Source organism: Haliotis asinina, chromosome 15 (genome assembly GCF_037392515.1).
Source record: "Haliotis asinina isolate JCU_RB_2024 chromosome 15, JCU_Hal_asi_v2, whole genome shotgun sequence".
In the NCBI taxonomy this organism is placed as follows: Eukaryota; Metazoa; Mollusca; class Gastropoda; order Lepetellida; family Haliotidae; genus Haliotis; species Haliotis asinina.
Window position 1 is genome coordinate 34,889,175 of NC_090294.1, and position 72,089 is coordinate 34,961,263.

Sequence of the window (72,089 nt, forward strand, 5' to 3'; positions counted from 1 at the left end):
AGTACACCATGGTTCATGATGGTCACACTATGGTTTTACTCTGGTCAGCTGACACTGTTAAATGAACTTCTTTTTATTAGCTCAGGATGAGCCTACGAGGAAGTTAATATATGTTCGGGTTTCACTAGACTTGCAAACGTTTCTAAGGTAATTTTTTTAATGATATATTTTGTAAAAAATAATACATAACAGATTGGAGCCCTTTGTACTGTCCGCCTATACAGACTAGTGTATACGAAAGATAGAGATACTATAATTTATCTAGCTCAGCCTTGGATACAATATGGATGCATCACCACTTTCTTCACAGCTAAAGTCTGTCTGTATTAGTATACGCTCGTACCGCGTGTGCTTTTATTGTGTCGTGAATAACAAGAGCCGAAGAGCCAGTGATGTGTACAAAGGCCTAGCTGGGCCAAATCTGACTTATCATTTTGGCGTGCACATATTCGTGTTTTGACGCATTCTCGTGAGAAAAGCATCCGCTGACTGTGACCGTATTCGCCTGTGGCTGGCCCCTCAACCAGGGTTTTTCTTCACGCGTCCTTTCAATGACTCCACGAGTCCTAGCTAACGGTTAAACCGGATTGTGGACTTTGACCCGGTGTCCTTGTCCAGCGTTATGATCTGTAATAAACAGACAGCATACGGAACTCGAGCTGTCACGCCCTGTGCCCGACTGATACTAGTATATGTTCCATATATATTCTGTTTCTGTCTACCACCGTATCCAGTGAGTTGCATTACAGGCAAGCTGATTCCCAGGAGTACCGCGTGTTCGCGCGTGTTTGATGTTCATGCACGAGTATTATTTCATGTTTCGCTTTAAGAAAGAAATGTTCAAGTCACGCCACACTGAACCTGCTAACACACTGCTATGTTGAGCCTACTAACACACTGCTATGTTGAGCCTACTAACACAGTGCTATGTTGAATCTACTAACAATGCTATATTGAACCTACAAACACAATTCTATATTGAACCTTCGAGCACAACATCATATTCAATAACGTTATATTTAACATACCAACACACCACCATATTGCCCTTACTAGCATAACGCCATAATCAACCTGCTAACATAACGCCGTATTGAACCTACTACCAGAAAACCATATTCAATATACCAGTACAACGTTATATTGATCCTGCTGCACACTGAACCTTAGATTGAACCTACTAGCATGACGTCATACTGAACTGTTAACACAACGCCATACAGGACCTACCAAAACAACACCGTACTGAACGTGCTAACATGACGCCATACAGGATCTACCAAAACAACACCGTACTGAACGTGCTAACACGACGCCATACAGGACCTACCAAAACAACACCGTACTGAACGTGCTAACATGACGCCATACAGGACCTACCAAAACAACACCGTACTGAACCTGTTAACACAACGCCATACAGGACCTACCAAAACAACACTGTACTGAACGTGCTAACATGACGCCATACAGGACCTACCAAAACAACACCGTACTGAACCTGTTAACACAACGCCATACAGGACCTACCAAAACAACACCGTACTGAACGTGCTAACATGACGCCATATTGGACCTACTAACAAAGCCATATTGAACGTAGTGACAAAACTATATTCAGCTACTACCACAGAGCGTTATCTACCTACTGATATCGAGTTTACTTACATAAGGTTATGTCGACCGACTATTCTCAGACTAAAGGAAAGTAGTCGTAAAGTGCAAAAGAAATTATCAGCCGATATGTAACTGACTTTTACTAAGAATCTACCGTATTTTCGAGCAATGTTTCTGTATTTGACCGATTGTCAAACGTCGCTGTTCATTGATCACACGGGCAGAATAGGTGTCACAAACACACGCTTGATAAATAAACATTTATTCGGATGAGATGATAATGAGCTATAATACACAAACATGTACATCTTATTCACACATTGTGAAACGAGTCAACGCTGTTCTCACTGACTGGTGAAAGTACTTTAGAATTAGTTTCAAGATAGAAATACCCTGTAGTTGCTACTGAGATCTAAACAGCTAACGCGTACATCACAAGTAGACGTCGTTCTAAGTTGTCTAGTGGTCTCGTGTAGCGTTGACCAGTCTGATGGTCGTAGACAGTAGACCATGAACCAACTGATTACAGACGTAACGCCGCCTTTACACAGACATACATGATAACGTGCTATATCTGGAGTATCTGGCAGTTCATCAGAGGACACTTCTCTTAAAGACAAATTTGCCCGTTGGAGCGACAAATCCGGGTCCCCTTGGCGTATCTGCGTTCGTAATCGACGGCGTCCGGAAATGGATTCAAGGATCCGAGTGTCGAACAGTCCTATCGAGGGTGCTGATTGTCTGCGATGTCTCGGCCCGAAGTGCCAGACCCGAGCTTTACACTCCATCACAAAGGCGCTGTATGGAGTTTATGTACAATTGTGCAGTCAAAGAATCATCGGGCTGGATTCAAGCTTTGAATTACCTGAGAAGGTAATGACACCTTAGAGTGCCATATAATGAGTCATTACTTTTGAGACGATCCCGTCCCTACCACGCCCTAATGCCTTGGTGTATTGGCTGCTGGACATATCCGTTCTGTTGTATTTGGTTGACCTGGGCCATGTGATTGGGGACCGTATTATAACTGGGTGATGAATAGGCAAATGGATTAACATTGTACGGAGCAGAATAGGGAGGGGTCATATTTTGTCCCATGCACGGCTTTCCATCCCTTACAAGTACTGGCACTGCAACCCGCCTTGGGGGTTGCATGGCTGACAGTTCCAAACTTTTATCTTGTCGTTGTCTTTTGCATTTGTATCGTCTGTTCTGAAACCAGATTTTAACTTGGGTTGATGTAAGTTTCAACATGGAAGCTAACTGTTCCCGTTCCGGTGCGGAGAGATACCTTTGCTGTTTGAACCGTCGTTCCAGCTCGTACACTTGCGCCTGGGAAAATAGCACCCGTGGTTTTCTCTTTTGTCTTTGTTTCAGAAGTTGACATTCTCCTGAAGAGTCGGAGCTTGTTGAGGGGGTCTTCGTCTTCTCCCCCTCGGGGCGTGGGGGACTGGAGGCCGTGGCAGGGGAGCCGGACTGCGTCACGACACACGGCAGGGTCGCTGTAAGCAGAAAGACGCCCATGTTAGTTACAGTTGCCAGAATACTAGGATACCTTTTCTACATCCATTATCTATGTGTTTTGGAAATGTCGGGGTGTTTTACAAAGGCAGCAGCTACATCACGTACGATGCAAAAGTACCAACACTATCAGCATCAGTACCATCTACAACCATGCTGTCTTTGATACATCACCAGAGTAGACATGAACACCACTACCATCCACTGACAACAATAACCTGATTTAAGTTATAACTCCATCATTTCCAACCTGCAAGACCAACACAAACTAACCATCGTCTCCACCTCCATTTTTTCTATCTTCGGGATACACCATCACGACATCGACAGCACCACCATTATACCAACCACCATTGCCACTTTCAAAGTCTCATAATTTTCGTAAGTGTATGTGTGAGAGAGGCCACCCTCGCTGCTGTGGCTGATGTATATGATGTGATCACAGTGACGCCCCTCCCAGCGTCAGCAGCAGTCGTACACAAAACGTTGTCCCCACATGTCGTTCCCTAGCTTATGTAAACCACGCGTTATAATTACTCCTCGCAGTCAAAGCGGAAGTACACCCAATAAAGCGTGGAATTGTGAGAGATACTCAACACAGAACGCTCAATTTAATAGATTCTCTATCATTTTTACACCTGCTTCTCAGAAAGAAGTGTAAATGTTTTACCAAGTATATTTCAATGAGATGCATGAGAACAGACGGGCCTATGCGAACCTACGTAATAGGATATAGCGGAAACGGAAATCGGTTCATTAGCCCTTTCGAGTCTCACCTCGCCCCTTTACCATGACGAAAACATGATAAGGAATATTGCCACCACTGTAGTGGAAACTGGGCAGCGACAAAACACAGATAACACATCTCCGTTGACGTATGAGGTCAGAGGTCATTTTTTGGCAATACGTAATAAATCGCCCTGCGTTATAACAACATCGCGACGTGGGCGCACACACATGCGTATTCTTTTGTGTTTGAGACAGCAACGGTGCATATAAAATGGGCGACAACTGCAAAGTGACAGAGATGACAAACGTTCAGTGTAACATCACATGACAATTCTGGCGCTGTCGATCTTGAACATCGAAACTTTAAAAAGTTACTGCGAGCTAGTCCATGGAGGTTATGGGTAGGAAGGATTCCATTTCACGTGTATATTTAACACCGCTTGTAATCAGGGAAGTGTGTGAGATAGGTGTCATGCTTCCTAACTTTGCATTGCGACATGCACTGAAACACGCTATATGCACTGGTTACTGGCATCTACGCAGGCCGACTAAATGACCAGTGCTGAAACATACTACAGAATTCTTGTAGTACTACATCCAATCAGTTGATCAGCTGCTCATAGCGCCGATTCCTGCGCATATCGAATTGTCGAAATCAGGAAACCTGTTTATTCCCGACGTAGAATTAACGAACCCACGAGGGGGCAGTTTCATTCTATTTCTGGAATGTACAGATTCGAGTGATTTCTCCAACTTATTTTACGTCGTGGTTCATATATACATTCGGAAATTTTTAACTGAGACCAAAGACATTCGTTTTACTACTTAAAGCGCATATTTTGATTGGCCAATGAATTCCTGGTTCAGAATTAACCACAATGGCGTGACGTCATGACGATGGTACCATTGGTTACCGCTCACATTGTGTTAGTGCGACATCCGGGTTAACCTTACATCGACAGTTGACACACAGAATCATACAAGAAGTCGGGCTGGACATGTTACGTGACACAGACGATGTTTCAGTGAAGCTGTCGCCTGGGTTTAGCCTTCTCTATATTTGGTACATTTTAATGAAAACGGATCGGGTACTTGAAATACGAAATTACTAGACAATTACACTACAGAGATACAATTAAGTGCGCTCTGACAACGTTCACTAACGTCCGAAACGGAGATTAGCACCATTGTAAGCCAATAGCTTCCGGAAACAGACGGTTGTCAATACAAGGGCAACGCCTATATTTATGTTTGAAATAGAAACAAAAGGGCAAATTTGTGTTTATGAATTATATCTTTCGGACAGACATACATTTCGACGTAATTAAAAAATTCTAATGAAACATAACCGCTTTGTTAGTCGTATATTTCATAGTATTAGTATTGTTGCTGTTCCTGTTTCTGCTGTTGTTGTTGCTATTTTTTTAGGGTGGGGTGGGTGTAGGGGAAGTCAAAGACAAACGATAAGTCAGCACCGAAATAATGCTTATGCATGGTTTTAGAATTTCATAGTTAGTTTGGTTCAAAACCTGAAAAACAATTCTCAGAAAGCAAAGCTAGTGATCGTAATCTGACTATTCAAAATCAACAAATTTGACCTTTGCGGTCACTTAAACATGGAGAAGTCACGTGGCAGCAAATGCATTTTATCGTACCCCTAGCTGTCTTCACCGAACACACACACACACACACACACACACACACACACACACACACACACACACACACACACACACACACACACACACACACACACACACACACACACACACACACACAGAGACTCGGCTGACTCCGAGGGCGAGTGTGTTCAAGCTGAAACTGGTCCATCCTGACTAATACATCTGTTAACCGACATCAACATACTGAGTAAGTGAGTAAGCTGGGTTTTACGCCGCCTATAGAAATATTTCCACAGTATCATCAGAAACGTACATCACACATTGAACCATTGTGGGGAATCGAATCGAGGTCCACAGCGTGCCAAGCTAACGCTTTAACCACTAGGCTACCCCGTCGCTCCTATCAACAAAGTCAAAGCTTACTGCATGCTGTAGGTGTGACAGTGGATCACGGCATGTGCATTTCCCGCCTGAACCTAGTACTTTCGGTATTAACAATGAAATGTTTGAAAAAACTTCCAACTTTTGGTTCAAAGTGACCTCGAGTTCAGCACATCCAGCCAGTTGGGATATGTGAAAGTTATAAAGTCGACAGCAGTGCGGTAAGGCTTCTAAGCGTGGTGTGTACTCCTACCCCAGGTATCCATACACTACTGCGTCATAGCACGGATCTGATATAATTGGTCAGTCTAACTCAATCTTTCTTTCTTCATTTCAGTAGTGTGTGCATACAGGTACGGTTAAACGGGTGAAAATCCATAATATCACTCACACGTAAGTCAGAAAACACTGTCTCTTGAATGAATGAACCACTGTAACTAAGAATGGGTAGGAAGAGGGCGGAACTAATACCCTTAGGTTAGGACATATTGCAAGGTCAGTTGTAAGATTATTAAAGAATAAGTGTTGGAATATTATTAGAGATTAACTATCATGGAAGTAAATTAAAACGCCAGAAAATATCAGTTTTAAACGTGTGTCAGATCCTTCCATTATGCGTTTAGACAGAAATACTATTATAACATAGGGCCAAGTGTTAGCATGTGTGATCTGACGGTCTCACCCATCACCGCACTACAAAAGCACCTTAACGCCCTAACATCCGACTCACTATTGACTAACACAATCGTGGCCTGAACATGTTTATACTGGACAGTATGTTGTGCTGGTATGGACAGATTTAAAAAGAGATTCGTGGTTTCCCGTTTACGAAACACTGCATAAACCGCAACCTATTCATTTCCCCATGAGAAATATTTCAGCTATTGGTTGTTTTGAAGGTTTGCCTGTGTCTGCCATCTCCAGGCTGGTGACCGTATCCTGACCACTGTCCGGCGGATGACGACGGTGCGATGCCGTGCCACACAACCCCGCCACAAGCGTTGACCCAGTGAATCACTACCGACATACACACACACATTGATAGGAAACCATGTATTGTTGATAACTCACTGTGCACTAAGACAATGTCTAGGTATATATCCTGTCAGAAGATCAGCATATGCTTACAATCTTCCTGTCAGAAGATCAGCATATGCTTACAATCTTCCTGTCAGAAGATGGTCAGTAATTGATGTGAGATGTCAATAATGAACTGTGTAAATATCACATACCAGCGCTGAGTTGCAGTGACAACCATACATGAATCAGTTTGAAGTGGCAACCATACATAAATCAGGTTGTAGATTGCAGTGACAACCATACATGAACCAGTTTGAAGTGACAACCATACATAAATCAGGTTGTAGGTTGCAGTGACAATTCATGAATCAGGTTGTAGATTGCAGTGAAAACCATACATGAATCAGTTTGAAGTGACGACCATACATAAATCAGGTTGTAGGTTGCAGTGACAACATTCATGAATCAGGTTGTAGATTGCAGTGAAAACCATACATGAATCAGGTTGAAGTGACAACCATACATGAATCAGGTTGTAGATTGCAGTGAAAACCATACATGAATCAGGTTGAAGTGACAACCATACATGAATCAGGTTGAAGTGACAACCATACCTGAATCAGGTTGAAGTGACAACCATACATGAATCAGGTTGTAGGTTGCGGTGACAACCATACAGGAATCAGGTGGTTGGCAGTTACAGCCATGCATGACACAGGTTGTAAGTTGTAGTTACAACCATACATAAATCAGGTTGTAGTTACAACGATACACGAATTAGTCCGTAGGTTGCAGTTATAACGATACTTGTATCAAGTTGTAGGTTGCAGTTATAACGATACTTGTATCAAGTTGTAGGTTGCAGTTATAACGATACTTGTATCAAGTTGTAGGTTGCAGTAACATCTATGCAAGTATCAAGTTGTAGGTTGCAGCTATGATGATGTGTGTATATCAAGTTCACTAGTGACGCTAACAGCAGCGACTTTACATTTAGCACACTGCTGCGATCAAACTACAGAGAAAGAATGCAGTAGGATAACAAGGTTTAGCATAGTTCCCATCACAAACGCAAACATTGCAACAGAACATATCCGTGGTTTAACGTCCATGGTCAGAACTATAAACGTGGGAAGTCACTCACTCTTCCTCTACGTGGATACGCACAGCTATGTACCAGTGTAAGGCTGCATAAAAAAAGATATGTAATGTTTCTTACATTTTTTTTCAAAGAGACGAGGGCAGTTGGACTTTTCTTTAAATTTTTTATGTGAAAAGTGACGAGGGAGGGACACATTTCTCTCAGAAATACGGCCTGGAACATGCAGCATGTGTTAATGAATGTGTTGTCGATTAAGTCACACTCGTTCTTACAGACACTCATTCTATAGTGGACAGAACAGATGATCGGGACGCAGCAAAGTCAAAATTATTATTTTTTAATGGCAATAAAATGTTGTTACGTGCACAAATAAAGTGACGCGCCGATGCCAGAGAAACGTTTCACTTTTTATTCAGCCTAACATGTCCTTCAAATTGTAATCGATGTATTGAGAGGAGTAAATGAAACACAATGAACATGGCCTGTCCCAGCATATATGAGAAGGTGTTCTCTGTTACATCGATATGCTGTGATGATTTAGTAATTCACACTTGTCACTCCATCGTCACACTTCAGCTGGTAAATTAAGCAGGCATTTTAGCCTTTTCATTTTATTCTTTGCAAAACAGACCTAGCGATGATTAGAACTGGTAGGCTCCAATACATTTCTGTTTTCATGAAATATAAACAAAACAGACTTAAAGAACTACATGAATTATTTCAGACGTTTTTCTCCGTGGGTGTATTTTAGCGGGACATGAGCGGAAGCAACGGTTACATGTGAACATGATCTCATAACTGTATTGTTAAAGAAACAGAAAGGAATTACACTTTTCAAATTTGATAACATTTAAGCTGTTCATATCATAAACTCCCACGCTTACAAATGGCTTCCCTAATTAGGAAAATGTATTGCAGGACATATTACCCCGGGAGATGAATAACGTTCTTGAATCATGAAACACATTAATTTGCTGGGCCGGATATTATATAATGTAACCCGTCGGCAAGAGTGTCAGAAACTGACTATTCAAGAGCAATTATACATTGTTTGGAATGACTCGCAATATTCCTATCTGCTGGCCTCCGTTTCCTCAATGTACATTCATCTACATACATGCACAATGAAGCCTCAATTATGTTTTTCACAACTCGGATATGTAATGTATGTTATTTGATTCATGGAAATTCCATCATAACACTGGACAAATTCGGTTAATACTAAACTACAACTACAATTATTTTATTGTTTAAATTGTTGTCGCATAAGAGCGGTGTATCGGCTACTGCTGACGCAAGGTGTAAATACAGACAGGCAGCAGAAACAACGAGAAACTCCAGAGGATGCCGCTGATCACAATCCGCTCCAATGTGAAGTTACAACCCTTGCGTCCATGTTTACGGGAGAAACCACAAACCAACAAAAGTGAAACCGTTCGGATTTTCCGAAAACGAAAATGCGGTGTTTGATGGTTTCTTCCTTGTCCGCGGTTTTAGGCGTGTGCAAACTCTGACTCCCCCTCCCCGCCCCCGACCCTCATCCCACCAGTCGCTTTGTACTTTACGATGTTTAATACAATACCCTTCTCGCGGATCGTATACGGGCGTATTAACATTTGAAATTGTTCTGATGTCGAATAGTGAAATTTCGTCCAGTACAATCGTTGAGTATATTCCATAGACACGTTGCGATATTTTGTGCATTGTACTGAGACAACAATTGACTGATTATTTGCTAGAAAAGTGCTAAACAAAGCCAAGTTTTGAAAAGAACGCTTTGTCGTCACGATGCGACCACACAACATAGGGCTTTCCTAACATTTACATAAGATCAGGTCAAGTCGACGGATCCATTACTGTAAAGTGGTTGTAAAGGTAATCCAAGCCCCTAATCTCTGATTGAACGGGTTGGACATCCACTTGAAGGATTACTCCGGCTTGTACTGTCTTGTCTTAGGGGGTGCCTACCCGGAGTATCTAGCGGTTGCCGGGCCGGCCTCTGTGAACATCAAACATCGTGACATGGCACTTAAAGGGTTCAATTAGAACCACATCGTGTTAAGGACTCACACAATAATGCTAATGTAGATAAAGTCGTCTTAACTCGGGGGATATATATTTTACGGGGTACAAACAAAAGTTTTGTTGGGCGACATCGACATTTGATACAAGTATGAGCAAAACCCATAGAAGGTCGTCATTGTCTCTATACAGGGCTGAAGATGAGTGTAATTCACTGGCAGTAATTCAGGCAAATAGCGACTTTTGATATATATGTGGAAAGGGTGTGGTAATAACATTGTCGGTGATGCCCACGTCAGGTCGTATTAATAGCGAACCAACGGAAATCAGTTCAACAGATCGGGCTTTGGACGTTGTGGACGTTAGAATGACACCCATCATCATCATCATCATCATCATTCCCCCGGGGGCGGTGGGGTAGCCTAGTGGTTAAAGCATTCGATCGTCACGCCGAAGACCCGGGTTCGATTCCCCACATGGGTACAACGTGTGAGGCCCATTTTCTGGTGTCCCCCGCCGTGATATCGCTGGAATATTGCTAAAAGCGGCGTAAAACCAAACTCACTCACTCACTCACTCATTCCCCCGTGCCCAACCCTAATTCACGAGTCCATACATCCCAGTCTCCAAGAACGGATAATATCCCAACGGGACAAAATCCGACCCCGACAAAATCCCATAGGACAAAATTTCTTTGGACAAAATCAAACATCATTTGTCCTATCCTCGTGTCCAATACTTCATTCCCCCTTTTCAAGGTGTTACCAAGCACGTGATTTATCTGGTGATTATCCCTCTACTCAAAGGGTTATTTGCACGTGAAACGTTTATTTGTAAATCACTTGACTTGTGAAATTGACAAGAGTGCTGACACATAGGCGGCGCTGTGTAATGTCGATTTCAATTATGGGAAGCAAGTGTCCCAAGTCATGTGATTTAATTATGACAATATCCTAAAAGTATCTGATACATAGTTCCAAATTAGAATTTAAGCATGACTATGCTGATGTAGATTGAAACAGAACCGCCCATTCGTGAAAAATATACCACATAAATTTGAACTATCTTTAAAACATTATCAGTGGCTTGCTAACTGAAAAATACTTCCAGTTCCCAGTGCCTGCCCGTCCGTACAGCGGACATTCCAAGTCGTAACATTTATCAAACTGTTTAATACTGTATATACTAGAGGTTAGTTTGATGAATTGAGGTTATATAGGATACTAGATACCACTCGAAAGCAGAAGTTATCTCAAAAATATATTAAATTTGGCCACCTCGCGCACTGTCGATTTCGCGGGCACGATAACCCTGTGGTATCCCACGATTGTTATCAACAGAACTGTCAGAATCATAAACGAACTTACGATGGGTTTACGTCGCTGTAGACTCTCACGCTGGTGACCAGGGGTGTTATCAGGAGCGGAAACGCTTATAGTTCGGCGATACACTAAAAACTTACAATAGTGGCAAATACGTGTAAATTATAGTACTGTTATAATTCTTTCTAAACAGGTTCAGTAAGCAAGGCATTCGATTTATCGCCCAACGACACAAATGTCTGTCCAACAGAGATTGAAATTATGTCATTGTGTCAGTCATTCAGTTTAGAACTTTATAAATGCAATTATTTAAATTAATTAATATAGATAGTAGAATTTAATTTGTACATTTCTTCTAAACCGTGCCAGAATAGCCGTGGCATCCCGTCATTGCCCAACACTTTTTACTCTAGCACCAGCGCCAAACGTTTCTCATAAAATCAAGAGTAAAAGTTTCTGATGGTTTTATTGCATGTTGTGCTTGTTAAGGCGTAATTGAAACGTTTTTAAACTTCAGTTATAATTTAAACGTTTTACTTCTAAACAAGGTAGACACGGCATGTATCTAAATTGGGACAGTGCTCAATGTGATTAGGGAGACGAAAACATAATGAAGCGCCCCTGTACTCAATAAGCGGCATAACTGGAGGTTGTGTTGAATGATTGATACCTCAGCAGATGATAGCATAACCATGTACTGAAATATCTATCTGTTAATTATAATCAGGTTGACAAGGACACTTCCGAGGCTATTAAACTGGCAGTTAGTTAGCCACAACGTCCATTGATCGTCTGTTTACTTTAAGGGGCAATAATAATTTTTAAAAAAATAATTTCACTTATAGAAATTTTCATTTGATGCATTAATAGTACACCCGTACCCGTATGTTGTTTCAATCAGAGGTTTACAGAAATGTGGGTTTAAGTAGGTTTTGATTCACAAAGTTAGAAACTAAATGAGTACCGTTGATTGCTGACCATTTGTGTGTGGAAAAAATCTCTGTGCGCAGGTAAGTCAAATAGGGTAATTTGTGCTTAATTATCACATTTCCTTGTGCATAGCTCTACTACACAGAGGCAGACAGGAAACCACACAATAGTACTGACACGTGTTCATTTTATGTCGATTTCACCTCACTGACAGGGATGTCCGTGTTGGAGACTTCAACAGGTAGCTATTTCAGAACAGATATAATATACCGGTCATTGTAATGAATATAAAATCATGTACTGGTATACTCCGTATCGGTTCAGTTAATGTATATTGACCATCAGCTATCAATATCGCAAACAACGACGGTGCATATAGATATGTATTTCTCGTGTCGATTACATCAGTCATGCACATATCACACTTGTCAGTCATAAACCCAAACTTCGTCCATCCTAATCAAATCCATGGCTGTACTTCTAAGATGTGAACACTTCCTCAGCATAAAGACGAAAGAAATATTCTAAACTACTTTCTATATTAACGCTGGATATTTTTCACGGAAGTTAAAAGCTGTTCCCAATTTCGGCGTAGCTATCCATCAAATTAAGTAGGAAAAGCGATCAAAATAAGATCATAATTGCTGATCCGTTTCTCGTGTAAGTTGCAAAGCTCCCAGCCATAAAAATGCGCCAACTAACCCATGATGGAAGAACATACGGCACCAATTTCTTTCTGCTTCCAACTTTAATGGGATGACATATAGCTTACTCTTCCAGAATGTAACTCGGTGCAAACCTGATTGGAGGAACGTTGACGTTGACTTGGGGTCTCCAGGGGAAGAGGGCTGTCTCGGGGGTGAAATGGTTTTGAAGTTTTATTTTAAAAAGTTATGCGGGATGAATGAGTGTATTCACCAGGGGATGTTCATATTAAACACATATCGTTGTTTTCAGTTTGAATATTAGTATTAAAAATATATATATTCTTAAATATTCTTAATATGTCGAAACGAATTTTCGATCACTTTTAACCACACGGAAAGGAATATGACATGGGATGCGAATGTGGGATCGGAAGAGTAGCTTTGGTCTTGTAATGGGGAATTCAGTGTCAGTATAAGGTAACCAGTAAACCAGTGGATAGTTGATTTGAACAATTAATTTTACACGATTTGCGCCCCCAAGTTAACACATCATTTATTGCCTGTTAGTAGTAATATCCAAAGTGACATATGATTTGAAAAACATAACAACACATATATCTACATTATATTGTTGTTAAAGTACCAAACCTTTATACACTGCCAACATTATGCAGTTCTCACACAATGCCATGGGTAATTAAAGTATTTCACGGCCATATGGATGCCTTTCGAAATGCCGATCATTTAAATGACCATGAACGTGTCAAAGACAGATATCAGCCAACAGTAGCTGGTTAAAACCTCATTCCTTGGTTAAAACCTCATTCCTAAAACTTTTTTTCAACTTGCATGTGGGGACTAGTTGTTTTAACTCGTGTCACTTTCAGAGTTTTGTCTCAACAATTAGCAATGTCTTATTTCAAAGTGGCTCTGTATTTAATCCACACATGTCTGCATGTTAACGTATGTGTACTTTACTTGCAGACACTTACAACACCTCACTGCTATCGTTAAACATTTTAGGCAATAAGTTAAAGTATTTTTAATATCAGTTTAATGAAACAAAATAAATAAAACAGCACGTTTTATATCTAACGCTGAATTATAACACGTATCATGTTTGCATTCAAAATATTCAAAACATAGTCCTGCTTCATAGACGAACAAATATTTCGGCGTCGAAATTTCGATATTTACTGTTATTTACTATTTACTAGCAATACATGACTAGCTGATTAGTAACCTGAACTTAATAAATAAACTATGAAATAGTCCAAAACGAACAAGGATGTCCGAATCTGTATTTGTTTTGTAAGAACAGTGAAGGACAGACGTTTACACAGTAATTCACATTGTATTTACAAGTTTGATATATACAAAACTACGGCGGTTTCACCCTTTCAAAATTCCTACCATTTGCATGCTTGTGTCTGGTGAAACGATCACCGCTGTACTTAAATGCCACACACGTCCTAATGTAAATTACTGCAAGTGCGTGTTGCACGTGAAGCACGCGCGCTCGGCGAAAATTAGAAGAGTTGGGCTGTACCTCACGATTACAATTTCTTGAAGAATTCAACTAAATTAAACGTTCGATACTTTTTCACTCGTTTACATTAATATGTTGTATTTATTGTTATGACAAATATGTTTTCCTTTAGTTGAAATAGTATGCGAGTGGGAATAGAGTTGTCATATATAATTATTAAATGACAGAGGTGAACCAGATATTTACTTTATCCTTCTCGTATTCTTTAACCTCTAAATTGCAAGAAGGAAATAAGAAACAAATGAAGAGAAGGTAGACATCAGGTCTACCGTAGAAATGATATACATGTATGATATCTGAATAATATATACAATATCAATTTAAATTAGCACGCTTATAATTTGTCTCCAGTTTGTATGTATCGCGTATGTTTTGCATCACAGATTTATTGAAATGAACAATATAATGTAATTGAGAGAAAGAGAGAGGAAAAGAGTTAGTTGTAGAGAGATAGAGAGAACGCAGCAAATGAATTTTTCCAGGTGAATGGAAATGTGCAATACAGTCTAACATCATATATCAACAAGTATCGTTCTCGACGAACACACACACACACTAAGAGAGAGAGAGAGAGAGAGAGAGAGAGAGAGAGATAAATATGTACTGTTTGCAATCGATAATTACCTAACTCTTCTCCAACAAGAATTCTTACTCTCTGGATTCTAAATTTGAAACAGGCGTTTCCGAAAGGAAAATAGATTTTGAAGTGTCCTCTAAATGAAGGAAGACCCAGGCCATGCCAAAATCTAACATTTGTCAATGATCTCTGACAATTCTAGACTAGGACAATACAGCAAAGGATATGATCCATGATGACTTAAGCAGTATATATCGGCCAATTGTTTCCTTGTAAACGACAAAAGGAAAACGCATCTCATTTGAACGTTTATATCGGAAGGTGGTGTGATATTCCGTCAGTGTGGATCTGCGCTACAATCTCTCTTTATTAGTCTGGGATAGTATTCAGGGAGCGTTTTTATTAAAATATTTTTTGGGTAAAAATATGAATGATCAGTTATTTCAATCACAAAAAACACAAAGGATACTTTTGCAGATGCAATTACATTTCCAGTCTAATCACGTCACACATGCGCTCATGTAGACCGAAAAACACGGAAGTTAAAATGGTTTAAAGTTTTCGAAACTGGCTGGTGTCACCACATCCTTGCCAAGATTTGGTTAAAGGGTATATAGTCGTTATACCATCAAATGACAGGACGGATAAGACAAGAAGACACAATGAATCCTGCTAAGTTAGGCGCTGTGCGGATGGTGGTCTTTGCAAGCAATAAGTCACGATAAGTAGTCAAGAAGCCCATTGCTTCATCACTATCATCGGCGGATCTGTGTATTATAAATTAATGAACAGATCCTTAGGGGCTATAAACCATGACAGGAATAATAATCAAGCCGTGGCATGGGGGACCGCCCAATTTAGATCTACCGACTCAGGAAGGGAGTGATGTGGGTAGGAAACCCTGCCCCAGTCTTCGGCTGCTGACGAGTATTCCTTGTGGACATTCATTAAGTACTAGCCGGGTTACGAAGGGGGGTATTATTATGAATTTGGCTAATTGGATTGTTGATAGAGGAAAATACACATTGGGGTTATGGCTCCTCCGAAAACCTTACATATCATTCGTGGAATCCGTTTAGTACGGATAATGGCGCGAACAGGTTTTGTGTCGTCTGCGTCCCGGGGAGCAGACGATAGTTCTAACAGCTTTGTATATAAACTTAGTCTCTGGGTGGCAGAAAGGCAGAGAGGGGTTCGTTCCATACACAGACGATATGTTGAGAATATAATTGTAGGATAAGAACGATCAGTCCGTTTGAAGTTTCTTCATCAGATAGTTCCTTCATTTTTGGCCCAGAGAAGCGATAGTCATCCAGATACTGGGTCGTCTGCTATTTTTCAAGAGCTACCTTCTATTGCCTTCGCCGGAGAAGCAAATTAAATTTCATTTCATAGCGTCGGAGAGCGTGTGTTTTCCCAAGGGTGTGAAAAGGAACTAAATGACATATGGAAATATTGTTTGCAGTTAATGAGATGAAGTCAGTGTAAACAAGATATGCAAGAACCTGCTCAAATTTTCTTGTCTTTTTTTCCTTTCTGTTTTCAATCTTATTTTTTTTATCTCCTTTCGCGGTATAGGATTCCTGGCAGTCGGTTGTAAAACGTAATTGTGTGCAAACTGAATAAAGGGATTCTCGGTTTAGTTTTTAACAAATATTTGTAGGAAGTTTATATCTGTTTTTAATTAGACTATATAATATTATTTTGAGGTGATCTAGCATTCATAAGTATTAATGTTTAACATCACAAGGGCACAAGGACATTGTTTTCGATGATTTCGGAAATGGTTAACTATTCGCGTGTCAAAAATTGTAGGGTACAATGATTTGGTGTGAAAAAATGTTGAAGAGGAAGGCGTAACTAACGCGGTAATTGTATGAATCAGATTGTTGTTAAAATATTGTTCATTCTCACTGACGTGTTAATTAGGAAGTAAGAAGTATAACGTTATGTGTTAAACAATAATTGAAACATTAGTGGAGGCACATCATCTGAGTCAAACCTGATTCCGCCGTTGTTCATAACATGACGAGCTAGCTTTTGCGCTGTTAGCTAGCAAGACAATATATGGGAGTAACTGGCTGCCATTAATAATCCTATAACATACATTTTTACAACAGGATGTTCAATGGAATATGTGAAATGCGGACATCATACTGTTACAATCACATGACCAGTTTTCTTCTTTTACGATACATTGTTGCAAATGTCTGTAAACTAACACCGAATAGTAAGTGCCGAATCGTGTGGACAAAACGGTTGCTCACCATGGACCAGGTACCCACGAGGCTTGATATACAACCGGATAATCCGTTCGGGGAGACCCCGGTGTTGGGAGGCTGATCCTGTAACATCCGTCCTGTCGATCTTCTGTAGTGAGATTAACTGGCTAGGGTGCGGAGTTTTAATGCTAAACAAAGGTACGTTAACCCGAAGTTCATCTGGTGATATGTCTGTATCTACTTAATTCCAACAGGCGACATTCCTGATGTTGAGGGTATACTCAAAGTAGTACACACAGGCAACAAACAGAACAGACAAGCATGAACCCAACTGCAGACATCTCTACCCCCTCTACCTAAGGACCTCTTCAACTCATCCAAATGAATTGAATGATATCATATGAAATGAACACATACAAGGAGATGTGGATTTCTACTAGAAGTCTCTAAGTAGAATCTTAAGTATCGCTTAGTCTCTCAAAGCCCTCTTTTACTTACGTTTTGTGTCGACGCTGTCGTCGTCGATACAGGGTGTTGGCGGGGTGTGGATGACAGTGTCGAAGTCTTTTGCTGTAGGGGGTGGCCCGGCACCCAGCGCAGTCCCGGGGGAGCCGCACGGCAGGGTGGTGTAAGTCGGCTGGATGTGATCTAGAGTTGGAGAAGCCGGACTTCCATAGATACAAGACGCGTAATTATTCATCTGTAGTTGATCGCAAGATCTTTGCGTCTCGAATGGAAAATTAGCAGTCGGCATTGGGAAATTCATTGCCTGATAGTCCAAGTGATTTTCTCCTACTCCGCTCAGCAGAGTCTTCACGGAAAAGTTAGAATAATTGGAGTACATTTTACAAAATCCAAGGAGTTGTTAGTCTTTTGGATGCACACACAGTCTCTGTGATGTTTGTAAGAGGCAACTGACGGCTCTGATATCGTGCAGGACGATCACTTATCATGAACGAATCTTGCAATGACAAACCCACGTACTCCTGGCGTCAGCCAATCAGCACGCTTCTCTCGTAGAACGGCGTGAGACCTCCTACAGTGTGTGTAAACAGCCAACAAGTCTCAAGGACTTGCTAAGTTAGTGACCATCTCATGAATATGCATGAACTCCATTTCTTGCCTCCGTTACACGCTGGCTAGATGCCTCCAGTTTGGCCAATTATTGTCGATTACGATGTTAATTATTTCTTCCTGGTATGCCTTGTCCGTATCTGCTCTGATTTTAACATTCATGGCTACCCACAAATCTTCCACATCCTAATGAGAAATATATAAAATATTTATATTTGAATATTCAAAACTTTGGTTGAATGGAAATTCAGAAACTTTCAACATAAATCCTTTGGTATTTTCTGAAATTCCCGTCGCTCTGTTTAAATATTGAACCTATCCCTGCATATAAAACTATTTCCTCGTATTATTTTAGAACAGTAAAATGTTCATATAATTACGTTTGTTATCATCATTAATATAAGTATAATTTGCACTGCACAGGGACTGTTCACAATAGTGGAAGACGAGTATTTTTCAGCAAATACTTCCTTTAATCGTAATAGTGATAAATGTATGGGGTGATATCAACATTAATATATTATCAGTGAAAACACAGACGAAACCAACAATGACCTTTATGTGATTTCAAAGTGGCGCTACTTTGTCTAAGCTGACCAGGCAGACTGTGTAATTACTCTGTCTAATGACTTTGATAAATCCGAGAGGCGCTAAGTCAGTTCCCGCAAAACCTCGCGGAGTCGGCCTCGAACACATTTCTTGATAAACCGAACAATTGAGCTCCACATACAGCCTTGTGTACCTTCCAGTGCCCATTTACCTCCCACAGAGACGGATGGTGGTTTTTCTCAACATCCCACCGTCTTTCCCCAGTCCCCTCTTCCGACGCCCAGTGTATCGTCTGCTCCCGGAACGTTTACCCATTTCATCTCCCCCTGGCCTCCTCTCATTTTCTCTCCCCTATTCCTCTCATTTCAGGCTGATTTCTTCGCTCCCTCCATACAATTGCCGTTTATCAATTGCTTAAGCATAAATCAGGCAGGTCGTCTGTTTTTCTTTGACACATTTATCACCGCCAAAAGACTTTAAATTGCTTTCCGTTACGACTTCAGTGGTCGTGGGGAGTTTTCCCTGTAGTTGTTTGCGGGATGGCACTGTGAGGAATTCGCATCTGGGATTGACTACTTTCGATGTAAGATCTTTCAGCATTTAACTTGTACGAACAATCTGTGTCACAAACATTTTGAGCAGAAGAATGCACGTTACTTGGAAATCTATGTTTGGTAACCTATCCAAATTTTTTTCACATAACTGTAATTGGACAAAAATGGTAGAAAACGAAAGAGCGATAGATGAATGAAAACTTTGATTAAAGAATAGTGGTTCATCGAGTTCATATTGTTTTCAGTTTCGTTAAAATATTTTATTGATCTTCATTTGCCTCAGAATATGTCACTGCTGGTTAGGGCCATATGGCAAAAGGGTTCATTACCCAACCTCTAAAATATGTATACAGGCAGAACATGACTTAATACCTTCTGGATGCAGAAACCTCTTTCCCGTTGGACCACCTCGCCATGATGTCTGTACGTTCTGGATGTAGAGAAGACGGTCATTTGGACCACCTCACCACCACGTCCGTACGGTCTGTATGTAGAGACCGCATCCCGTTGGACCATGACGTCAATAATACGTTTTGGGGCCTTCTTGTTTTTTTATATCCAATGAAAATTAACTTCGGTCGCACACTCAAGTTCAAATGGAAACCTACAAAATATTAGCCTTCTGAGAGAGGATTTATTCTTACCGGTAGCGAAAGTTGCAAGTGGTGAAATGAACAAAATGTAGTTTTAATATTTGATACGAAATCTGATAATTCGCAATAACAAAGAACTGGTTATCCACTGCTCTTCTAAATCAATGTAGAATATGTTGTCTTCTCCTCGCTTCTCCTATTGTCCTCGTCTTGTTATCGGCATCTGTAACCATAAATTTAAATTTTGCAAGTAAGCTGGTAGTCGGTTAAAGAAGCGAACCCATATTGACTGACTAGTTGCAGTTATTCCAACTGGGATTTATTTATCTCCTCTGTATTTCGTAGATATCATGATATTCAGTATGAAACAACGTAGTCAAAGTGAGGTACTTCAACAGAGAATAAATCCATATTACTCTTTTTTCATGCGAACAGTTTTGTATAAATGTTTAAGAGAAATCAGATTTCCATATGGTATTAACCCTGAAACTAGATTATTCTGTATCCTCCAGATCCATTTTTCGTGACAAGTTGACAGATAGACATTTGTTGTTTTTGCTGGAACAACTGAAGCGATGGCACCAATGAAGGGATCAGTTCCTGATATTGCGTGATTTCCAGCTATACTTCATCTACAGTAAGTATGTGTCATTGAAATAGTCCTTCGTCTTCAGAAGAAGAAGACCATAGGCCGAGAAGACCCGTGTGTCTTGGTTTGCCCTGTTATGCATATTAATAAAGTCATTCCTGGAAATAGAAGTACTTTCAATCATCAAATCAATATGTTACAGTCTGTATTTGAGAGTATTTCACTTTCACGGGATAACAAACTGGTGTAGGCGAGTAGACATCCGTAATTTTAAAGGAAGATGTTTATCGTGTGTTGCTGGTGTTGAAGTCTACTTAAACACTTGATCATAATGGTAATTAGACATGGACATGTAATCAGTTTCAAAACGATTATTTACAAAGTATGTACAATTTTCTTTTTTAACTTAATTCCTCAACTGACATAATACATCTTTTGAGGATCTGGAATGGGAGTACATTAAAGGCAGGGGCTCAGTTTCAGTCGCATTAACCAGAGTATCACAGCCTTTAAAATATTCATTAAGAAATGCGTACTTAAACCTACCGCACATTAGTCATTTTATCACTCAAAATGGAATCTCAAAAGTCATAATGCCCCAAACAAACACATCTTACCATCTATCGTGTAGGTAGAACGAGAGTATAGAAGTGCCACCTCGCGGTGTCTCCTCAAACTATCTACTCTCGAAGCCATAGAGCAAGACGTTTCAAGCAAGAGTCAAAAGCTCAACTTGACGTTTGGAGTGCAGACATAAGATGATGACATCAATTCAAGTAACTGCACTTTGCTTCGGCAGATCCACCAAGTGAGCCTCAGCCGTGAGAAGAGATTGATTAGGCGAAGTTTAAGAGAAGGTGAATTAAATAGGGGAAATATACTCCGGTAACTTGCTTCCCTCATTTTATACGACTGACAGTATCTGATTTGAAATATAGTCATTCTCCAAGTATACTGGATGTTGTTCAGTTTTGTAAATGTTGCAATCACGTGTAGTGTATTCACAGGCACTACACTGATATTATGAGTCGACACTGTCGGCAGACTGGCATCGAGATGTCTTATGAACTTATTTGCGTGATACATACCTTGTAGGCACACGGCATATCCTTTCATTATCATATTTACACATGAAAGTATCGCAAATAAGACCCAACACGCCTTGATATTACCGGACTTAACATACGTAACATACTCACCCACTCATACCTTACTTTCACCATCGCATTTCGTAAGTTTGTCCTTGTCACAAATTCTTGAAGAGTCAACATTACTGTTACATAAAGGCTCCTGAAACCCCAACACAACAAATGCCACTGAACCGCCAAACACAGCCAGTAGCAGCAACACTGCGCTCGCCCTGTCATCGCGGCACTACGACTAACAGAATCTTGTGACACTAAAAGTACCATGGAATCACTACACTGAAAAAACTATGGAATCCCGACACTACAAATATCCGGAATCCTGTACAGTATAAATACCATGGCACCCCAACACAGCAAATACCTGGTAATCAGGACACTACAAGGAGTTCGGAATCCCAACACTACAAATATCTCGGAATCCCTGCACTACACATATTATTGTATAATCACACTACAAATACCATGAAATCCCACCACTACAAATACCTTGCAAATTGGAATCATGGCACTACAAACACTTGGGAATCAAGTCTACTTGGGAATCCTAGCACTGGAAATATCTGGGAATCACGACAGAACAAATACCTGGGCATATATATTGATACATATACCCCAACCAAACCCGTGTGTTGAGGATGCACCACCAACAATGTTGTCGAAGCTGAACAATCGGCATCCGCGTGGTTAAAGCTCTGGGAACCATGATGGGTGACAAACCAGCCAAACCATGTTCACAGTGATGGTATCTAAGTAGGTCTTGTTAAAATCAGTGTAAAACCTAGTTCCAGTTAGATACATTGCACAACATCCAGGCCGGGAAAACCTCATTTCCGAAACAAATAGCCCCAATAGATGTGGGTCTCCCGGCAATAGTTACGGTTGCGTGAACATGGAATGTGGCTGTCCCAACTACGCTGTCATCAGATGCTAAGTGTTTTACACCCGTTACCGTATTTAACAAAACAAGACATGTTTCTTCATAACTTCATAACTTTATTCAGATTATTCAGACAGTTTTTTTATAATTGGTGTTTTAAAATATAATAAACTAACAGGTAATTCCATACCGTAATAACACCTAATAAGAAATCTTCATCTGTAAAACATAAACAAATATTCATTCCGAGTGTGTTCAAGTAACCAACAGTGCCTAGTAATGGCGACGATTAGTTGAACTCTCCTGCTATTGACTGTAACCATCAAACAACAGGTCAAAATCTCATTGAGTACACACGATTGGGAAAAAAGCCATTACCCAAGGGATACCTTCGTGAGCAGATTGGTTTTTAAGGCAAATGATAACCCAAACACCTTGGCCGAACTTCGGTTTCCTCTGTTGGACGTGTGTAAAACGTCAGATTCACTTCCGCGTCCTACCAATCCTGCTAAACGGTTCGGAAGTGGGGGGCTATGATAGCTCAATCATGTTGGAAAAGAATGCACCTAAAGTTATGTGAATATATTATTAAAGTAAAACAATCTACCCTAAATTTTATGGTTTGCGGTGAATTGCGCAGATATCTTATTGATGTTCACATAAAAGTAAAAATCATCAGCTACTGGTATAACGTTATAACTGAAACTTGTAATGTCCCAACATTCTTTATAACATTATGAAATTTATATCATCTCTCCAGAGTGTTGATTTCGACCAACTACAAGCAGTCAAAAATATTCTTCAAAACGTCGGACGCCCTAGTTAATCTAGAAAACAGAACATGTACAATTTGTAAAAAAATAATGTTATTTGTGACGAATTTTGTGTTATTTCATCATGCACACATCTTAATGTTGAACGTAAGAAGATACTCCGCACTTGTTTTTGTAAAAAAACACATATGGACAAATTTATCTCGCTTATGAAATCAGATTATAGCCTACTACTACTGAAAAAAAACTGCTCCAAGTCATTCCTAAAACTGTATTATAAAGGACTGTGTGTGAGTAGGAAAGATTATTCCTTTCTTGTGAAAATATTATTATACATGGGGACACTTTTTTACCTGTTACGGTAATCCATTAATTAATAACCTATAGGAAATGTTGCTGCACCGACTACAGCCACGGAATTGAAATGTGGCCTTGTCGGCAATAGTCATATTTATAGCGTGGACTATCACCATTCAACCATTCAACCATTGATCCATGAGATGATGGTCGTGATGAACGCCTCGCCGTAACCATGGCTGGGCGTGACTAGGAATGGAATTACGGCGTTTAATGACTGTGCTGTCAGTTACCTGTCATAATGTCACACCTTGTATGTGCTCAACAGCTGGGTGGCATCACTTGACCTGGTCAATATTGATCCTCCTTTGACTTGGGTAGCAATAAATGGTGTCTCTGTTTACCGATCGTTCATGTGGGCGATATCCTTTCAGGATCTTCAGTACATTCGAAGTACAAATGTTGATATTTGAAAAATCATATTGTGATTACACAATGCCATTTAGAAAGTGGTCAGATCTAACATATGTTTTGTTTGGGATTGCACTTTTGAATAAAGTACAGATTCTACTACTTGGTCGGGATCAACTGATCCGTGGAAGTAGCGGTGGCTGCGTGGGTTTGACGGCTGACTTTGTGTGCTCTCGATTAGGTGTTTGACTTCTAGGGTGTGGGTTCGAATTCCGGATGGAACTCTACCCAACAAAAGTCCTGAATCATGTACAGTACTAATAAAGTGCAATCCCAAATATAATATATATTACATATCATACTGTTAAGGGAAAATATGTTATTTTGAAAAGAATCTTTTATTTTTTTGTAAATTACAAAGTTACGGAGACGTGTCATTTTCAGAATATTGGACATGATCCTAACTGATGAAACATTGGATGGTATTGGTCGTCTTATAAGGATAAAAACTCTTCCTTAATTAACCCGCCAGTAACAGAGTTTATTTTATATCGATTCGTTTCATCAACACTTGAAGATTGAAGGATATATACAATTACCAAATCTAAATACGATTATTATATACATCTTATAACTTCTTTCCATTTGTCAGTTATGCAAGTATTCTGGTGTTTATTTAGCATTATGAAGAATGAAATCATATAAATGCATTTGCCTGTGCTTGTCTGTGCTTGCGTGTGTGCAACAGAATCTAACTGACAATAACGTGTTTGGTTCAATAGCTTTGGTTCATCCAAAAAGACAATACCTCATAAGTACCTGTCAAGTACCTCACGAAGTACCTTTGTGTCCACATTTGTATACGCAACACGAACTTTCAAAGCCTCCCCTTTCTCGCTAATCCTAAACCCGACAGACCGAAGTTCACCGAAGACAAATGGAGACTCTAATTACAGATCTATTTTACCATCAGACTATCATGACAGATGGTACACACACTGGTCACTCTGTCCATACACTGGTCACCCTGTCCGTACTGCCAGATAGCCACACTACCAACCATATCTAAATTTACTTATGCCACATAAAATTGATGATCGCCTTTGAACCGCCAAGTCTCGCCACTAGGAGGCGCCACGGGAAGTCACGCGAACAGGAACGGAGTTTGGCCGCTGGTCAGTGAGACAATGCATCCATTAGTGTAGTGGTCAAGCAACAGTTGACCGTTGTGATTAGCGCCTTTTAATGACTGTAGTTCGATGATAGAAGTGGTAGTTAATTACTGGCACTTGCAGGCGAAACACTGGACCAGTATACCCCTTCCGGCGTTTGAATTTAAACGGTTGTGACAACCAATGTAACCTTTATGGGGAATACAAGTTTGAAGTTAGTGTCGGATTAGTTATTTGAAGATTATAGCTTCCCTCTGATTGCACAGATACATTATGTTTGTGCTATTCGCGTTTACATACACTAAGTACTATATGCTCCTTGATAATAAATTATTTGTAACGGAATCCTTCCTAAAAAGTTATTTTATATTGTTTTATTAATTTTTACACAAACACGGAATCTGTCGCGTGGGTGTACTCAGACTTGCCCGAGGCTTGTCCCACCAAGAGAAGAAAATAACGCTAGAACAGTTGTTGATTTCTTTAGAAAAATGTGGTAAAAACGCGCTACAGTTACATGTATACCCCTTTCTAATCTATAAACTTACATGTTAGGAACCTAATAACATATACAAACATTAACATTCTTCTGGGAGTCGGGGTCTTTTAAAGCATATTTACATTGATGGAATGGGATCATTTATTGATGACAGAGTGATGTATTTCAACGTAAAGTGCGACAGCCCATAGATGTAAATCGCTTTGGAACAACGTTTATGGAGAGCTTGTTTTCTGGAAATGAACTTATTTTTGTATCACAAATAACACTTCACTAATATTCGTCACAAAACATATTTTCAGGTGCTCTTGTCCCATCTGACAATAAATACACAAACCCACTGATTGAACTGATTTCATAATGTCTATTTCATATAAGCATTGCGGCCCAAAACGGATGTTCGCGGATGGATCTGTGTGGACCAATTGTTGCGCTTGTTCAGAGAAGATGAGGAGTTGTTTCTGGGACATTGTAGTTGTGGGGGGTATCAGTGGGTGGAGGGGGGGAGGGGTCAGTCCCGCGGCTGGCACAACTCACCAGGAAGTACATATACATAGTCGCCCCTAGATAGCCACTCTCAAACCTCTTAACAACGAGAAAAGTCCGGGTTTTAGAACACAGAAACGACAATTGACTTCGCGTGCCTCTCAAGTGAGTGATGACACAGACACTATACTAGTCATGGCGAGCGATGCAACCTATAGCAGGATGTGGTTAGTCGAGTGGGCTAAGTTCTTCTAACTACAACACCATTTCCAGCATTGCACAATGTCCAAAAGTCAAGCTTGATGCCACGGTATCTGTGTTAATAATGCGGACGTTTCCGACAACCAGCCTCTTGTTGCATTAGCTTTACACTATGCGATGTAAACAGGCATGAAAAGTAGAAAAAAACACTATGCGACGTAAACAGGCATTAAAAGTAGGGAAAACACTATGCGATGTAAACAGGCATTAAAAGTAGGGAAAGCACTATGGGATGTAAACAGGCATGAAAAGTAGGGAAAACACTATGCGATGTAAACAGGCATGAAAAGTAGGGAAAACACTATGCGATGTAAACAGACATGAAAAGTAGGAAAAACACTATGCGATGTAAACTGGCATTATAAGTAGGAAACACCCTATGAGATGTAAACAGGCATTGAAAATAGGAAAAACACTATGCGATGTAAACAGGCATTAAAAGTAGGAAAAACCCTATGAGATGTAAACAGGCATTAAAAGTAGGGAAAACACTATGCGATGTAAACAGGCATTAAAACATAATGGGGGCGGACTGGATTCATTTCACTTCAAAATAGTGAAATAAGGAACTTGGAGTGTTTTCAAACAGTACACAACGATGTTGAAATAATATGCTTGACGTCTGTTTTGTTAGCCAAAAAAAAAATGCACATGTCTTGTATCATAGTTACTTGCCCTTACCCGCTGTTTATCCTTGCCTTATGACGGCTCCTAGTTTACCGAATGGCATCTGATAGCAAGGGCTGATTAAAGGAATTATATAAAGATGTTTAAGATTTTCGCCAGGTTTGTTCTTGCCTTCATAGTGTTTTGTACATAAAAATGGTTTCGCGTATTCATTCCAACTCTGTGCTCGTCACATTGCGACTGGTCATTCGGGGTTGTCTAACAAGATTTACTGAGGGAAACAATTAAAGGTACGCATAAAATTACTCGTGGTGCTTAATTGTGCTTATACATGTATCTTTCTTTGCAAGCATTTTTTATTTCACTTTGGGTGAAAATCTGAAATAGGTGCCGGAACAATGGAATGAAGCGGTCTTCACATATTTGTTGATCTCAGTATATAACAACTACTACTGTAATGTATGCTTACCTGTTTAAACTTCCATGTTCTGACAATTGTGTTGTCTTGTGTTCATTTGCAGGTCGGGATAATACGAGCAAGCCGGTGTTTGTTAAAATCTACATGTATGGCCTGCACTCTGGTGAAGGGATTATTGTGGTTTTGTTTTTCTTGAGATCCCGTTTTTCCAGAAAAGGATTGTATTATTTGTGCACATGAATCATAACCTGAAAACGCTCGCTGTTGACGTTTTAACGAAGTAACGGGTGTTAATGTTCAGTAATATTGACGCAGATGATGAGGGTCCGTGATGATAACATAGTCAGTCATGCGACATGGTCACTGGATATTTGAGTCACTGTTTTACTGAGTAAAAGCATCCTACATTATGTCTAGGCATGTTTGAATGGCCGCTACTTTACTTGATATAGCTACAACTATGAGCAGTATGCCAACTCCAGTAGAATGAAGGCATTGAGAATTCACTTAAATTATATGTGCCATTAAAACATTGAACCGCATTTATCAAATTCTGAGTTACTTGCTCCGATTTTAAAAGATGGCATGTGCCTGGTTATCCTACATTTATTTATAAAGACATCATACCACCACGAGTAGCTAGCATAACCACCAACAATCTAGAGTTTAGCCCGTGTCACGAAATCATGGGTGTACATGGCAAAACACCAAACTAACTTCACATTATAGTGATACAGACTTTCCACACACACGTCCACCACAAGCTACGCAGGGTTATTGGTTTATTGAAGTTTTACACACTAAATTGATTGATCACCATTTTTAGGTTTAGATTGACAACGTTGTAAGTATCTGTACCGAAACATATCTCTATACAATGACCAATTGTTAACCATGAAATACTATTCTTTCTTATTGTACCAACTACATTGAAAAGAAATACTGGCAGAAGATGTATGGAACACGTATCTGCTCATTTAGTGAGAAATTGCCTGCATAATCTTCACTGCAAAAGAAAAATATCGTTAAAAATATTCTTTATCTCTTGCAGCTTCTAGGTCAGTGTGCTCACAGTTGTTGTAGTGGGACAGGAATTGAGAATTTTATTTGCTGTATAATTTGTATTTGTATTGAAGAATTATCATGTGTACAAGAACCTTGCCGTACCTCATGTAAACTGTACCTGTCGTGGAAAACAGTACTCTGTGGACAACCGATACGTTTAGTGCTTGCGACGAGTTGATACGCATTATTGTGCCATTGTCAAACAGGAATTAATGTTAGTTATTTATTGCGTGAACGTATGAGACTCAACTCTATCCTCACCATATATTTATCCCCCCTATACATGTGTAGGTATACTGAATATGTGTAGCCTGTATAACATATGCATTGTGTGTCCTAAAGAATTGTGTATGCGTGCCCGCGCGTATATGAGAGAGGCATGCAGTCAATCTTGGTTAGCAATGTCGTTTACAACTTTGTGTTAATTAATTTCGTTCCCTGGTAATATTTATTAGATGATAACTGCACATATCGTCGACATTATTTCTAGATCTATGTCTCTTTCACGCTTATCTTGACAATCGCAACTTGTTTACCCCTAAAATCCTGTATATGTTCCTGTGGGAAAAGTTAGTGTGTTATACTTTTCATTACGGGGATCACAACGTGGGGTGTAGTTACAGGACTTCAAACTCTAGTCAATTTATTTTCCCTTGATATAGGCAAACTAGGATTAATAACGAAATACGCATAAAGCAAATTATGTTATATTTTCCTATGAGAATAAGCCGTCGCTGCGTGTTTCATGCCCCGAAACCTTGTGTGTCAGCTTGGGGAGTTTTGAAACGGGAGAGGGGCAGAAAAATATCACCCCTCCCCTTTCCTCACACCGACCCCCTCGGGCGACGAATTACCCCCTCGGAAACCAGGCCCCAACATGAAACACTTGCGAGGCTTTGAAATCAGTGTACATCGCGGGGCACACCGACAATGTGTTGGGGAACGGTGGCCGCGCTTTGGTAGTCGTGCCTCCAACACATCGGCAGGAACGTTCTGGTCGAACCAGCTACTTGTGTCGGTATTACCCGCACCAAGGGAGCAATAATCAGTCGCAATCGGAGATGACTACAGAATTAGCGGGTTCCCTCTGTGAAATATGCACATTAGCTGCTTAGCTTCTAAGTAGGGGACAACAAAATATTTGACGTGAGCGAGAATATACCCGTCAAGTGGAAAGCAACGTCCATTGGTGTCTTTAAGCATCGCATCAATACAGGCACAACAGATGTAGGAAGTCACGCTTGTTTGATGTTATAGTGTAATTATCTAGTTCTCAAGAACCCAGTAATGAAGCTACTTTCCACGCCTTTGATGCCAAACTTTCAAACTTGGGGATGAGCCGCTTGTCTCCGTGTTTTAACTTTTTGCGCCACCGATAAAAATTCAATTAATGCTCCTCATTTTAATTAAGACATTTTGGCCCCTTCCGCCTACTTAAATGACTTTAAATGACATAGGTAATGAAGTTTCCCCATCACGCTTTCATTAAAGAAGACGGGCAGAATCCAGACCGATCCTCGTGACCAACCTTTTGTTATAGGCGAAAATACGTATTTAACGATGACGTAGATTTAACCGGAAGTTGTTAAGAAACGGAGCACCAAGAAATATGGGTGTAGATTTTAGTCTTAATCGCTTCATTAGAGGCATACATTCACCAGACAGAAAAGGGTTTTTGTATAATATTGGCATATGTATAATCACAGCAGACAAATATCTTCGAAGAACTAACCACAGGATAAAGATGTCGCTCGCAAGGTGATGATGATTCATTTGTCGCCATGCAATTTTAATTTAAGTTTCTATTTGTTTTAAATGTTTAACTCATGTGGCACGGAATTTAGAAGAAAAAAAAACATTCCACAGTGTCAGCGAGAATAGAGAATATGAACCTCGATTATATACTTGTGTAAATAATAATGCATATTCTCGGAATGGATCACCGAAACTCATGATGGCGTCATGTGTTCACGGAAAGGGTAAACATAGGCTACCCAATTCCATAAAATTTACTTTGATTTCAAACTATAAAATCGAGATGTTTACGAAGTCGTTCCGACATTAGTGTGATTATATCACGTAATATATAATACGATTAGGTTCCTCTTCCAATTTGTACTTCGTACTTGGATGAGAGACACTTGAGACACAAGTGTTAACGCAGTTTATCCTGGAAGTATGTAAGTCCTTCCTAATACGGATACAAAATCACCAAGACTATCACAAGAAACAATTTCAACTTTATCCGACATCTATCTTCTCCGCTTTTCCAACCAGGCGGCAAATCGCCTGCTTTTTACCTCTTCAAAAATTAATATCTAAAAGTGGTGTACTTAATACATCTCATAAAAGAGTTAGAAACCGCTTCATGTGAAGATTATTTCAAGTCAGTGTTTAATGACTGCGGTATTAAATCACTCTTATCACAACATTCGTACATAAAGCCCTTCTTTCCCCTTCACTGCCGCCCGCGAAAAGGCTTATGTTATCATGCAAAGGGAATTTGTCCAAGCGTTATTTCACCAAGTTTTTAAGCGCCACCACTTGATGTTGAGGGGCGCTCACTATATGACACTCTTGGAGCTGTGGCAATCTTCAAGAACATTTACTGTTTCATTCACAGAATCCTTGTGTTGTACAGTTGAAGGTTAACTCTTTCACTGTGGAGACACTTACAAATGTATCCCTCGGCTCTGTCTACATATATGAATCAATCTAGGGTTCATTTTACGCAAAAACCAAAGTTAACTTAATAATATCCTTAAAACATAACGGTACCATGCGTCAAGGTGTGAGGTTGCTGCAATGTCGAAAGGAGGGTTGCCACGTGACTGTCACTGCCGAGACAGAGGGACTATAACAGTGACGTTACCATAAACTTGGAGTCCACGTAAGTAATACGATGTCCGATAATTAATGGAAATATATTTGATAATGTCTGTTGGGCATATTCTGTCAGCCGCGCTTGAAAACATCGGGCGGTCGTGCACAGGGTGTTACGGCGAATAGCGATGCCACAGAAGCCTGCCCATACCTTATCGCCATTGTGGCCACACGATTCACATTCCAGTATTCCCGCAGCAAAACGTTCCGGGCTTTGTTTTGTCTTTCAATCTGTACTTTATTAATAATATGAAAATGTATAACGTAACTTTTCCAAGCTAGATATCTTGCTGAAAGCGCACAATCTGATCATTATTATGCCTGATAACCCAAACTGCGTTAGGCACTAGAAGGTTATATGTCCATAGTCTCATGGTCTTTATTTCCCCGGGTACCCATTTTCTGCTGACAATGTATCACATGTATCACCCACCCATTAACTCTCCGCGCCCAAGTGCTTAACTTCAGCTGATTGTCACCATGATAATCATAAACAAGCAGGTTTCCAGAACATCGCAATCTCAATTCGGTCAAAAGTACAACTAAAATGATTTATTTCCAAATATTCTGAGTTACACAGAAAGACTGCCACTCAGATATCTGTAAAGACAAAACAGCTGTAGAGCTACACACCGCCATTTGTAGTCAGTGTAGTAATTATAGTATTTATCAAAATATTCACCCCCTGTCGAGAGTGAGTATATCCGTGCACTCACTGTGGAAAAGTTGACTTGAAGCTGAAGTGGTTAATATTACGGATTTATTCCTATTTCTAATTGAAGCTTAATTCAATTAACTTCCTCTTTGGAAATTTCCAAGGCTGATGAAAGGTACTTGAGGTATCTTCCTTGTATTTCCTTTCACTCACGAGAATCTGAAATATTTTGATAGATATGAATTTAAATGATAATGTAATTCTATAATTTTGGCAAAACATATACAATTCGTTTTATCCTTCCACAAGGACGTTAAATGTAACTGTCATCTAAGTAATATTATTTACAACTTTACTGTTGGTCAGTTGAATCAGTACTTAATAATTTCAGTTTACAAAGCGTATGTACTGGACAATTTGGGTACTAGTATTTGACTAGTAAAGCTTGAAACATAACCATCAGTGATGTCTGCGTATTATGGTCTATCTGTGTGTCTATAAGTACACAGGCCAACAGTCGTCTCCTGTTGAAGTCCTTGGTGGAAGCTTGGAAACAGATTTGGTTAATCAATTACTTTTTATCTGCAACGGAAAATCTAACCTAACCTTGCCGGCGGAACAATACAACAGATACGAATATAGGTAGCCCTAACAAATACACTGAGAAATGACTGCAGAGATATTTTCGTGACCAAGTCATTGGCAAAATCTTTTCAATTTCCTATATCGCTTAGTTTATGCTCAGAAGAAGAATACAAAAAAAAACAGAAATCAAATCAAAAGTATCAAAATTCTCCTCAATTACGAGCGAAGTGGCAACTCCAAACTGACGAGATTGGGTCCAAACACGCCTGAGTAGTTGTATAGAACGCCCTCTGGCGGCTTTCCCCGTCTAAACAACATGGCGACACGAACCTGCCTTCTGATCAGTCTGTCGCGGAGGAGAATAAATACCCAGCGGCCTGTCTTGTGTAGACCATCTAAGGCTGGGGAAAAGCTGGACCATCGAGTCTGTCTGAAATCAGGACCATCTGAGACACAAGAAAGGTGGTATCATGCGTATGGCTTGTACACATCATCAGGAGAAGTAAGGACGGACTATAGGCCTAACGTGTGCATTGTACTTGATGAGGTAACATGGTACCGTTTGTCATCAGATGAAGTAAACGGTATCGTCGGTCACGTCTCGTAAAAAGCATTCTAGAAAGTAAAGGTGGTACCATGTGTCTGTTTGTATAGCTCAATAAGGATGTAAACTAGGTCTGTCTCTCCTGGATCATCTAAAGAAGTAAGGTGGTACCATGTGCCTGTTTGTAAGGTTCAATAAGGTGGTAAACTGGGTCTGTCACTCATGGATCATCAGAAGAAGTAAGATGGTACCATGTATCTGTTTGTATGGTTCAGTAAGGTGCTAACCTGGGTCTGTCTCTGCTGGATCATCAGAAGAAGTAAGATGGTACCATGTATCTGTTCGTATGGTTCCGTAAGGTGCTAACCTGGGTCTGTCTCTCCTGGATCATCAGAAGAAGTACGATGGTACCATGTGCCTGTTCGTATGGTTCAGTAAGGTGGTAACCTGGGTCTGTCTCTCCTGGATCATCAGAAGAAGTAAGATGGTACCATGTGCCTGTTCTTATGGTTTAGTAAGGTGGTAAACTGGGTCTGTCTTTCATGGATCATTAGAAGAAATATGGGTCAGAGTTATATAATTACTGAGGATGGTGCGTTGGGTGTGAAACCGTAACATAATATCATCACTGTTTTCAAGTTATTTGACTCAAACCTACAAAATCTTTTTTTTTTCGTATGTCTCTGTCCACTAACCAGTGAGTTTCTTTGAAATCGGCATGGCCAAATCTGAGAATATGCAGACAATATGAATAATTCCTTTTTGTGTGATGTACTTATGGCTTGGGCAGATTACTTTGAAACCTTATTGGAACAGTCACCATGTGTAGAGGAATTTCTGATATTTCCTTTGTGAAATCATACAAACTAATTATTGGTAATCAAACACCTTTTTACTCCATTTGGTACAAGAAAGGGGTAAGGTGAGTCAAAGATCTACTGGATAATGTTGGAAAATATTTATGTTTTAATGAAATTGTAACCAAATTTCATTGCAATGCCAATTTCTTATCTTATCAAAGACCTACGAAAATATTATAATCTTGCTACCCTTAACTCAGATCATCACTTATCATTAGAATTGCCTACAGCATCTTACTACATTCATAAACTTTTACATTCTGATAACGGTAGCAAGCTGTTCTATATCACTCCTCTCCCGTCAAAATTTAAAAAATCAGCCTCAAATTTAAAATGGGAAACCACACCTGAATCTAACATTGATGAATCAAATTGGACAATTGACAACATTATTCCATTTACATATACACAAAGTACAGTATTATCTTAGACACAAACTATTTTCAACATAAAATAAAAGCCAGTGACTCATCCCTGTGCATCTATTGTAAATCTCCCTATGAAGCTATTTTACACCCTTTTTGGACTGGAATTCGATAAATGGATTTTGGAAAAAAATTGAAGAGTGACTCACGTCTGATGCTGGAATATGAATTAAGCTTATCCCACAAACCATGCCATTTGGATTAAACGAAAATTGAAATGATCCTTTGAATACAATTTTACTTCTTGCTAAACTTACAATCTTTCCCAGCCGTAAATGTTTAATAATACCAGATCAAAAGAATCTTTTTAGAATCTGCTACTAATACTGTTATGACTCAAAATGTATAGCTTTTACAACCCGTTCATAAGGTAGATGTACGAAATTTTGGTCATCACTACATACTTTATTTGCTTACAGTAATGTACTACCGGCTTTGGATGTAGACCATATCTGTGAACATAACCAAAGACTGTAGAGCAATATAAGTGTATGTTTATAGTATAGACTCTGATGTTAGCACCTTCACATGCCGGTAAACACATATCAGGGCTTGGTTTAGTGCTTTGTTACTAGCAGTTGTGCAACCCAGTATTGGAAAATTTACCTAGTCAGTAGTCTAACTTGCACAAGGCGCAAGTCAAGTTTTGAGAAACACATCAACAATAAGTCTGACATTATAAGTATACACATGTCAGGTGTTGCCTTTTCTCCTGCACTTTGAATGGCTCTGGCACCGAAACAATGCTCTTCATAGACACTTCTCGGCTGTGACAATTCATGTCAACAGGAATTAGCTTTGTGTCTGAGTTATGATTCCATGGGAACTACATCACGGAAATATGCATATATATGCACGGGAACCTCTAATCTTTTAACACACTACATTACAACTGGAATTTGATTGGTGCAACTGGGTCCTTGTCACAGGTTGCACCTGCTGCAAGTAGGATAGTACCTCTTGCATTGAGCCCTGCATGTTCTCTTGAAAATATTAAGAGCATGCAATTGTTACCTAGTTTGTTTTGTAATGTATATCATGTAACATGTGACCTGTACGTTGAAACAAATGTGCAAGTAAACAAATATAAAAATATTATCAGGATACTGAGGACATGGTGGTGCAAAGGATATATCTGGTATATACTATCATCACTGATCATATGGTGTTACAATGGATATGTCTGGTATATAACATCACTGCAAGAAAGTGGCGACATGAATATGGCTTGCATCATAATATTACTGAAGATATGGTTGAACCATGGACCTATCTTGTATGTTACATGTATATCATCTTGTTTATACCATCACTGAAATTAATGGTGGTGCATGTATGTGTTTAGCTTAAGTCGCGGAAATGTATATACCACGGGCCTAACTTGCACAGATCTTTAGATCCTTAACACAATTTTGTCTTTCTTCAAAATAAAACTCCAGCTAGCTGCATAGGCTCTCTAACACCGGGTGCTGGCGAGACAGGATTTCTGAAGGGAGGCAATGTGGGGTTAACTGAAGAATGGAACGTATAACATGACGCTCTCTTGCAACTGATGACACCTAGAGTCCTTCAGAACGGGGAGAAGATAGAAATACTGGACAGGACAATGATTGAAGGAGAGCATGGAAGTCACAGAACATAAGCACCGAGAAGGGTTTGGGTTAAGGATAAGGTTGGTTGTAAGTACCAGGGCGTGGCTTGTGGAGAGTGTGCGCGTGAAGGTAAAATATAGGTGTGTGTCTATGGTCCTGTCGGTGCCTCGCTGACTGTCTGGGAGGAGACTGTTTCATGATCTGTTTGATCTAGCCAGTAGTAAACAAACGTGTGTACTGGCTGGGATGTAGGTATCAACACGGGAGAAGTGGAACTTTATCTGTAATTATTGCTGTCCTGATTATCTATAAATAAAACCCTAACAATTTAAATACATGTCTTCTTCTTTAATAGGAATTCCTGTGCAAAGGAAAAGTGCACTAATCGTATTTAATGTTTGACTTCTGGCGAAACATGCATAAATGATAATAACTCTGATATTCTGTTTGGTGTGTGCTCGGCATCCCCATCATCACCAACAACAATCTGCCCACTCCCTCGCTGTATGCACATCTTTTACACTCCCTCACATATAAGACCTTGTTACCCTCCCATATATATCCATGTTACCCGACATATTCAAACCTGCCACCCTTAAATGTGTACCCACATTCGCCTGCGTAAATATCCATGTTTCCCCCACATTCTCCTGCATAAATATCCATGTTTCCCCTACATTCCCCTGCATAAATATCCATGTTTCCCCCACATTTTCCTGCGTAAATATCCATGTTTCCCCCACATTCTCCTGTATAAATATCCATGTTTCCCCTACATTTTCCTGCGTAAATATCCATGTTTCCCCACATTCTCCTGTATAAATATTCATGTTTCCCCAACGTTCTGCTACAAAAATATTCGTGCCTCAGCCACATTATCCAACATAAATATTCATGTTTTCTCCCTTACTATATTTTTATCCATGTTTCCCCATCTCCTATGCATGTTTCTCCATATTCTCTTACACATATATCTTCACCACATTCTCATATACATTTGTATATTTATTCCTGTTTCCCCACACTCTCCTACGCGTGTTTTCCCACATTCTCCTACATATATATCCATGTTTTCCCACATTCTCCTACAAATATAGCTATGTTTTCCCACATTCTCCTACATATATCCATGTTTTCCCACATTCTCCTACATATATAGCTATGTTTTCCCACATTCTCCTACGTATAGCCATGCTTCCCTCGCATGTGAATCACTTTACTCTAGTTTCTTTGAGTGGCTTTCTTTGAAGTTTGGAAGTACAATGCTGAACGGACTTCATGAATAACAGTTTTCACACAGTTTCGATACAGGTTCTTGTACCTTGTTGCCATCGCATATTCATCCACGGTTCCCTTCAAATATATCTATGTTTCCCCTTTCATATTTCGCTCATCACGCCGAAGGTCCTGGTTCGATTCTCCACATACACACAATGCGTGAAGCAAATCTCTGGTGTTACCCCGCCATGATATTGCTGGAATACTGCAGAAAGAGGCGTAAAACCCAACCCACTCACTCACGCACTTGTTTTGGTTCCCTCCCACATATGTCCTTACACATAATAAGTTGTTTCCTGATCACGAAGGTCGCATGGGTCGCTGTAGCTTCGATGTTTGTTTATGATCCCTGAGCCCCTTCCCCTTCGGACTTAAGGAACACAAACCAGGATCGACGGCATATCAACCCATAGGCCCCAATGGACCAGTGAACAACGTATTTTACCGAACACCACAATGATGATTTTGAATTGTTTGAAGCACGGGCTTTTCCGTGTGTCAGTGTTATTCTAAATACAGAATTACCACCACGAAGTACTAAATGAGATCGGCATTCCCAGCGGGCTACATGGAAATGTTACTCGCTTGTAAATAATAGATGAGTTTCTCAGCCAATCAGAAAGCGACATTAATGTGTGAGGTAAAATAAGTATCTATGTCACTCTTGCCTAAACGAATATGTGAGGGAAGTATAGGTTTAACATCCACGACTGAAATAGTTTTCCGTGTAAGTTTAACATTGTTGCATCTAAAATAGTAACATAATATATAGAATGGAAACACCGTGTGTATAGATCAACATGTGACAAATATTTAGAAATAAAGGCAACACGTCTCTATATTTACATGCATACATATGCACTCTTTCTTTGACACATATCCCTACACTTGCAGCTATATGCCACTTACATATGAATTCAGTTTACTGTCAGGTATATATGTATGTTCATCCTGCATTTCAATATATGTACTTACATTTCTTTTCACGTTAATCTATCACGTGAAGCTGTTTCCCTTCTGACATACGTCACTGCTGACATCACATGAATCATGTGTCATAATTATGAATCATGAATCTTAAAGATACAAATTATTAGTTTCCCCTCATTCAGTCCACGTTCTCCTAGCACCAAACAAGAAGATATGTAAAATTGGGCGTCGAAAAAAACAGAACATGAATCAGTCAGTCAGAATCATCTGCAAACTGAGATAAATAAACAAATCGATTACGCATATGGGTACAGCGTGCATGAAGCCCATTTCTGGTGCCCCCTGCCTTGATATATTATTGTGCGCTTTGGACATGCTTAAGCATGGATATAAGCGCGTTACAAATATATTATAATAAATTGCTTGAATATTTATGTAAGCGGTGTAAAACCATACTCGTCCACTCACTCATCTAACAGTCACGATGTGGCTGAAATATTTCCGATGTGATTTTGAATTGTAACTTACTCACACATCTAACATATTAATCTATGCTAACCTTACATATGTATACAATGATATTGCTGACAGTAAACATGTGCCCCGGAGCCTATTTGCAGGTTCACCCTCTGGGATCTATGCATTGAATTATTATACTTCCAGAAGTACACACTTGGAAAATGGATTTTGCCTCCGTAGTGCAAATGGTACCAAAGTGTTACTTTGCAAACCACTACAAATGTCAAATCCGGAGCACAAGCATGATACCTGTGTCAAGTACATCACCACAGAATACCGTCGGAGTTTCGTTTTTGTTTTTTTATTTATAGCCATTTCCATGAACCAACTGGTTCATATCTAGTAGAATAGTGTATAGTATGTATATTTCCAAACGTTAGATGTTCATTTACTTTTGCGCGACAATATGCTTGTATGATTCATGTGGAGTTTGTTATTGTCAGTAGTATTTAGGAGGAAAGAACGTGAGAATGTTCCCAAATAATGGAAAGGGACGTCATGTCTTATCTATTACGTCACGTCTATTATATTACAACTTTTTGTTTACAAGAATGAACAGTTTCTGTGTGTGTGTATGCATGGTGCATCTTTCAGTTAACAAAACCTGCCCTATTCAACTTAAAACAAAAATAATGATAGATTTTTTCCGGGCGGGGAATAGCATGCTTGTAGTAAATGGCTAGTCGCCGAATGCAATTGTTTACTGTTGGAAAGAATCACTAGTCCTGCGTCACCTGAACAGAGGCGGTATACTGTCAGATTGCAATAACTTATCCAACAGTAATGAAGGTGAACGTGCCTGGCAGACTGGTTTATGTTCGACAATATCTGACAATATTTTAAAACGTTAAAACTCTACCGTTCACCCACTCGGCTATGAAAATTTCCCTGTATGAAAACAAAGTTAAAACAGACAAATCCAAATGTTTAACACCCATGACAACTGCAAGTCATTTCTGTAGATGCTTACAGATTATCTACATGTTTTTTAATTTACATTTTTGTTGAATGGCGTCAGACGTCGTAATTATATTTGTTTCCACCGGGTCCTTCGCGATCTCTGATTGAAAATTACGGCGACTATAAGTGGGGTCGACTAAGTTCAGTGGCGGACATGGATAGCTCATTTTCACGTCGAGGTAGGGCTTATGACGCTAGATTGTGAGGAGCGTTTTACCTTGTCCGAACACAGAGAAGATTTCTTTTTTCTGATTTTGAAGCTATTTTGAATGTTTAACAGATGAACAGTTATGGAATTATGCTTCCGCTCTGTCAGTGTCAGTTTCGATCAGACACATTGTCAGTGTTAATTAAGCATGCAAATGTAAGCTTCATACATTACATACATACAATCATTCTTTAACTCAACATTGATTTCCATGTAATTTATTTTCATCTACTGTGACAGGACTGCAGGGATGTTTCCTTGAAACAGAAATTTTGAAATAAAAGCATAAATCTATTTTCTTGGCATTGTTCGAAGACGGTGTTTTATGGAGACGTTAAATATCGCTCACGTTGAACGAGGAAATGAATTACTCTGGGCTAGTAAGGTTAATCTGAACACGCTGCATGTTTGTCATAGAATCCGTCACCTTGAGTACAGAAATTATTTAAGATGGATTCTTTTTTTACTTTTACCGTTCAAAGTTTCTTTGTAACAGTTGACTGACCCAGGGACTAACTGGCTCCTGCTTTAGACTGAATAACAAGTATGCGCACCTATCAAGACCAGGTTCCTTGTTCATGTTGAAGTTATGAGCTTAGTTAGGGTATATCGCGTGACTTTCAGCATGACAATGATTAATTGGGACATAAACAACTGTGTCGATGCCAAGTGTTATGAATGAACAACTCCGGGGTAAGGGTCCACTCCAAGTGGTCATTAGTGGTCGCTCAGAGACAAAGGGTCAAGTATCTCTGCTCAATACTGACTAAGAGTTGCTGAACTGATGGTGAGGTTTGACAGATGCCGATCGGCAGCTCATCTGAAGTTAATATGTCATCGCCGTCTCTCCTTGAAATAAAGCAATTTTAATTCAGTGGTTTTGTTGGAACAATGAACAATGATCTGGTTTGTTAGGGTATTTTCGATCTTTGTGTTAGGAAACGGAAGCCATTTGACAGAGTCAAGATTTAGGAAAGCGATCACAATTGAATGTTAATAGAATACCTTTGATCCGTTATATGTGCATTGGTAGCGAATGTAGTTGAAGTAGGTTTGCATTTGAAAAGCATTCTTATGTCATTAGTTAAATACATCCAAGGAAGGTTATTCCAGATTATTAAACGACCTCAGCTTGCATGCGTGACGAGGCTACTGTCCCTCTCTATTAGGAAGAAGCAGGTTTGATCAGAAGAGATTTTAATAAATTAATTCATTGCTTCACATCATGCTGTCGTGCAATATCCATATCACTGGCTGGGGACTATGAAAATACATGACAAAGTAAAGGTTTAATAGAATAGGTAACGTGTAATACTATATTTTATATCAAGGACATAAATTCTATTCATTACTCCGATGTGAATTGCAGATTATCAACACTATAGTCGCAGAAACCCTGCGGATGTGAAGTATGGGGACTTAAACGCCTCACTATTAAAAATATCCATTTTCCATAATCCATAATCCATAATCCAAGTTCTATACTACACACACACACACACACACACACACACACACACACACACTATATATATATATATATATATATATATATATATATATATATATATATATATATATATATATATATATATATATATATATATATATATATATATATATATATATATATATATATCAAGTATCAAACGAGATTTTCACGAACTAGGGAAATAATAGAATACGTTTTCTTTCAGATTTTACTCAACTGAACTAAATATCTGAAGAATGGGTTAAACTTTACTTTTCTATGATTCGTGATTAGCAACTGAGATAATTGTCCACATCCTGTAATAGCACCATGCAACAGTTAAATTAAGCTTTTATTTTGAATTGTACAAAGTTTGTGACCTTGGTGAATATGGTATGTATGTACATTTATGTTCACCAGTACATCTCTGTGTTTATTCTTGATTTATAGCCACATGTGGATGCCTCCGATAATAGTCAGCGTGCAAAAAAAGAGTTTTACGGACGGGTTTTCACTCCGAATGTTTTCAAGGGACAAAGCAAACCTTTCAGTTCATTGGTGAATTTACTGAGCTAGACTGGAGCTAGACTGGAGCTAGACTTTGTGGAGTTCTGGACTTCACTATTTACCTGAATGGCTAATCTTAATCAGAAAATATCTCGTCACATTGAAAACATGTGTCAGTTCGCAGTATCCAAAAGACCTTTCTTGTAGCGGTTCCAGCCATTCTCACTTTGGCCACAAACACCGATTGCACCAAACTGACCGCAAGGGGTGAAGCACACGTACATATGATTTAACGCTACCACATAGACACGTGCCTCCCGACAGCATCCCATGTAGGTCAGCCATTTAGGAACGGAAATTACTTGTACTGGTTTTATGACAGTAAATCACACATTTAAAGGTTTGTCCTTCATTATTAGAATCATGCCTGTCTCTGAAACGGCCCCTGATTAACTATACTGAAGACGAGAAGAAAGAGCTTTACTGCTATGCTTAAAAACCAACACTTATCACCGGTGTTAGTATAATGAGAAAGTGGTGCCAGCGACCAATATCATCTACAGCTGGCAGCGAGCCTGCATTCCAGCTTACTTAGCCTGCCTTACTGTCGCCCTACCCACTTCAATAGTTGAAAGAGGCCCCCGACATCATAGGACCTAGCTGTCGCCATATTCCGTTACAATCAATCATATTTACTAAGGGGAGATAACTGCGTAACATTACTCTGTCTGTATTTGTCATCGCCAGATAGATTGTGATCGAACGCGTATTTTTATCATCGCAATCTCGACACCCCTGTTTTGTATATGTGTGGTGTTGAGCAGTTAAAGTAGACTTCTGAAACATTAAGTATCTAGAAAGACTGGACCACCGCTTGGAAAAATTTGAGAATTATTGCCGTGATAAGATATCTTAAATATAACGATGGCTGTAGACGGAGTGAGATCTTTGATGAGATTATATCTATCACAAATAGTGTTGTCTATTGGAAGGGAGGATTTTGGTGTGATTGATAGCTGTGTTTCTGATACACCGTGATTGGAAAGTACTGCTCAGAGAGAGCTAGACCAAACTCTGTCGACTGATGCGACGCAAAGTCAACTTTACTACATGTATCAACATTTATATTTCACTGAATATTTTATTGACGTAATAATTTAAAAGGCACGTGTTAGTGAATATTGTAGATCTTGACAATAAATTATTCTCGGTTCGTAAAGGTAGACTTTTTTTTAATTATTTTTAAAAATTTTCTGACTAAAGCAGTTTCTGCTTATTATTTCATAATATTTTCGTACAAGAGTAAAACATATTTATGTATGTGTGGCTGTGGTCAATATCACTGTTTCGTCTCATTGTTTCTTCTCATGGGAGCAATAAATTAGGGATCTGTTATGACTGATCTGAGATTGAGGGATTAAAATAGTTGTCAGTGAGGTGACGTCCTGGCAATAAGGTTGAGCGTCGTGCTATCAGCCGATCCATCTAATCTCCCGGAGACATCAAACACAGCAACTTCTTTACATTACGTTGCTCATAATCCGCTCCCATCATCTCCTGATCAGTGACAGCTGTTGCGTTGTATAAAAACTACATCAAATAAACTCCCCACAGCGATTGTTACGAGATCACGTCTTATCTCGCAATTCAGCTGCGAGATTTTGACGAGACGGAAATGGCGACCACCACTGTGAAAACGACTTGGCTTCGGTCTAGCGACCGCACATTTCACTAACGCAACCAATTAAGGATTATTCAAGCATACAAACACTAACAGTTAACGGTGCACTGAACTAAAAACCCACCCAGCGGAATCGTCGGTGTGTCATGAAACGTCTGTAATCGAGTGACTCTTTCCCATTGGAGACCGTTCGTGATTTATGGCGATGGGGGTGACAGTCATTTTTGAAACCCCAGCCCCGACCGAAACCATCAAAATAAACCCGAAAGACCAAAACAAACTCAAACAACCCAAGTTAGAAACAAACATTTATGTACAAAGTAAAAGGCTATCAACCCCCACCCCCTTCCCCTTCCTCAGCACAAAATGGGTGACCCACTACCTAAAATCATCATTCTACACCCACGCACCCACCCACTGCCAGCTAACCAAAAATTTTGAATGTTTTTTTTTCTTGCTGTATATATTTCCACTAGTTCGAATTACGGATGACATGAAACCATTACTTTTTAGATCTTGTCACACACACCGCAATTCGTCACGTGATCTCAGCCAGTTTGGTTTGAAGGATTGGTACTTCTTCCTTTCCCCAGTGTTATTTATTACACCGCGTCATGGAGTCTACTTACTCACAGGCACTGATATCTTTCTTTCCTTAGGCTTATACATTGTCGTGTTACAGTTAATACCAGTAGATGTGATATTATGGGTTGGTTGTGTGTAGTCGATAAACACATACTCGCTATACCAAGGTGAAAAATTAACGTTTAGCGATCTGCTCTATTCAGTCATATAGAATCTGAATATTTCTTTTACACTTTCTTTCAGAAAATGATGCATCGTAAAACAGTAAAGCCTTCAGTGCGACGGACGTTCCCCATTACATACATCGTCACTGCGGGTATTAATTTACGAGGTAAGAGAGTTAATCTGGAAGTAATGCTTGCACAGGGAGGTAATTACAACAGCAATCCGTCTTTTAAAAGCATATAACTGCTTTGTATACAACGTGTACAGTTTTAACGAATTAATATCCGGAAAGACACGAGTTATCCCCCGGACCGATGCTATATTCCGGGGCATTAGCGGCGCGTGTAATTATCCCCCCAGCGCAAGATGCATTGCGAATTTAGGAGCGCGACGCCTCAGTTAATTTAGACCAAAATGGAGGATACTTGTATCTCTCTGACAGAAAATTGCTCAGAAAAATGAGAGTTATATTCATAAATATGTTTTTCGACGCAGCGGAAATGAATGTACTTTGTGGGCACGAGCCTGCCGTCATCAGGAATCGCTAAAACTGAAATGAGAAATTAAGCGAACAGAGAGACATTACATACAGAATGACGTGACTGAGTGGCTCGGAGACGGTGCAATAACGACGTGGCTTGATGTATATTGCACCGAGAAAATGCCTTTTAAACTTTCTTATATGACGCATTGAAATGATCTTGCAGATCAAAACAGATGTCTGCAATGATGTTACATAGTCTTTTACTGTATAATAGTTAAAGCCCTAAATGCCTGTACGCATCACCTTCAACATCCTATATTCAACCCTTTAGCAGCTGCAACATCCTATACTCAACCCTTTATCAGCAGCAACATCCCATACTCATTTCATTATCAGCTTCAACATCCCATACTCATCTCTTTATCAGCTTCAACATCCTATGTTTATCTCTTTATCAGCTTCAACATCCTATACCTATCTCTTCATCACCTGCAGCATCCTTTACCCATCCCATTATCAGCTTCAACATCCTATACTCATCCATTTATACGTTGCAACATCATACTCATTTCATTATCAGCTGCAACATCCTATACTCATTTCATTATCAGCTGCAACATCCTATACTCATCCATTTATACGTTGCAGCATCCTATACTCATTTCATTCTCAGCTGCAATATCCTAAACTCATCTCTTTATCAGCTGCAACATCCTGTACTAATTTCTTTATCAGCTTCAACATCCCATGCTCATCTCTTTATCAGCTGCAACATCCTATGCTTATCTCTTTGTCAGCTGCAACATCCTATGCTTATCTCTTTATCACCTGCAACATCCTATGCGTATCTCTTTATCAGCTGGAACATCCTATACTGATCCCTTTGTCAGCTGCAGCATCCTGCATTCATCTCATTATTAGCTGCAATATCCTATACTCATTTCTTTATCAGCTGCCACATCCTATACTCAACCCTTTAACAGCTGCTACATCCTATGCTTATCTCTTTATCAGCTGCAACATCCTGTACTCATCTCTATATTAGTCGCAAAATCCTATACTCATTTCTACATCAGCTGCAACATCCTATACTTATCTCTTTATCAGCTGCAACATCCTGTACTCATTTCTTTATCAGCTGCAACATCCCATGCTCATCTCTTTATCAGTCGCAACATCCTATGCTTATCTCTTTGTCAGCTGCAACATCCTATGCTTATCTCTTTGTCAGCTGCAACATCCTATGCTTATCTCTTTGTCAGCTGCAACATCCTATACTGATCCCTTTGTCGGTTGCAACATCCTGTACTCATCTCATTATCAGCTGCAATATCCTATACTCATTTCTTTATCAGCTGCAATATCCTATACTCATCTCTTTATCAGTCGCAACATCCTATTCTCATCTCTTTATCAACTGCAACATCCTATACTCATCTCTTTATTAGCTGCAACATCATATACACATCTCTTTATCAGCTGCAATATCCTATACTCATTTCCCTCTCAGATCCAGCAGCCGACACCCTTTTCATTCTCACCTCAACAACGCATGCTCACCTCTTTTTTTAGTTTCTTCTACACTACCCACTATGTATCTACCACAGCATATACACATTAATTTCTATCCATATACTACCCCTTTTTTCAGCACCAACATCCTATACTTGTCCGATTCTCACCTTCAGCAACATATACTCGTCCCCCTTTCAGTCCTAAAGCGTTTTCTACCCGTTTCTCATCCCCAGCACAGTTCTCAACTCCAGCATGTATCTCTTCCCAACGAAGACATCACAACTTTTGTCACTGAACCAAGCCACATTCTCACATGCAAAGATGTCACAACCTTGGTCACTGAATCGGCTCACGCTCTCTCTTGTCACATGCAAAGATGTCACAACCTTGATCACTGAATCGACCCACGCTCTCTCTTGTCACATGCAAAGATGTCACAACCTTGGTCATTGAAGCAAGCCACGTTCTCTTTTGTCACATGCAAAGATGTCACAACCTTGGTCACTGAGACAAGTCACAATTTCACTTGTGACATGGGCGTAGATGTCACAATGCATTGTAGTTAACGTCACTGGTAAAATCCGGTGTCCTTTCACTGAAATCGGACATGGAGTTAAAAGAACAAAACAAAATATTTCCGCCGGTAATATTGCCAGGAACATCTTTTGCTTTGCTGGTGATGCTGTTGAAAACAACTTACAGTTCCGGTTATCTACACTCCACGCACGTCACAAGGCTGTGGTATCTGACACAGTGTGTACAGAAGGACTGGCCACGTATTAAAGTTTGGTGTTACATTAACTACAACATCTTGTCTTTCGGCCAATGAGAACCGTCCAATCTTGAATAACAAAAACTGAAATTAAAGATAACGATATATATCCATACATGAATAAAGATTATAAATGGTTCGAGTTGGGCGAGGCGGGACAAAAGCGAAAAGATTCACAATGAATAATTATTTGTCAAAAAACACCGTTATTGTCCATTCTTAGGCTGACATGTTTTAGGGAGAGGCAAAAATATCCAACTCGACACCCATTTTGAGATGGCATATGGTCAATATGGTCACTTGATACGGGTGGTATGCACAAACAGCTCACCAGCTTTTAATGATTAATTCAATGTTAGTATTCTGATGAACAGAGATTTAGTAATCTATTAGCACCAGCATCATTCATGTAACCATCTCTGACAGCTACTTCCAGGGGCTATCTGCTGAGGCATCCTTTCTTGATTTACAGTAGGCACCCTTCTCATGATGGTGACTTATTGATAAGGACAAAATTTTGTTTGCTTACCAACTCAGATTCTTTGGCAAAATATGTTTAAATCGAATAAACGTCAAGAAGTGTCTCATCTGTGGCGATGTGGGGGTTGTTGTTGTTTTTAACAACACGCTGACTTTGGACATTTAATTATTTCGCAGATAAGTAGATAAGTACAAACCAAACGCTTGCAAATCCAACAACAGGTGTTGATACGATAATATGCTCAGTAGGACTGTAAGACTAAACTGCTATGAGTTCTCACCAGATTCGGGGCAGTACTTAATATTGAAAATAGCCCCTGTCGAGGATAATGGCATAATAGATCCTTTATGTCTAAGATCGTGACATCCCGAGTATTTGGAAAGATATTTTATAACACTTTCTCCTCCCCGCCGTTACCGACTTGTTAATATGTGTTTTTAACCAAATCTTTATCTATTTCCCATTAGACATTACAGCGTTTAAGCGTTATACCAACAGCTGTTTTAATGAGAAGGGTATCAGCGTTGATAGCTGATGTCGCGGGTGGGTTCCTAACTTTTGATGTTCATATCTGTGATTTAACTTGCACATAGATACGGCAATACCGTACATTCCAATATTAGGCATGCAATTGAATACATATACCTGTTTTACACAATATTTACGCAAACGAACTACAATGATTGCAACATTAGTGTGTAGTAATTTCTGTTCCCGGTAAATAAATAAATCTGGGTAGACCGATATGCTTCAACTCTAGTACGTGACACTTTGAACCCAAATAGTGATTTCGAGTCAAAAAGCAATTTACTCTACAAACATACACATGAGTAGGCAAAGTACCGTCACGAGTAAACCCCATGTACCCGACACATGAGTTTCACTGACCCATGTACCCGGCAAATGAGTTTCACTGACCCATGTACCCGACAAGTGACTTTCACTGACCCATGTACCCGACAAGTGACTTTCACTGACCCATGTACCCGACAAGTAAACCCATGTACCCGACAAGTGACTTTCATTGACCCATGTACCCGACAAGTGACTTTCACTGACCCATGTACCCGACAAGTAAACCCATGTACCCGACAGACAGACTCGTACATCCTAAATGTTGACCCGTGTATCCGACAAGTAAACCCGCGTATCCGATATTTTACAGAAACATCAAAATCCAAAGTAAAATGATCACACAGGTGCAAGGACCTAACGCGTATTGCAGGACAACAATCAGTCATGTCGTATACGATAGATCACAACGAGAAAAGTGTAAACACACCCTACATTCGTTCTTAGAGAATTCTCCATATAATCAGTTTGCGCATCGGGGTATATGATATGTTGGTTTGATTAGAACATTTTTGCGGTTTAATCAAGAATTAGATACTTCCGTGTAATAACCTTACACTTGGGTCCAGACTGGGGTCACACACATGCACGAGCACGCACGCACACACGCACACACGCACACACGCACACACTCACACACATATAAATACCAGGAACGACGCTGGATTCCTCCCAACTGTGTTTTAACTGAATCACCCTCGCATCGACAGTGTCCGAAACACCCTCGCATCGATAGACAGTGTCTAAAACACCCTCGCATCGATAGACAGTGTCCGAAACACCCTCGCATCGATAGACCGTGTCCCAACCACCTTCGTGTCCACTGACTGTGTCCGAACCACCCTCATATTGATAGACAATGCAAGACTCACCCTCGTATCGACAGGCAGTGTCCGAACAACCCTCGTATCGATAGACAGTGTCCAAAGCACACTCGTATTCAAAGACAGTGCCCTACTTACCTTTACATTAACAGACAATGTTGATTTCAATGTTACGCATACAACGTGTGGTTGCAGATGTGCCCAAATAATTACAAATATATTCCAAGCTTTAAAAATATACCTACTCCGGTTATTGCGGAAACTATATGACATTTTATACGTAGTAAATACAAAACAACACGAAATCTACAAGCCGGCATGTGGATATATCACACAACCTGGTGAAATGTATTACAGTCAATTACATAGCATGTAAAGATTACTGTATACGTGTAGCCGTTACTGTGTGAAATCTGCATCACATCAACACGCTATTTGCATGTGTTCAACATATGCCGTTATGTTGGCAAATAGGGTAATATGGTCAAAACATGTGCAGATATTTACATGAGAATACACATGTTTTTGTCATAAAAATCACGTAAAGCTTGTTTTCATATTGATACATTTAATACTGTAAGCTAGGATGAGATCCCTAGATCTGCCATAAACACAGCCATGTCTGCTTATTATTTCATATGACTATGCTGAGGTAAACTGGTTTCAAGTTGTCGAAAGGCGGTACACATTTGTATTAGGAACGACACAGAATACATGACGTAGAAATATCATTATTAGCAGTGTCACAGATATCAGTACCGTCACGACAAATCGTTAATATACTTAATATACCTTGTGATATTTTAATATCATATAGTTATTCAAATTTTACAATACTTCCATAATCGCAAATTTGTCCCATTTAGGAAACAATTTAAAGTCATTCGCATAGCATTTTACTGTCATTTGGTAAATGAAATTGCGATCAGGATACTTAAAGTTTTAAGAGAAGATTATTAATCAAACAAAGAAATTGATTCCGACTAGTCTCGAAACAAAGACAGTTACCTGAAAAACAGCGATGTTCGATTTTGAATGTTTCAATGAACAGCGACAACGACCATAACCATGACAACGACGAAATGTAGTGTTGGGATGTTTTTAAAATAGAAACTGTATTTTTGCTTTGAAATTAAGACGACCGTGTAAAAACTAAACAATACTTGTACTGAAGCTGCTGCCGGCCAAAATAATCTTTATTTTTCGGGCTCTGAAAAACAAAATAAAATTATTATGATTATTCTCAGTTTTAAATATCCACGTAAGACTGGCCACCACTATACCCCGCTCCGCGTGGGAAGAACGACCACAGAACGGTATGCCTAAGGGGTGACGTTTTGTTTATGTACGCAGTGGCCCAACACATTCCGTGAGTTACGGATCTACCCACATGTGCCGCCTCACCCTAGGGTCGGGGAAGTGTCTTCATAACTGCCCGGGGGGTAAGGCGAGGGGTGAGAGATGCACACGTGCAAGAGCGGATCAGTTTTACCTCGTCGGCAATTTCATGAATTTTCGTCCTTTCACAAAATTCTCTTGATTGATGGCTGGTTTGCCTCGCAATGAATGCCGAGGCATTCTCTAAAAGCGTCCATTTGTCAAATCTGATACACTGAGTTTGATACCAAAGCGACGCGATGGATGATGTACTCCAAACGGAAATTATATAATTTCGAAATGATAAGGCTTCCTGACTACCCATTTCTGACTGAAACGAAAATATATGATTTTGTCAGTTATGATGTGAGAATGTACGATGTCGGTATGATCAAAGGAGCTCACGTCCTGCACCCAACGCTCTGTGTTTTAACAAAGTTAAGCAGACAGCTATGCTTTGCATCTTCCAGTATTATATTTTAACATTTTCTCATGCAAACGTCTTAAATTACATTTCATAATGTGTCGTGATTTTCTTCCTTCCCTCAAGAATTGTTTAACGCGAGTATTTGTTCTAAACACTGACACTAATATCAGAGCGTTGAACATACCAGTTGACATCAGCTACAAACAAGCATCTGTTTTCTGATAGTTAATTCCACGATCAACAGGATATTTTGTTGTCAGAAAAACCTTTGATTTAGACCGCTAATTAGAGGAACATTTTGCCGAAATACAATGAAACAAACAAGATATGTTTAAGTCCATGGCGGACGCGATGTTAGATAACACCGGTTCCTTAATTAGGTAGTCCTTGCATAATATCGCCTTCCGTCCATTCCGTCTTGCCATTAAGCCTGTTTGCGATTTAATCTCGACACAGGGAAGTTATGCTCTGTCTGAAGTAATCTGATTATCAGTCAATTGTAATTGCGCAAATTAATTTTACTGTAGATAAATCAAATCAAGACCATGTGTGATGGCCATCTACACGTGTGTTTTATTTTATTTATCGATGTATATAAAAGATATTTGTAATAAAACAATTCTCCCTCTAAACACGTATATCTTGCACCAAGATGTAGAAGATTGTGTCGGGTTGCACTTATTATGTGTATTTTAAAAATATTTGTTTATTTTTTCTTGATATTTGAAAGAGACTTTCTATTTTTACAGAAAAACGCGTATTTCATCATGGAAAATGTCTGGTACGAAGATGGAGGGTTTAAAAGCATTTGCGGCTCAAAATAACGTGGTTATTAATAGGAAGAAAATTGGAATTTAATAATGCATTTATCTAATTTCAAGGTTATTTGTAATTTTGATATGCTCTGCAAATGTATTCCATAGTTAAAAGGGAATTACCTAAGCCATCTACTGAAGTCAACTATACTCTTAAAAATCGTCGCCAAAAGTCACAGGGCATTTCTGCTATTTCAAAGGTTGATGTGTTGTATTTAAATCTAGCATTGGTATTTGCTGAGTAGTTAACTCATTGTTCCCGATAACACTTCCAAAACATTTATTAACTGGACATATATCTTGTAAAACACTTTTGAACGATTTTTTTATATTATTCCCACTATTTAACAGTTGTATATTGAACAGTCGTTCTTTACAATGAGCATTTGAAATAAGAAACCTGTTATTTTAAGCATTTAACAAAACCACGTCTGTTTTAATGCCCTTTCGTCCCGTGACACAAACATCGTGAACACCAGTGACGGAGAGGTAAGAAAATATACGTAATATTTGCAAAATATTTTATCTGCAGTCTCTACAATAAACTAACGTGCTATTTCAGTGAAGAGAATAATATCAAAGTTGATCTCAATAAGATGGAATTTTCTTTGTTTTCCTTGACTAGAACCAAGATGTCCCAGCCACATACCGCTATAAATATGACTATATGTTAGATTGATTCAAAGATTCGACATATCACCAATGTAAAATCATATTTAACGAGCAGTTTAACAATGAAATATCCCGCTGTGTGTTCGGAATGTAAATAAAACAATTTTACTGATATATGCGATAAAATTATGTAAAGATACGAAGGAATTTTAATACGTTCACCTCTACTTTGATGTTAGGCAAAAGTTGCCCCAACTGTTGTTCCGCCCTCAGCTACCGTCTCAACTATAATAAAATTCGTCAAGTATTATAAAGATATCAATTTTCATCCTGCTGTGTTGACTTTGATTGTAATTATGATTATTTGTGTTGGCCAACAAGTGCTGATGACCAGCCCCACTGTCCAGCAGCGCGTCCGGGGTACTTAGTTTGCCAAAGAGTGTTTTGACCATGTTTTGTTTACAAGTTGTTTCTGTCTTGGGGGGTCCGTCAAGAGCCGATATTTAAATTCGCATTGTAGGCATTGAAACAATGAAATTAATCGCCTGCAATGTTGCTGATTGCCCAAGGGGTTTAGATGGGTGCTGATAAGGCTGCTCCCTCTCCACCCTTCCCGACATGCCCCGCGGTAATCTGCACGTAGTCCAGGCGGCCAAGGGAAGTAACTATGTGACCGACTTCCGGTCTCTTCTCAGTTTTCTACAATGTCGAGACGGCACGATGTGATTGGGTTGATAACAGTCGCAATCATAAGGAAGGGTCACTCTTGGAGGGTTGTCAGGCGGGTGATTAGGACGGGTTAAAACTCATGTCGCAATTCCGTCGCATCATTAACGGAAAGGAATCAAATGTTGTAGTATAAGATGCCCAAAGGACAGCACTAACTCACTGACAAAGTGAGTGGCTATCCAGTAGTAACACTTGCTACATCTAGGTGTGAAGTCCATTCTTAATACACCCCGGTGTGATATGGCGAACGAAGGACAAAAGCGGATGAAGAAGGACTTTCGTACCTTTCGTGAATCAAAATTCTTGTAAATATGTCCCTCTCTTCTTTTCAACAGTCCAATGGCATACATCACCCCGCTTTAAGAACCTAACGCTTACCAGAAGCTTCTCAGTTAACAATAGTTTTCAAAATATTTTTAATTTATGTTTTCAAAATACCCTCCCCTTTTGACCCCCACAAGAGTACGTGACAAAGTTGTGAAACAATGCAATGCTGCAGGTAGAAGCTGGATGAATTGCTTCCTCGCCAAGAGTGGCTTTCTTGTAATTATTGTTGTGCTATATTGCCATATCGCCCTAGATCTCGGCCACATAATACAAGTGCGATATGGCATGCCGTAATGGTGCTACCGTGTATGTGAGCTGTAATCCACACCGCCCAGTTCATACGGCCCTTCGTCTGTGAATGCTACATGTTGTTGGTAAAGTGCACGTGACGTGGCATCATAACTAGTATGGTACAGTTAGGTTGTATTTTTAACCACATCCTCTTGAGGAGTCGATCCCACATTTTCGAAAAGCTGTTTATATGTGAGAGTATGGCATGGCAGAACAAGTGTCCTGTTTGAGCCGGAAGAAATATCAGAACCGTTCAAATATGCACGCTTATCACCACACCTAGGTGTATATATAATAGATTTGTTTTGTTAAATACGATTATGAATATATTTGGGACATCTACTTCCGTGTAAGCTAGTATTAAGAGCCATTTCGCATTCATCATGTATACCATTAAAAACGTAGAAACGTAAGAGATACTGGATTAACAAGACTGATAAAGTGCAAATGATGAAGCCGAGGAAGAAACAGATGATGAAGACAAATTAAGGGAAGATGTTACAGTTAATTCCATTCCTTTGAAAATGTTTCATCTGCATCGATATATAGCATTGTTTTCTCATGCATATGCATGATGGCTAGTGATGTGCTCGCAAATGGGATATCCCCTACTTTTTTAATGGTATAGTTAACTTGCTTGACACGTAAACATAGTAAAGACCACTGTGTGCCTGTTTTCACCAACCGGACATTGCATGGTACCAAACAATATTCATGAAAAACACATTTTTATCTCCGTTTAAAAAACCCTTTAAAATTGTCTCTTCTCTGTGTACTGTTTCCATACCACATCAAAACGCATTTTTAAATCCACGACAGGATCCCAGTCGCGTGAGAAATGTAACGACGCATGAAGCGGCACCAATTGTACAGGTGCAAAATTAAAAACACTCTTAGCAGGTGATCTGAAACTATCGACTCACCATTACAACAAGGTCGTAAAAGATCGTGATCACATGACTTCTGGTCAGTCTGCGGTCACTCCAGCCTGACGTGCGGCATGAGTTAGGAGGAAACTCTGTTAATGTAAACACATTTAGACGCGCATTAAAGTGTCGCCCCACTCGATCAAATTTAACAGATATTAAGACATCAGGTAATTCATTTATTCAGTGATTCAGTTTGATAATTTTCTAATCTGTTTTCATGTCCTAATCGTTTTATTCAAAAGTTGAAAACAACACAGCATCACCACCACTTCTCAACCGTACAGAAAATTTGTGAGACTGAGATGTCGATCATCAAAATCATGTATCTTTACATGTGGTGCCTATTTTGTGGCAATATTTGATGTGTTACTGAATGCTTGTACTCAAACAAATCCTGGTTGTTGGGTACTGAGTTGAGTTAATGAGTTACTAATTGATTCATTGCAATATCTTAGCCGTTTTCACTTTGATGAAACTAATATCTGAAAATGGTATACGTAGTTTTACAATCATGTAAAATCAGATTAACATAAAGCTATTTCTAATGATATTAAGACTTATGTCACGGATCAGTCTCACTGACATTTAAGTTATCTCCCCTACATTTACATTTAAAATATATTCAATTTAAATGATTAGACACATATACATGTACACACACGCACGCACTCCCCGCCCCCTACACCCTCGTATGCTGTACGTACACGATATATATGCATTAAACACAGAAACACCAACCACAACAGTGTGAATGCCCGCTAGCGCGGCGACGTCAAGGTGACCAGCTATCCAGTTTAGTCTGACATTACAATGGATGCATATATTAACGACACATCAAGGCACCTCGCATGCATCTTTATGTCCGTCAATAAAATCATGTTGATTAAATTGAACACATTACTCATTTTACAGGCATGTATTAAGGGAATCTGAACCAACATTTGTTGGGATTATCAACAACCAATCCGCATATTTTTGCGGAAACGCAATATCACAATCTAGTGTACGCGATACCCGGCTGGTGTTTTCACTCGAACATTGCAAACATTCTGAATACCTTAGGCTAAATAAAAAAGTTAAATGTTTCTCGGGCATCGGCGCGTCACTTTCCTCTGTGCGCGTAACAATTCTATTTGCCATTTAAGAGAGATAATTTTGACTTGGCCGAGTCCCGATCACCAATTTGTCCACTGTAAGAATGAGCGCCAGTAGGAACGAGTGTAACTGAATCTACAACTCATTAACACGTGCTAAACTTCGCAAGCTGAGAGAAAAAAATGTGTTCCTCCCGCAACACATTTTTCTATCAAAATGTTTTTGAAAGTCCTGCCCCCCTCGTCACTTTTGAAAAAAAATGCGCCCGGGAAACATTTATTTCTTTTTAAGTATTTTTTTTTATGCAGCCTATATGTTGTTTGCGTTATATATATACTTACAAATATTGGTGCAGACATTCTTCTTTCTCCCGCCAGGTTAACACACCTCGGAATACAAGTAGCTCTCGTTGGTCATTTCTCCATTATCAAACTGAATGAAGTTTCTAAAATAGCATGATTAATAAATTCATGCCGCATTTCTTCATAGCATTGTGTTACACATATATCGTTAGCTCTTTAACTGTTGTTCTGATATTTAAATTTACAGCGATTCCTGTCTGATCCGCGACAACTTGAGACCTTGCCCGGGTACTTTACATTCAGGATGTCAAACTTAACGTTGATGGTAGTGTCGTGTAAACAAAGGATACACAATTTTATAGATACATTTGACAGTGCGCAATAAAATGTTATTGAAGAGACCACGGAACAAGCTCTTATTTTGTTGTCACTTATTGCTAGAAGTATCGCCCCGTTGTTGTTTACTACAGTGTCAGTAAATATATTGCTTTAACAACGCACAAGGGACTGGGGACTGGACAGCGTTGTGATCAAATGTTTGTCAAATATACATCCATAAATTAAGAAATAGTACAATCTGTTGGTGTCATTTTAAAACCAGTTATTCCACGAGGCTGCCAGCCCCTGCCTAGCGCTGAGCCTTGTCCACAACATACTACATTAAATTCTCTACCTTATCCACTGATGATTTAAAACAATACCTGGTGTATTCATTGCTGTTATTTTAGTGTATAAAACGGGACTTGGAGAGCATAATCGTCATATTGTTTGTAAGTGAAAAGTCGGACTCAACAAACATGCATAATATTCCACGTCCACAGAGTATCCATCTTCTATAACAGGTACTGTTGTAGTTTGTGTTCCACGGTTGTCTACATCTCATTCTAGCGAGGTTCTTGCAGTGACTAGGTAAGGGCGGAGGGGCACAGAGCTGTGTGACCGCAATTAGAGTAATTAACATTCACGATCGACCTACAGGCGAATGTCGTTATGGTCCTTTTACAAACGCTTCAAACAGTGCAGCCTGGATCAAACACTTGACACGCTGTTCCATGTCGCCGACATGAGCCGATCTTCAAACATTACAGCCTGGATCAAACACCACTTGACACATTGTTCCATGTCGAGGACATGAGCCGATCTGCAGACTGGTTGGTATGGGGCCTTTAAGGTATACTCTCCAAGGCAAGAAACGCATACTGTGATATTGATAAATGGCACATATACTTTCAAAATTAGAGACTGATTACAACAATGTGGTCATAATAAAGCTGGTTTGTGTAAATTGAACGAATGCACTGAGCAATACGACATCATGATTATAAGAGATCTTCGGAATGTGCGTTTAAGCGTCAACTTGAATGAAAATTGAAAACAAGTGGTTGGCATCATGTACGTGTAGTTCTCAGGAATCGTGAGCAGAGACACTGCCACCGATGTCAACCTCCACCTCCTACCACCACAACGTTAACCACCATCGCTGCACCACCTACGACCGGAGGTCAACCATCATCGCTGCAACTTCTCGCCTGCTCCCACCGTGACTGGACGACTTCCTACCATCAGCTCCCCTCAAGCCCCACCATCAGCACCGGCATTGCAACACTATAACAACAGACTGCCATACTGCATCATCTAGACTGTATCCAAGCTGTATGTTAGAATCAGACTAAACACCAAAATATTACCACAATTACACTACAGACATTACCCCGATCAACGCCCAGACGAGCGCTGTGTGCTGAACTTCGGAAATATTTGCCAGGCGCTTCAATCACCATTTGGGGGCTGGAGTCGCTACCTCGTGGCCTCGGTGTTCTTGCAGTTGCACTGACTACTGATATGGGCAAGACACGTGCTATATAAAGACATATGTGGACGCAAATCACGGGAGATAGACACATAACGGGACTAGTACTCACAAAACTATTTCAGCCCCTACTACACGATGATCACGAAACTCTGGTGGCATAGAGAGAAACTGAAAATGTGTGACATACTTGAAAATGTAGGATGTGTTTACTAGCCCTGTGCTACGCCATGTTAGATGAATTGTAATAAGTGTTAGTTTTTACAGGATTTTAAATTCTGAAACCACGAAAAATCACAAAGTGATCACATGTTCTTTGGTACTGATTACTGAACAACGATTGCTAGCTGTACAAGAACTTAAGTAACTTCTTACCGAAAAAAGGAGATTCCTGGACAACGAATGCTGGATGTGTAACTAACTTAACAGACTTCTTACAGAAATACAAGTGACCCACGCTGAACTAACTTTCAAGAAAAAAATCAAATTCACTAAATGTCTGTTTGACATCTTTTCTTTTCGCGCTATCTAAAAACGTTATACCTTCATATTAACATATGCATGTGAATATGCTATGCCATCTGACATATCGGCATTCTTCTCAACACCTATAAACAACAAATTGCCCATTTCAAACAAGAACAGCGTATTTTGCAAAACATCCCTATTCAGCAGCTTACATTCATGCAAGCACCAGCCCCTAACAAAAGCAGATGCAAAAACATCACAACATCAGACAAAACAGCGCCAGGAAACAAACTTGTACACACGCAAATTTTGTTACGGTTAAAAATTTGCTGTGGCAAGAGGTGTACGAAATCCCTGTGAACCAGCAAAACAGAACAAAGACAAGTCTAAAACATTCAAATATTGTATTATAAAGCAAAGAGAGCAAGTTATACAAAGTCACAAGTCAGTTTCACAATACCGATTTTAAATACAATACAAATGAGACAAAATCTAAGGCAATGGGTCACAAAATGTATAGTAAAGTCACCGAAGTCTTAGTGCGGGAGAGAAACAGTTAGTTATGCAGAAACAGAGCGAGCGGTCTTGCAGCGGTTAATGTAGATCAGGCGTTGACGGATATTGATGATGTATACTACAGTTAAACTCTGTGTGTCCGTGTCGGTGTCCAACACGACAACCAGCATTCATACATACACTCATAGTTTCAAGAATTTTGGAGCACTTACGACCATCACCACTAACGTCGAGAGCTCTAGAAAAATTCGTAGCCTCGTGTTTATGTTTGTCAAAGGGAGATAACTGTAAAGTACTGCCTTAGAGCCGTGCCGCTTAAATAATTCTCTGTAGGAAATGTGACCCATTATAACTAACACTAAAACCTTAAATATTGTGACCCAATTACAGCTACCGCAACAGTAATTAATAACAACTACTATCATGGAAAATACACTCTCGTGACAATATGCAAACGGCGCAAAACCCTTTGGAAGAAATTAACACTACCTTCACAGCACGCACGAACATGTTCCCCAAGGGTCGGCAGATACACACTTCTTGAGTCACAGTAGCTCCATGGCTACCTGTTCTACTACTGTACAACGCACGTTCATGCGTTATAGCGGTTCCAACTACACCCCTAATTGGTAACAGCGGCTCCATCCATTAAGTGGGCCGCTTACAGCGGCTCTATCCACAAATATACACGGTGCAGCTCCAGCTACACACACAATTGCCTACAGTCTCTCCACCCACACGAGTAACTGGTTGCAGAGGCTCCGACCACACACCTACCTGGTTACAGTGGCTCCATTCCACAGGCCTACCTGGTTACAGCGGTTCCAACCACACGCCTAACTGGTTACAGCGGCTTTATCCACACGCACAACTGATTACAGCTGCTCCACCCACACGCCTAACTATTTACAGAGGTTCCATCCACACGCATACCTGGTTACAGCGGCTCTACCCACACAGCTACCTGGTTACAGCGGCTCTACCCACACAGCTACCTGGTTACAGCGGCTCTACCCACACACCTACCTGGTTACAGCGGCTTTACCCACACGCCTAACTGGTTATAGCGGCTCTACCCACACGCCTACCTGGTTATAGCGGCTCCACCCACACACCTGCCTGGTTACAGCGGCTCTACCCACACACCTACCTGGTTACAGTGGCTTCACCCACACACCTACCTGGTTACAGCGGCTCTACCCACACACCTAACTGGTTGCAGCGGTTCTACCCACACACCTACCTGGTTACAGTGGCCCCACCCACACGCCTGCCTGGTTATAGCGGCTCTACCCACACACCTACCTGGTTACAGTGGCTTCACCCACACACCTACCTGGTTACAGCGGTTCTACCCACACACCTAACTGGTTGCAGCGGTTCTACCCACACACCTACCTGGTTACAGTGGCTCCACCCACACGCCTGCCTGGTTATAGCGGCTTCACCCACACACCTAACTGGTTACAGAGGCTCCATCCACACGCCTGCCTGGTTACAGCGGTTCTACCCACACAGCTACCTGGTTACAGCGGCTCTACCCACACAGCTACCTGGCTACAGCGGCTCTACCCACACACCTACCTGGTTACAGTGGCTTTACCCACACGCCTGCCTGGTTATAGCGGCTCTACCCACACGCCTACCTGGTTACAGCGGCTCCACCCACACACCTGCCTGGTTACAGCGGCTCTACCCACACACCTACCTGGTTACAGTGGCTTCACCCACACACCTACCTGGTTACAGCGGCTCTACCCACACACCTAACTGGTTGCAGCGGTTCTACCCACACACCTACCTGGTTACAGTGGCTCTACCCACACGCCTGCCTGGTTATAGCGGCTCTACCCACACACCTACCTGGTTACAGTGGCTTCACCCACACACCTACCTGGTTACAGCGGTTCTACCCACACACCTACCTGGTTACAGCGGTTCTACCCACACACCTACCTGGTTACAGTGGCTCCACCCACACGCCTGCCTGGTTATAGCGGCTCTACCCACACACCTACCTGGTTACAGTGGCTTCACCCACACGCCTGCCTGGTTACAGCGGCTCTACCCACACAGCTACCTGGTTACAGTGGCTCTACCCACACACCTACCTGGTTATAGTGGCTCCAACTACAGGCATTAACGGTTGCAGTGGCTTCATCCATAAACTATTGATATGCATTCCTTCTTGTACCCATTTGTCAACTTCCGTCTTCGCGTGATAGCAACTGGTATGCGCACTGTATTAATAACAAAACAAAATATCAAGAACTATTCTTTCGCAGACAGTCGATTGTATAGATATACACCTACCACATTCTATCTGGTTTCTCTCATTTCCGCACATCACAGTGATCAACATGGGGGCGAGTGATCCCTATGAATGCAGAAAGAGACAAATAGTGACGAATGGAACAATCAGAACCCTGTGCTTGAACGCTTTACAGCGAATAACCCAACTCTACGAAGGCCAAACAGTGGTCAGTGTATCATCTAAACTTCGCAGTTTACGTTTGTTTACATGTATGTTAAAGCACGTGTTATTATGTTAAAACCAAATTTGTTGCTGTTTTCGAGCACGAATCCTCCGACAAAACAACGTAAATGCTCACTCAGGAAGAGTGTTGTTACCTGTTTTTCTGAACTCAGGTGTGCGATCATGCGAGAAATCCTTTACTTCAATGGATACATGCAACTTGCGGAGATGGCAGCTGATATTCATACCTTCTTTTATTTCAATATCTAATATCAACTGGGAATGAACTGGTGCACACCCCAGTTGTAATTGCGAAAGGTACTTGAGATGTTGATATAGGTAGTGCAGTTTATATTAATCATTTCAAAGAACCTATTTCAAAGCGAACAATATTCCAGCAGTAAGGCGGCGGTCTGTATTTGAGTTTTGACTGGACATCCAGTGATCAACATAATGAGCATCGATCTACGCAATTGGGATACGATGACATGTGTCAACCAAGTCAGCGAGCCTGACCACCGAATGGTAGCCTCTACGACAAAAGATCGGCTATAACACGGATCTTCACGGGTCCAAAATGTTAAAGAATCCACATGCATATATATAGAAATACACACGGTTGAGTGAGCGATGCTGTTGTACATACGTTTCTCTACTTTACTTCTTTCATTTTTGTCGCAGTGTTCTCATTGTAACTCGACGCGTGCAAGCGTTCTAAGATATGACCACGTGTCTCTAATAATTTTCCTGAGAATAAAAAATGCCAAAACGCTAAAACATTTGCACGCCAGCAGCTGTTATAAACTAAAACAAAGCAGCCTGGAAGCGGATCAAGTGGCGAATAGATCAAATCTGTGAAACAACGATATTTGTGTTCCAAATTTTTAAAACATCGCACAAAAACAGCGCGCCATATGTGGCGTATGAGACTAAGTCATAGCGTGTCACGTGATTGTACAAGCTGGACATCGTGTCACCATGCTGCCATAAATCATGTTCCCATCTCAGGTCACGAAGTCTACAAACGCTTGAGTAAATCGTGTATTAACGAATATAAATTGTAGTTTACATCTGTTATCAAAAAGACATCTGGCATGAACGCACGCTTTAGTTCAAGCAACAAGATGAAAACACTCTTCCCAAGTGAGCATTTAATATGTTTGGTCGAACTGAGGATTCGTGCGCGAAAACAGGAACAAATTTGATTTAACATATGTACCCTAACATGCGAAAAATATAAACTGTGAAGTTAAAATGATGTAATGGGCACTGTTTGGCCTCCGCAGATTTGGGTTATTCGCGGTAAAGCAATTTTATAATTATATGATCGAATGTTGGCGAGAGAATCGTTCTTCATATTTTGTTGAGTCAAAGTGAGATACAACATGTTGACAACGCCTGTCAGTAGGCTCAGACGGAACCCAGTTGATAAGTGGCTTCAAAGAGGAATGATACATCAACAGCTGATAAGTTTTTACCTTTGTAATTAGTTATGCATGTTTACGAGTAAGTGAAGCTATGCTTTGCTGATTGTGTATGTCTCCGTAACTGTCGGAGTGGATCCATGCTGTGATTTGGATGGATCAAAGATTATTTTGGTGTCACAGTAAATATTCAAACCGTCAACGTTTGATAAATTCCGCCATATACTTTCAACCAGTTGTATTTCAGTTGTTGGTCGTCATGGTAAATGTAATAGCAAGGTACACGCCTACTTACAAAGAGCGGTGCTTAAAGCGTACGTAAAATCATTGGTTACTCTCGTGCATTACCAAGAACTAAGCCGTATGACATGTTTGAGTGAGTTTAGTTTTACGCCGCTCTCAACAATATTAACGTGTGTAATGATTCTCAGAAAAAATAATTGTGAAGCTATCTATACATGGCTATTATGTTTTCAGAGGTTATAAAAGAAATTGAAGCGTGTATGTCAACTTGGACAGACAACATGAACTACATGGTTGAAACACCTGTTATTTTAGGCTCAGTAAATACTTACAACCATCTCAAAACCACCATATTCATGAGACAGTTCTGCTGTGCTCAGAGGAACAGGGTTCACTTTACGAAGCGAAGGATGCCAGGCGTTCATAAACAGATGAATGTGTCCTGCACCATCATTGACACCTGTCACAAACACACGCAAAGGCAAGCCAATTCACCTGACAAGAACACGTGGCATGTGTCACAATAAGGAATAGCTTCAGACAACATATCTTAGTGATTCGTCAAATTTTTACTTTTATCTTGAACAAAATGTGGAAATCTGTCCAGAACAAACACGTTTCAAACGCTTTGCCGAGGCCTTAAAAAGTGACACCTGCTTCCACAAACTTCTAAACAAGAGTCATAAGACTGTTGTATTCCTCGAATAGTGACACCTGCTTCCACAAACGTCTAAACAAGAGCCATAAGACTGTTGTATTCCTCGTAGAATGTGAACATATGATTGTCCCTCAATTCTTGTTAAAATTCATACGAACAGTAAAGGTTTGAGCTGTTTTCAATTTGTGTCTATGTTTCACATTTCTGTGTATACAGGGAAGATGACCTTTTGGAGTTTGAGTGTCTTGTTCCCGTCAGTTCAGCACTGCAGGCATAGATCTAAACATGGAAGAAATGAGACGGTGACACTGCTGGTCTCTTGTTTCTAGTTCAGATAGTAAAGGAGTTGAATATTTGACCATTACTTTACGATCTGTCAGCTATGTACCAGAAAACTTAACCTTTCACATGAACTTTCCGTTTTTGAATTTTGCCATTTATATCTATGCCATGGTGGTTGACTACTGCCCGCGATATCGCGATGTTGTGTCGTGTTATTGTCATGTTTTGTTTTATCGCAATATCGGAATGGTGTGTTGCGATTTCGCATTACCGTATGGGACTATTGTGTGAATATCATGTATGTATCTCATCACGATATGCCAATGACTATAATTGATAACCCTGGGATGAAGAAATATAGATCGGGATTTATTTCAGCCTCGCACAAACATAACGATATCACGGAACTGATATACTTTTTATTATAAACTGAGATGAAATCACACATCTCACTTGCCTTTGCCACATGTCTACTTTCAATTATATCTGTCTTAAGCTTAAGGTATCAGAGAAGGAAACGAAAACGTGCTTTGCCAGCACAAAAAAGAATGTTTCAACACGTTTTAACAGGTGATATCTTGCAAGTTTTCACCCTCTGTAACCAGTTCTCACTCTCAGCTACCCGTTCTCATCCTCTGTTACCAGTCCCTACCCTTAGTTACCGGTTTACACGCTCAGTTTCCAGTTCTCACCCTCAGTTACCAGGCCACACCTTCAGTTACGAGTTCTCCTCCTCAGTTAGTATTTCCCACTCTCTGTTACCTGCTCTCGCACTCTCTTACCCGTTCTCACCCTCAGTTACCAGTTAGCAGTTCTGGCTCTCTGTTACCAGTCCTTACCCTTAGTTACCGGTCTCCACGCTTAGTTTCCAGTTACCATCCTCAGTTACCAGTCCACACCCTCAGTTCAGATTTCTCCTCCTCAGTTACTATTTCCCACTCTTGGTTACCAGTTCTCGCTCTCTCTTACCAGTTCTCGCCCGCAGTTGCCAGTCTTCGCTCTCAGTTACCAGTTCTCACCCTCTGTTACCATCTCTCTCCCTCAGTACCAATTCTCGCTCTCTGTTATCAGTTCTCGTCCTCAGTTACCAGTCCTCGCTCTCAGTTACCTGTTCTCGTCCTCAGTTACCTGTTCTCGGTCTCTGTTACCTGTTCTCACCCTCAGTTATCAGTTCTCGCTCTCTGTTACCAGTTCTCACCCTCAGTTACCAGTTCTCGCACTCTGTTGGGAGTTCTCAACCTCAGTTACCTGTTCTCGCTCTCTGTTACCAGTTCTCACCCTCAGTGATCAGTTCTCGCTCTCTCTTACCAGTTCTCATCCTCACTTACCTGTCCTCGTACTCAGTTATCAGTTCTCGCTCTCTATTATCAGTTCTCGCCCTCAGTTACCTGTTCTCGATCTCTGTTACCAGTTCTTGCCCGCAGTTACCAGTCCTCGCTCTTTGTTACCAGTTCTCACCCGCAGTTACCAGTCTTCGCTCTCAGTTACCAGTTCTCACCCTCTGTTACCATCTCTCTCCCTCAGTACCAATTCTCGCTCTCTCTTATCAGTTCATATCCTCGGTTACCAGTCCTCACTCTCAGTTACCAGTTCTTACCCTCAGTTACCAGTTCTGGCTCTCTGTTACCAGTTCTAACCCTCACTTACCAGTCCTCGCTCTCTCTTACCCGTTCTCACCCTCAGTTACCAGTCCTCGCTCTCTGTTACCCGTTCTCACCATCAATTACCAGTCCTCGCTCTCAGTTACAGTTCTCGCTTTGTACCACTACTACCGCAGGAATGTAGCTATGGTTTTCACTCGTTCCAGTGACTGTATCCCATTGAAATTGTATATAGTTTTATATGGCTTCATAATTTACCAAATCGAACTTAGGTGTCACTTAACATATGCCATAGTATAAAGTCAACCGTCATCTAGGGTACGTGAAATGCCTATATCTCCTACTCGTCTGCAGTTAAGGAATTGTATGATATGGGAATTTTTTGTTCTCTACAATTAACATGATATAATTCTAGTCCCACCCCACATAATACAGCGTTATTATTAATTTTAAGTTTAATTTTAATTCTGACATATGTACGTCGTAAACCCATAATATTCCTAAATAATTATTACCTTTTACAAAAAGTGATTTAGGCTATACAAGTATGCAACACACAAAACTGACCTTTAATATAACCGGGAGATATTAATGAACGATTTGGTGTATGTCTTATAGAAATATCCTAATTATGATGTGAAAATATACATATCTCACTTATAGTGACAGTTGAAATAGACAACTCTGTCACCTGTTGCGTGTGATAGGGAGTTAATTGGTAATATGACACGGGGTAGTTGACGTGGCCGAATGATTCACTCCAAATCGTATGAAATCAAACTCTTTTTCATGAATCTGTTACCTGAATAATTTGACAGCTATTAGTCCTTACTGTTTTTTAACTAGCCTGGCCGTATAATATCATGATCTAACAAAAAAACGCGATAGAGTTGTAGAGCGATTCATTACGGTTTTAATTTGTCAATTTAAATTCAGAACATCCCAGCACGTTTGGGGATTATCATCACTAACAGCATTGATACAGCATCACTGGCACCGAGGATATCGCGGAGTAACTCCCTAGCTATACGCCAGCCTAAATGAACCAGAAAGATGGATATTGATAAGAATCATTTGACGCTATTTTTTATTTAAATATATCTTTGGGTGTTGGCTTTATTTCATTCGACGCTCAACGAACTGTGAATGCAATGAATGTGAAGTGGAACAGGTGGGAGACAGAAGACAGGGACGTGGTAATCTGCGACAGTCTGGTAATTAGGGATGTGTTTGAATATTGAACAGATGCACAGACATGTGTCACACATATATACTGACGTCGTGCTTATTTCTGAACTGAGTTTATTGTGGAGACAATGCATATATTTCTGAAAGAAAGTTCAGCATACAATGTCTCTGATTGATTAAGAGCATTTCTGTTTATTATACGTTCGTTTGTTGTTTTTGTAACTGACCATGCAACCACAATAACACAGAAATGTGCAAATTGCCAAATGAAGTCTTGAAACAACTTTACACAGCACGTTTGACATTTTTCAAACATACAGAACTGATTGGGAAAACGTTCTGCATTGACGTAGTTATCTCCCTTACATTGGCTATAAACCCCTAGGTATCTTTTACAATGTTGATTGGAATTAACAGATTTATGTTTAATAAATAAATCAGCTTCACAACTATCATTGCTACGTGACATCCTATAGATATACAGTCGGGGAGATTAAGTAGCACATAATTTATCGGTGGAGATGGTTTAATTATAATCAGTCTATCTGATATGTGACACACGATGGACATCACGTGCACAGCTGCATGGAACTAGTAGGGAGGTTTAAGCAAGAATGTGTTCACATTGGGTTAACAAACTCCAGTTGACGAGATCACATGAAATAAGAATATATCGAATCTCCAACAACTTGCAATGTCCACATCAAAATGACTAAGTTATTGAAAAACAACGTCTCAGAGCAGGATTTACAAGTTGTTCTGATGAACAAAGGGAAAGTTCTATGGATATATATCTTCTATAGGATTAATATAAAAGACGTTTTGGTGTATTTGCTAACATCATTTTTCTATATTAATATTATAGAAGTTGTATATCCAAACATGTCTCTTCGTTGGTTATAAAACAGTCAGGAGCCCTGATTCTGTTTAGGGAAAATGCTATGATCAAGCCCCTCGTTAAGTCAAAATACATCATCTACGTTTGACGAAAATGCTCAGAATCGAGGGGACGACTTGAGTCCTGTTTGACGCCAAGGAGCTATCATTGTGTACTTACAATAAATGTTTAAATATTGTACTGAAAATTACAAATGTGCCAATATAACTTATAGAGAATACTTTGTCCGCTGTTACAGTTGGGGGGGGGGTGTTTTCAGATCCGAGGAGCGCATGAAGAAGAGAAAACCTGGCATGAAGAAACCAGGATTGTCAACTCCAGTAGAAACATCCATGATAAACTAGGTTCCTTCACACAAAGTGATGTATCTTTAAAAGTTGTTATGCGTTTCTAATTCGAGCCAAAGATGTGTTTACATGTTTGAGAAATTATTCCTGAAAGTGGCCACATGCTATATTCACCTGCTACTTTGATTGGTGTCTAAATCATGCCTCGTGACAGGAAGAACTTGGTCATATGAACATCGATAATATACCAGTTCCTCCTCTTCTGAATCACGTGGATCAAACAGTGTCCTCATCATCACTTTCCTTTGTCATTCAGGAGTGATGGCACCCCCAGTGACCATCGGCCAGCCGGCCAAACACTACCCCTACAGGACCCAAGGCCAAGTCAGTCACGTTACGCTACATACAGTTTGTCTCCGAATACGACCAGGGACCATTTCTTAACCTTTTATGTGCATAATTTGCTTTAAAATAATTCCATCTTTCTAAGTTTTGGGTATTCTCATTCCAAAAAGACGTTTCATATTGATACCTGGAACTGTTTGCTGTGAAAATATTATGAAATGTGCCAGATCTGGTATACGCCACTATACTATTAAGGCTTTCAGCGCATACCTTTCATCAACGTGATTCCTGTTTCTGATATAATGGGGTTTTCCCCTTCTCTATTGAGGTGTGTACAGTCTCCCCACAAACTGCGCATCAGTCACAAATATCTCAAGTAACTTTACAACCATGCATTTCGAGTACTTTTTGTTTTAATTTCTATCTCACTGTCAACTCAAGCCCAAGGTTGTCACGTGACCAAAATCGTTGGCACCGGCCTCCGTGGGGTGTATGTGAAGGGAGGCGATTTCTTACACGAGGAGAATGTTGATGATTACTCTGATAGAAATCTCGGCATCCCCGCAGTGTCCCAACCTGAACATAATTAGACTAGTAGCTACATCAAATCACAAGGAATGCAGAACATCCCCAAAAACCTCCAGCCATTTGTCGTCGCCAGTGAAGTTTACAAGGACCAGACTCGGAGATGTGGCTAATTTGTGTTCAGATATGTACAAGTTGGTGTTCGAACGTCCAAACTGTACAGGTGTACCCATCCCAGCCGTCGTCCACCACTCGCTATCATTCTAGGGGTATTTCAAAACTTACGTATCAACCAAACTGAACACTTCCAGCCTTTTGGTAAACAAAGGCATAAAGATTTACTTTGAACCGATTGAGTTATGTTCATTAAAGGAAAGAATGTGAAAACTGAAAATATATTCTAAAAAGTGAAATTATTATAATATGCCGAATTGCTAACAGTTTGATCTGTAGATGCCCCATGTGGATATAGAGTTAAAACAGGCCCCACCCTCTGCTCGTAGGACCGACTAACAAGTGAATTGGATGTCATGATACTTCATCGGAGTCGGTTCGTCTCTAGTGTATACCGAATGTTTGATTACTCTGGTTCTTGATACACTTGGAATCACGTTGGATTTGCGTAAAACAACATTCAATCGTCAACTCGGATCAGATTATGAAGTTAGAGCTAACGTGGTCTCAAAGTTCACCTGCTATTATTTCATATTGTATCCCACGACAGGCTAATCGGGCACACCCCACCCATGGCTTCGTACAATGCGCTCTGCACATCTCGGTGAACTCATACCAAATTCGCATAATTGATCATTTACCCCAGAAGTGGGTTCTCTAAATGCAACACTCACTGAAACCATTACTTCTCGATTGATACAATCACAATATAAATTTTATGAAAAGTGCATTTTAAAATTAATTCCCTCAATTCGAGAAATAGTTCATGTAAGCGCAAAATTTCCATTTAAACACTGTAAACGATGCGGGTCTACTATGACGTATTGTTGCAAGGCTTCAGCTCGCGCCCAATACTCCCGCATCGGAAGATGATCCCAGCACGGAAGACTATTAATTACTGCTAATTTCCTCTGATTTAGTCCCATGGCTTCTAGGCGGCCAGATTCGCAAGGTGCCCTGATTTAATTAAGCAGAGCGAATTACGGAGAGAGCGCTGGCCTGCGTCACAGTGGGTTGTCTTAACAGATGCTCATGTCGAGCGTCATCGCCAACACTGGCCCAGTTGCTTCGCGCTGACGTAAGAACCTCGATATAAGGCTAGTAATCGTAAATAAAGGCCAAATGAAATTGCAAACGTATTTGACGCAGTTTTGAAGAACTGACGTGCTGTTTATGTTTTAAAACTGACTCTGGAGTAAATGCCGTTTCATTGTCGTTGGTGGAAAATGGCGTTACAACGAGGGTACCATTTAACGTTTAACCCAGTGACGAGAATGATCTATGCCGTAAGATCGGGAGTATGCGGGTTTGTTAATTTCAAAGACCATATTGACGAAGCTGTCATAATCTTTATTTAAACGCATTGTTAACTTCGCGGTGTGAGTTAGAATAATGATCACATAGAGCATGCATGATTGATCCATGTGTATGCATCTCGGTCCATCAACTCAACATTGCACTTTCAGAACCATTCGTAACTGAATCTAGAATTGGTTGTAGCTTATCGATATGTTTACACATAGGAATGCTAAGTCAGTTTATGTCTTACCGAGTCGTATAGCTCAAACAGCCATTTACTTACTTGCATATTTATGATGAAAGTGTCTGCGGCAGCCAAAAGCAACAAATGTAGCAAAAACAGCAACAGTAACAGCAGCAACAGCTTCGTAGTAACAGCAAAATTGTAGCGAAGCTGGTAGTAGGTACATCAACAACAGTAATATGGTGCCTACTTGTCAACCAAAGCAGTAATATGGTGTAGAATTGTCAGACATAACAGCAATATGGTGTAGAATTGTCAACAATGCAGTAAAATAGGGTAGAACTGTCAACATAACAATAATATAGTGATTACTTGTCAACCATAACAGTAATATGGTGTAGAACTGTCAACCACAACAGTAATAAGGTGTAGAATTGTCAACAATGCAGTGATATAGAGTAGAACTGTCATCCATAACAGTAATAAGGTGTTGAACTGTGAACAATGCAGTTATACAGAGTAGAGCTGTCAATCACAACAGTAACATGGTGAAGTAATATAGAGTAGAACTGGCAACCATAACAGAAATATAGTGAAGAATTGTCAACAATAACATACGTAATGAGACAGTGGCAGGAGCAATAACAGTAAGTATAGGGTAGAATTGTCAGGAGTGTAGACTCGAAGTAGTAAGTAACACAGTTACCCTAAGTAACACAGTATGCAGCATTGGTGTGGAGTAGAGGTGGTAGTAATAGCAACAATATGGGCTAAAACAAGGTGCGATAACAGATATATGAGTTTGAAGAAGAATCAGTAACTCTAGTATGGGACAGATGTAGCACCAAACCAGACGGTGATGGTAGTAGTTCAACTCCACTGATGTGCCATAAAAACGTGTCATGCCGGCGCATGAAAATCACAATCAGACCCCTCCAGCCCTTGCTGCACTCCTGTATTGCCGGACAGGGAACGAAATGTGCTATCTTGTACCGTCCTCCGGAAGACGCTCTACCCACTCCGGTAGAGATGCGGCGATAGCAAGTGGAAGAAGTAATGACGGGTACACGGCGCAGCAAGCAACTCATGAGGAGACTGTAGATTAGCAATATGCATATTAGCAAATGAAACATTTCGGTCGTGGGAGCCGTGCCAATTTACACTTATCATTGCGGTACACAAAATCCGTATCAACATTCCTACTTCTATTTTAGAGGAGGCCGTGGTGGCTGAGTGGGCTAGACGGCTGACTTTGTGTGCTGTCTGTTATGTGCATGACGCTGCATGGGACGCAACCTAACAAAAGCACTAAAATCTGTAGTGAGAATGTGTTATCTGAAATATAACATAAACTGACGGGCAAAAGAAACTATACCA

At 40.1% G+C, this 72,089-nt stretch overlaps 1 protein-coding gene across 1 annotated transcript; it reads right to left on the bottom strand.

The window, feature by feature from the left end:
• Nucleotides 1-1,863: 1,863 nt before the first annotated feature.
• On the bottom strand, nt 1,864-56,562 carry LOC137265261 (homeobox protein Nkx-2.3-like). Its single transcript, XM_067800616.1, has 4 exons — nt 56,374-56,562; nt 19,811-20,254; nt 17,760-18,521; nt 1,864-3,119 (listed from the first exon to the last, which is right to left on the bottom strand). The coding sequence occupies exons 3-4, from the start codon at nt 18,103-18,105 to the stop codon at nt 2,548-2,550; spliced, it is 918 nt and encodes a 305-aa protein (XP_067656717.1). The 5' UTR covers nt 18,106-18,521; nt 19,811-20,254; nt 56,374-56,562; the 3' UTR covers nt 1,864-2,547.
• Nucleotides 56,563-72,089: the final 15,527 nt, after the last annotated feature.

Coding starts and splice junctions, on each gene's coding strand:
- LOC137265261 (XM_067800616.1), bottom strand. CDS start 18,105: ATGTACTCCAATTATTCTAACTTTTCCGTGAAGACTCTGCTGAGCGGA. Junction 3,120..17,759: donor CGACAGCGTCGACACAAAAC/GTAAGTAAAAGA, acceptor TTCTGCTTACAG/CGACCCTGCCGTGTGTCGTG.